Below are 61,256 nucleotides of genomic sequence, written 5' to 3' on the forward strand. Positions count from 1 at the left end.
AATTGTAATACTTCTCGTGCATAATTTAAACTTGTAAGAACATTTACTTAAATAAATACAATGTCTGTCTAGAATGTGACATTATGACAAACTAGACAATAGACCACCAGCAGCCTGTATTTACATGACAATAGTCTATCAGTATGGTTTTATAACGTCCTAACAACAGCAAAGACAAACAGCGGCCTCTTTACGTAGTGTGATATAGCAAAGGTCATGCATGAAAAGCCTGTTGAAACCTGTTCAAAAATTTATTTTGAATAGAGACCAGATTCTGAGCAAAATTATGCAGTTATATTATTCATGAAAATAATTGTTCAGCCCCTTTTATCTATTGATTTTAGCGCAACAGACCAACGTGGCGATCTATAGAGCCTTGAGATCTGTTGGTCGGTACATTTAGACGTCATTTTCCAGACTGAAATATCTCAATAACTACTTGATAAGTTGTGTACTAAATGTGGTGGTTCCTCAACCTGTGACATTCACATTTGTGGTTTTGAAATATCTCAACAATTATTGGATGGATTGCCATGAAGTTTGGTTCAGACATTCATTATCCCCTCAGACTTTTCCTGTAGCGGGATCATTAGGTCAAAATTTCAGTTTTTATTTCATTTTTATTTTTAACCTGACCCGCCAGATGGTTTGTTACACAGAACCATCTGAGATGCCGTCATTGGAAACTGTTTGAAAAAGGTCCGTTATTTTCAAAATAATACTTGGAAGTTGATCAGATGAATCAAACTCTTGCCGAAGCGAGTCGGGAGAATAGCAAAAACATCTTTTCCATCATTTAGTGCCATTTTTGGTTCCTCATTCAATGAAGAAATACTCTCCAGATCTGATATAACTGATGCTATTACAGCATCCATGCTAACCACGTCAGGAGCCGCCATTGTTGTTTAGAACAAACAGTCACCTCTCCCTGTTGTCACACACACACCTAAGCTACGTCCGTACCAGCTCCTGACATGACCCTGACTGGTCCGTGCAATTACTTGAAGCCTGACAAGATGTTTTTTTGTGTGATATGTGATCCTGTGATTCTCGCGTGATCTTGTGGCATTGTGAGAATCCAGCTGCCGTGCAAGGCAACAATAATTTGTTAATGACATTCCCCTCATCCTGAGCTTTACTTAGCCAACTAGCAAATGTTAGCATGCTAACAGTCTAAACTAAGATGGTGAACATAGTAAACATTGTACCTGCTAAACATCAGCAGGTTAGCATTGTCATTATGAGTATGTTAGCCTGCTGACATTAGGATTTAGCTCATAGTCCTGCTGTCCCTATAAATACACACTTTAACAGAGACGCTCGCGTGACTACAGAATTGTTTTCTACTTAAGTTAGCTGTAAATGCTGCAGCATATTGATTTTACAAACCAAATTTATTAAGTAGACACTACTCTTTGGTGAAACTTTTTTAAACCCAAAAAAGAGATAAGATGGATTTATAGGAAGACTGGTGCACCAGATAGATATATCGATTGATGAAGATTGACAAACTGATCAGACAGAGGATTGATGAACACAACAAGCTGGTTCAAAACAAACTTGTATCTGATGTCTAATACACTGTCTCTCCAAGTCAATCAATCGAGTGTGGAACTCTCTCTTTTTAAAAGCAGCTATCAATTAATCCTCCTCTCGATCCGGAGGACAAACAGCATTAAAATAATCATAAATAATTATTGGAGAAGCTATGAAGAGACACAACATTCAGGGAGCATGACAGACCCACATACACACAGATGCAAATAAACTGCTGCACACTCCAAAACTGAAGACCGTTTCAAAGACACACACAAGCCCACTCGGGGCCTGCTGGCTGGCGGATTGAGAGGGATTTGTTGGACGGCACGCGACTGTGTCATGGCAGCGCCTCCACCTCCTGTCAGCTGTGTTTGTGCAGTGACCGAGTGTGTGTGTGTGTGTGTGGGGGGGGGGGAGCCAGAAAAAACAGCATGTAAATCTTCTCGACAAGGAAGAGGGCTGGAGAGAGAGAAAAGAGAGAGAAAAGAGGGGGCACGGGTGAAAGTTGAAACAATCACTTTTTTCTTTTGTGCAGGTGTTTTTGTGTGTGCACGAGTGTAAAGGAGAGGGAGAGAAAAGACGGCCCGGGTGTATGACACAGACAGACTTAATGGCATTAACCAAATAAGCCCTGTTCAGATCTGCTTTCTCCTTTGGTTTAACTTTCTGATGATTTGCATTTGCCCTTTAGCGACTGCAAACACTGAATGTGTGTGTGTGTGTGTGTGTGTGTGTGTGTGTGTGTGTGTGTGTGTGTGTGTGTGTGTGTGTGTGTGTGTGTGTGTGTGACTGTGTGTGTAAAGCGGAGAGATGAAAAAAGTTGTTTGGGTTTAATCTTTTGAGTGCAAGAATTACAAAAAGCCTTTATTCTTATAATGTCATATTATATCATTGAACAAACGACAGCTATGCTTGCCTGTTTGCATTTAATACATAGCATCACCCATGTTTTGTCCTGTAACAACTGTTTGATCAAATAAGGCAGTAATTAATGCCATGTTCATAAAACAGGCAAAACCCATCATCACCTCCAAAAAGTAAATAAAGACCAATAAACTAACAGAGGATCATCAGTACATCAGAATAATAAAAAGTGATTTATTGTTGAGCTATAAAACCTAATTTATGTTTTGACTATAAACCTAAGCCACCATCAGAGCCATGAGTGTGGTCTGAGAATCTTCAAAGTACATTTAAGAGTAGTTAACAACAGTTCTGTTTTGGTGTGTGGGCCTCTTATGTGATGTTGGAACCATTCAAGCTTTGATTTACAAATGTATATGTGTATATGTGAACGCTCTCTCTGGTTTTACTGTTGTAATCAAACACTTTTACAACGTACTGTAAAATCCTACAGGTAAAGAAGACAGCTGTGCATATTTAGTAGCCCTACAGCTGATTTGCCTGTAACAGATGTAGTCGTGACATCTGTTACATCTGTATCAACACATTGAAAATAACGCTTCATAATACAGAACTCTATTCTTTCAACTTGACTCTTTGTTTCTCAGCGCAGAAAAATGGACACAAAAAACTACTAAAACATCTCAATGCAAAATGGGATGCCTTCAAAACTTCTCAATACTTACTTTACTTTATCTAAATACCATGCTTCTTTATACTTCTAGTCCACTACAATCCAGAAGAAAATATTGTACCCTTTATTCCAACAGCTACAATTACTAGTTACTTAGCCAATTAAGATTTCGATCTACAAATACAGTTAATTAATCTAGTTAATACAAAATAGCGGCTACAGTAAAAGGTAGGACAACTACTTATTTAAAAATAAAAGAAACTTGTAATGTCATGTACAACCCTTCTGCAGCTCCTCTGCACAACTCCCAAAAACTGTCAGAAGAAAGCAGAAGGGATTTTGGAAACAAAGTTGTCACAAATACAGTAAATAGTACGTCGGAATCAGTCATTTGATTATCGATATTCAACAGAAAGCAGAGATGGGAAGTGGGCTGTAAAGATGAGGGGATAAAAGAAAGAGAGGCCACTCTGGTTCTCATTTCCAGTCTGTGGACATTACCGCTTCATTAGCAAGCAGCATGTGCTAAATATTATTCCGACTCTGATGGCTATCACACTCCTATGTAATGAGATACAGGCCGACTGAACACACACATCTTAGACGTTTTCTCTTCCCCTCCAACACCTCCTGACCCTCCTTTTACCTCTGAGCAAGTGTGTATGTTAATATGTCTGGAGTAGATGAATATTCAGTGCACATGTGGCGGCTGTAGTGCAAACACCAGAGAAACAAAAGGGTAAAGAAGTAGAAGAAAGAGGAGAAGAGAATGATACAGATCCCTAAACTCTAATCCAGGCTACTACGTCGTCCTCCCTGCGATACCCAGATCTCATTTCAGCTCCAGGACTTTAGGACCTCGCTCTTTACTCTCATATCTCCCTCTGGCCGATTTAGGAGAATTATTCAAATGAAGGAGAAACTTTGTCCGATAAAGAACGTCAGATGTTCTTTTAAGGACCTTTGAAGGTTGCAGATGGAAAAGGGATTCCTCTAGAGTCGTTCCCTCATTAAGAATGATAATTGAGATCTGGATGTGTTTGATACACACCATTAAACTAAAGGTCTGAGCCGGTTACTGAGGGAGAGAATAGTTCAGGGCAAAGGGAAATGTTCAACTGTGGAAAACCTCATGAGCATTATAAATGATTAGTCATACACCTGATTTTAACTCTGTCTTATTAAATGAAAGGTTCTCTAAAAAAAAGGTGCTTAAATGCAAATTACAAAACAAAAGTGATTGGTCTGGTGTGCAATCACATATTACTGAATTCATTATTATGTACAGCTGAGTAAGGTTTTGTAGCTCTATTCAATTTACATATGCTGTATTTCCATCCATCCATCCATTTTCCTCCGTTTATCCGGGGTCGGGTCGCGGTGCCAACAGGCCAAGCAGGCTGACCCAGACCTCCCTCTCACCGGCAACATGTTCCAGCTCATTCTGGGGGATCCCGAGGCGTTCCCAGGCCAGCTGGGAGATGTAATCCCTCCAGCGTGTTCTGGGTCTTCCCCGGGGTCTCTTCCCAGTTGGACGTGCCTGGAAAACCTCCAGTGGGAGGCGTCCAGGAGGCATCCTAATTAGATGCCCGAACCACCTCAGCTGACTCCTTTCGACGCGAAGGAGTAGCGGCTCTACTCCAAGCTCCCTCCTGATGACCGAGCTCCTTACCCTATCTCTAAGGCTGAGCCCGGCCACCCTACGGAGGAAGCTCATTTCGGCCGCTTGTAGCCGCGACCTTGTCCTTTCGGTCACGACCCAGAGTTCGTGACCATAGGTGAGGGTAGGAACGTAGACCGAGTGGTAAATTGAGAGCTTTGCCTTCCGGCTCAGCTCCCTCTTCACCAAGACGGTCCGGTGCAGCGCCTGCTTTACTGCTGCAGCCGCACCGATCCGCCTGTCGATCTCCCGCTCCATCTTACCCTCACTCGTGAACAAAACCCCGAGATACTTGAACTCCTTCGCTTGTTGTAGGCACTCCGTCCCCACCTGGAGGGAGCAATCCACCGGTTTCCGGCAGAGAACCATGGCCTCAGATTTGGAGGTGCTAACTCTCATCCCCGCCGCTTCACACTCGGCTGCAAACCGCCCCAGTGAATGCTGGAGGTCACGATCCGAGGAGGCTAACAGGACCACATCATCTGCAAACAGCAGAGAGGCGATCCCGAGACCCCCGAGACTGACGTTCTCCGCCCCCAGGCTGCGCCTGGATATCCTGTCCATGAAAATCACGAACAGGACCGGAGACAAAGGGCAGCCCTGGCGGAGGCCAACACCCACCGGGAACGTGTCTGACTTATTGCCAAGAATGCGGACACAGCTCCTACTGCAGTCGTACAGAGACCGGATCGCCCGTTGTAACGGGTCCGGCACCCCATACTCCCGCAGCACCCCCCACAAGACCCCCCGAGGGACCCGGTCGAAAGCCTTCTCCAAGTCCACAAAGCACATGTAGACTGGTTGGGTAAACTCCCAGAACCCCTCCAGTAGTCTTGCGGGGGTAAAGAGCTGGTCCACTGTTCCACGGCCGGGACGGAATCCGCACTGCTCCTCTTGAATCTGAGGTTCGACAAACGGTCGGAGCCTCCTTATATGCTGTATTTCTTCTCATTAAATCCTTTGAAACAGTCCACAAACACAAAGACATTTCTGAAACAGTCCACTAAACACAAAGACATTTCCGGATCTGGCCTTCCTCATTGAAGAAGAAAATGTGTGAGTGCTCACCTTTATGTGAATACAGTTTATTTGAAGTAAAGTCAATATTGCTTCTATGCTCCTGCTGCCATGAAGTGTTATTATGTATGAAAAGTAGCCTTATATTGGAATTTCAGGATTTATAGCACCTGAAAACTACTGTCTGCACACATCAAACATGTTATGCACTCTTCTCTGCATCAGACAGATTTGTATTATTCCCAGTTTGGGGAAAAAGAGAAAGAAGATAATAAGGAAGAGAACATTGTTAAACAGGGGACTTGTCCACAGTAAACCTCATCACACAACACTCAGGATTTAAAGATTTATAGTTACTTGAATTACCAGTAAACAGGACACACAATTGTTACAAACAGAATCACTCATAATTAATCTGCCTGAGCTCCCTGATAGTAAAACCAAGAACTTTATAGAAGCATTTGGAGAATAAGAGTGTGTTTTATGTGAATGCATGGGATTCTCTGAAAAGATTATACTGTCTTTCTTTTCCTACTTTTGGTCTTCTCTTACTATTTTTTCTATTTTCAGAGAAACGTGGACAGACACACACACACACGCACACACTAATCATCCACTGTGTAACCATTCTTGATTACTACTACCCCCTAGAGGTACATATTTCAGTACAGGAATATCTTGAAGACAAAAAGGTAGAACTACTGAAGCTTTTTGTGGTGACAAAGAACAATATAATACAGAGTAAGTGAACAAAATGTGGATTCTGAAAAACATCTGACGCAAAAATGGATTCAGATAAGAAAAATTAAGTCTGGTGGGTTGGGATTTACAGTCCTAAATCTGTGTTCAGTTTGGTTATTATACAATCAGGCAAATACATCAATTTCAATATCAATTCTGGCAAGACAGTAACTGGCAATTTGAGCTCTTATAATGAAAGAACAGATTTAATTTTATATAACTATATCATGAAAGTATATCAGCTGGAAATCTACATTGTGTCTTACTTGGCTCAACCAAAAACCCACTGACTGATTTAGAAAATTGGAAAAGTAAAATGTAAGTGTCAGCATGCACTAGCCTTTAGTGGAGGAGGAAGTAAAAGTCCTGCATTGAAAATGTCACTAGTCATACATATTTTGTCAAAGTAAAACTCATAATTCAGAGCAAGTGTTTTACTATTATTTTATATAATATTGGATTATTATTACTGATGCATTATTGAGTGAGAAGCATTTAACTGTTGTAGTTGGTCATGGTGGAGCCTATTTTTAAAGTTTAATATTGTTGAATAGTTAAATATATAAATATGCATCATATGTTTTTATGATGCTGTCAAATAAATATATAGTGCCCGAAAAATAATTTGAAATTAATTGGCATAGAAGTATAAAGTACCACAAAATGGAAATACAAGTATACCTACAATATGTACAGAAGTGTACTCACACTTACATGTACCCATGTCCACAAAAAACATATTTCTCTTTATTAAAAGTCCCATTCAGTTTGTACTCTTAACTCATTAAAGTAACTGTTACATGAATTAAAAACTAGGATGGACTGCGTATGGATGGAGAGTGGAAACAGCATGAGGGTCAGGATATAATGTTGAGTATTATCAGGCTATTTATGCTCCACTGCAATGCGGTGCTATGACCTCCCAATCAGATCAGAGCTCAGAGGGCGATAAAAGCCAATCAGAGAGGTACAAAGGGATAAGGAAGCAGACCTGGCCCTGCAGGAGATGAGCTCCGGCCTCAGAGCCACGCAATCCACATGCAAATACACACACACACACACACACACACACACACACACACACACACACACACACACACACACACACACACACACACACACACACTTTTGTGCACATTTTTGCTATGCATATATAGCTGAAGTTTGTATTTAATATCTTAACAATCTATTCGGGCCCCAGGCTGTTTTTAATCCTTTTTAAATCAAAGTTGGTTAAAAAATATATATAAAAGTTGGTCCTATGAAAACTGGTCATATTTAATTAAAATACGGTAAAATATTATGTCTTTTTTCAAAATTACACAGGCCAAGACACATTTTTTAGTAAAATATGCTGTTTGAATTATTTCTAATACAAAAAGCAAACCCCTCCCGCCACACAACTACTCACATTGTTACAATAATGTATTTACTGTGTCATCCCAAATTTTCATATTTTGCTTAAGTTTGATTTGAGGTTACTTAATACAAAAACAGATATTTGGTGGGAGAGAATGTTGAATATAAAATGTTGACAAATTAAAAAAAATACTGATTATCTCTTTGAATTGAGATTTAACAAACGTTTGTTAAGACAGAGTGACTTTGCTACATATCTCATACATTTTGCATGACACTGACTTAGCCAGTACAAACTCCCCCCCAATCCCCTCCATTCAAAACATTGACAGAGCAGCAGTCAAATAATGTCAAGTACAGAGATGTTAAGCTGAATACATCAGAATCTAAATGTTATCAACACGTATTCACTGTGTGGCTGGTTATTTCGTATTAGTGATGTTTACAATAAATCACACATTTCAACACAGACTTGGCGACGTATTTAGAGTTCCTTCGTCATAGAACCTGATTTTCTTTTCAAGTGAAAGGGTTGAAGGGTGACAACAGGGTGGAGGAGAACATTTGAAAGACCTTCAAAAAAGTGAAAGCTGGCCCAAAAAGAGATCACAGGCTGCAATTACAAACAGCGTGCCGCAGTGATGGAGATGATAACGAATGCTCTGGCGAATAGAAAGCCGGCACTATGAACCTCAACTCACCCTCTTCCTCCACCTCGAGCCCAAAGCGGCCGAGCAGAAGTCCTTGACTTCGTTCAAAGGGGTCTACCACGGGTCAGGCAAAGGTTGCGTACAGGAAGGAGCTGGGAAGTGCACGACACAATCACAACTTCTCATCTAATGGTAAGCCTGCTTCATTTTTTTTTTCAGTTTGGTTGATTTTTCTGTATTTTTTTGTGGCTGAGACTTTTTGGCCGAAGTTTATGGATAAAAGAGAATTTTCATGAATTTTCAGTGTTACCCATTTTACTCTTTGTGTGCATTATGCAAAACAGGGATGCACTCATAAGGATTTTGGCCTGTAGTACTACCAGTGGTCAAAAACTCTACAGAATTCCTTTAAGTATTGCTTCTGACCCAGTATATCACATACTGTATATACTGTATGCCTGCATGTGCACGCGCACACGCACACACACACACACACACACACACACACACACGTGCACACACAAACACTCACATCCAAGTGCGTGCATTCACAATTCACCTCCCTCTCACCCCTCTTCCCTGGGTGGGAGTCCATTTCCGTCTCCTGATACATAAATAAATAAAGGGGTATATAGTGCCCCAGGACTGGGATAGAAGAGACAGAGTGTTAACGCAAGAGAGAGAAAGAAAAGAATAGTGGCGGACAGACGGAGGAGAAATGAAGAGGAGGAGGTGAGGAGGGGGGTTTGTAATTGTTTCCCAGCTCAGTGAAGTTCAGTCCCAATGCGACCGGGCCGTCTCTCCCCGCGGAGCCCACCTCCCCTCTCTTCCAGACACGAGAGGGAGGCCTCAATCAAACATATGAGCCACAAAACATGACCTGGCAAGTTCAGCAGGAAAAGAGGGGAGGAGGAGAGAGTTAGTGTGAATTGATTGAATTACACTTGGCCAAAAACACCATGTGTGGGGCTGAAAGTGGAAGGAGTGACAGGCTGCGGTAATAATGACTCTATGCACTCATTAAGTCTGTTGTTACGAGTGCTTTTTTACATTAATGCTAGACTATTACAATTATGGTACCAGTATTAGGGCCAGAAACACACACAGTGTGTGTGTGTGTGTGTGTGTGTGTGTGTGTGTGTGTGTGTGTGTGTGTGTGCTGGAGTCTTCTAGAAACTGAGACTTAAGGGGGAGAAAATAGGTTAATTGAGTTTGTTTTGTTTGGAGCCAATCTAATGATGGGTGAAATAAATGAAGTTATGCCTCTCGGGGACTTAAGGAGAGACAGAAGAAATGGGGAAAAAAATTCAGATTTTGAGCAAATACATTTGTCTTCTAGGGATCATATATCCGTTCCCTTTCTCTCATCTCATCCCCACTTTCCCATAGAGGAGAATAATAGCTCAAAGCACCAAAAATAATTAAGCTTCTGAATTTATTCATCTAATTTAAAATGGCCGTCCGCACGGAAGCAGTGAGCATGGAAGAAAAGGGGTTTCCTCGCGCTAATTCTCGCTGTAAGTGTTGTTTGTTGTCCTATCTCTCACAGTCGTATCAGTGTGGGCAACAGAAGCAAACTTCACCTGCCAATCATAAACAACCTGCCAGCTATATTAATTACACAGGACACAGGCTACATCAGTGAACACACAGTAACTGCATCCATGCCAACACAAAGACTGCATCAAAGTATAGCTACAGTACTCATACAGTACGTACTGTCTGCAGAGTCAAATTACCCGAAAACTTTAGATCTGAACCAACTCTCAGTTGTTTTAAATCATGACTTAAACTTTTATTTTTAACTATTGGGTTAAATTATAAATTCAGAGCACATCTATGATTGAGGGATTAGCTCCACATGACGCCGTGGGTCAGGACGGCGGTATCAGCTGTAACAGCCGTATGAGCGCAGTGCAGAGTGGCGGCTATTAGCTAGCTAGCGGGGCAAGCTAGCAGGGACTCGCATGCACTAAGATGCACACGCGGCCAGACCAGTATACGTAAACAAAGCACAGACAAACTTGGATTACAACACACACAGAGGGAGAGTGATTTCATTCTCTGCTAAGGAGGCCATTACTCTTATACACACATAGCAAACTATGTAAATTAAATTTGTTGCACTACATTAATAAAGGCACTTTATATTCTACTGTTTAATCTATCGTATTCTATTTTAGCTTATGTCTTTCTTCTATTAGGTTTACTCTTTTTTTAAATTTGATCAATGTGTGTCTTTTTATACACATTTTTATATTTTCAACTACCTTTGTAGTTGAAAGTTGCTATACAAACAAACATGCCTTGCCTTAGAAGATAACACACTGACTTGGACACATAGTGTATTTGCTTACATTTGCATGGGCCTTATTTTCGGACTGGGACATTCCGATCACATGAAGCTTCCATTGTTCATATTTGCTGCATTAAACGCCTCGGGATCTGCTGGAAACACATTTTGCTGAAAAACAGAAACTGCCCTCGGGTGTAAAAGCAAAAACCAAGATCATGGAGTCTCATTGACCAATGAGAAGACTAATTTGCATGTTAAATCTCCAGTACAGAGCAACATTAGTGGCATAGTAGTCGTGTCAAAAACTGGGCCATAAACATGTTTTGTCCTGTAAGATTCGAGAAAATCCAGCTCAGCAATCATCTCCAAATCTCCAGCATCAGTGGGATATTGGGGTTTGAATGCAATTATTCTATGACCACTTAGTTCAGGCTGTCACTGCTAAGGTCACATGAATAAGCCTCCATATTTGTCTCTAATCGAGCCACTAATCTAAGAGCCTGAATCAATCCTCCATTCTGCCTTTATTGATCTCATCTCCTCTGTCTACCAGTCTCACTCCCGCTTTTTCGTCTCTGTCTCCTCCCCAGCATGCTCTTTGCAGTAATAGATACTGAAGATGTCAGGCAGATTTAACATTTATTGCTTATTTAAAACGGCCTCTGACCCACACACAATACCCTCCACCGCGCCTGCAGACATGCCTAAAAAAGAGAAAGCAGCACGTCTCAGTGGGTGCAGTTAACGTTAAGGGGCTGTCACTCTTATTGTTGCAGTGGCCATGAAATGATGAAGCTTGGTTAATGGCTGCCTTATCTCTGCACCAGGCTTAATAATGGCTGTTCAAAGCCTGCTTCTCCAGGTGGGAGTTATGTAATTAAGCCTCTATATTACACTCAGACTAACCACAATAACCATATGGTTTGAACTCAGAGCAGGATACTGAAAGGTTTTCAAAGCCTGGGGGCCAGGACCAATGGATGAAAGCAGGGTAACCTGATTGTAAATGTCTACATGTGTCCATTTCTCCTGTGGTAGCAATTATGTGCTTGCCTATTTGTGTGTGTACAGTCAGTTATGCTCACATCGTACCTTGCCTGCAGTGTTTTCACAGGCAGCTGAAGGGAGGAAAAGTATTATTCAACATGTTCTAATTAATTAAATTGCACACGGCCGAACTGCAGTGCTTCATTCATATTTATACGAAGGGAACAGAAATGTTAAAACCCAGGGGAAAAATCATCCATGCTACAGAGTAAGAAAATACGGCAGGACAGTGAACCGAAGCTCGAGCCACAAGATCGCTAACACAGTCCAAGACTTACGACAGAGTGAGGGATGCAAGAATTCATAGATAATGAGGGAGAGCTCTCTCTCCTCTTTCATCACTCCATCTAAACTAGAGTAGGAGGGCAGGAGAGTGTGTGTGTCAAATTTTCATTCGTCTCCATATTAATAAAACGCTTGGAGACAAAGAAAGCGTTTATTTGTGTGTGTGTGATTTGTTTGTGTGTGTGTGTGTGTGTGTGTGTGTGTGTGTGTGTTTACTTACATTACATAATCTAAAGTCTCAGCAGTAAAACACTATCAGGACAATGACATTAGAATACATGAACAAGGCAGACTAACTCTCAGTAGTGCTAAATATTAAGCATGCAAGCACATATTGTGTGCACACACACACACACACAGTCACTGACAGAATTGTCAAAAAAGTACAAACATTGCAGTGTAACAGAACAGCTGATGCAATTGAGGAGAAAAAGATGCTTAAAATTGCTCCTATGTTTGATAATGCAACACATATGCAGTAGTATGAATTTATAGTTTTAATAAGTTCAGTTCCCCCACCAAACAGACTGCTCAGTGTAAAGTAGTGCAAGAGCGTGAAGTCCAAGGATTGCTGGTGTAAATAATGTATATAACCCCACTGTATGCACAGAGATGGTTAATGTGTTTATTGTAATTCTCATCATAATCGAGTGACTGTAATATGTTTTTAAACAGCACGTTACCACATTAGTGTGAAGAGAAATATATAGATATAGTGCCTTTAGAATGAATGGACTGAAGTTAGGGTTAGAAAGCTACATTTTACTTTAGGGTTGTCAGGATAAATACAGATGCAACAAAAAAAACAAGTGTTAGTTTGTTGAAGGTTCTGGAACATCAAAATAAAGTGTTACCAAAAAACACGAGGACAAAGACAAAGATGTTTGTGTTTGGAAACAGTTTTGCTTCATTAAGCTGAAGAAGAAAGAAAAAGATCATCAAAAGGCAGAAAATGAACGAACAAACCAAGATGCGTCTTCCATAAGTCAAAACAACATCCAGATGAGTGAGGCATCCTGCTAACTCGTCCCATATGAAATGATCCTGAAGTCTTTTCTGCCCTCAGAGATCACTGAGGTTTCAAATCAACCGCACATTTTATTAGACAGACACTGGGATCATGGAGATTGATACACAGAGGGATCAGTATAGATGCAGAGCGGTCAGACCATGACAATGGCCGTCATGGCTGTGGTGAGTGTGGTATTTACATGAACTCTGGACAATACAAATCATTGCTGCAAAAACACACTGCAAAACAAAAACATACTATGCTAAATATAAATGTGTCAACTACTTGTCTCTGAAATGGTGGATGAAAGACAAACGTCAGTGTTTCATTGCTGGTGTTTACAGAAAACACAGCGAGTAACAGAACCTGTGTACAGCGGGTGTTTTACAGTTTATAGTCAAGTTGGCAACCGGAGATGAAGGTTTGTCAGACCCTCAAAGTGACAGTTCAGGCAGTTTGAAAACATTCTTGTTTGGTTTTGCACTCTCTCTTGTTCCTACACTGTCACTTTCTAGTGCATGCCGTCTGTAATAAAAGCTGTAAAATGATTTACCCAATAACCAATCAGTGTATAAAATATCAACTAACAGTGAAACATCCCAATGACAAATCCGAGGTGACCTCTTGTTTTGCCTTGTTTGTCTCTTCTAGTTGTGTGCATCCAACTGTCTACAGCCCAAATGAATAAAATAAGACAGCTGGTAAAACAAAATATTTTAACGAAATAGAAAAATCTGTAGAACCAGACCAGAAAATGTTGTCTTTTTGATGTTCTGTAGCTGTGATTTGCCGTAGATTTGCTTGTTTTGCTGTTTCTGTGCCGCTCATCTGTGTCTAAACCTATTGCCCCTCATCGCTGATGTGTGATAGCTCAACTCCTCGCAGTCTGGATCACAAGTCACATCAAAGGTCTGCTCAGCGCACCAATCCTGGCCTCGTGCTGGCTGATAAAGCAACACCTCATCCGTGACTTCAACCACATCCCTCAATTCTGTACAATCTTCCTATCTGCTTGAAGCCGGTCTATACTTGTACGTCTGCAGGGCTTATTTTCAAGAACGCAAAGCAAAACTGCATGAATGTGCCAAAAGGTGGAGAACCACAGCAGAAAAGAGAAGGCCAGTAAGAGAGTCAATGGTGTGCGCACGTAACTTCACTGTAATGTCTGTGTGTGACGAGAAGAGATCGAGTTACATGCTTAAACTACTGTCTGGGCAAATCGGAAGCATTCAAGATACCCAACCCCCCTCCCAGATATTGCTGATTAAATAATAAAAGCATGATAATTGAAGCTGCATTTCCATTTATGAAAGCTAACTCGCAGGCTGTTCTACTGCGGGGGCTGTCGTCCCGTCCCCCCCAAATCATTCCCAAACAGTCTGCCTGACTTCTGCACCCCATGCCAAATGCAGAGAAGGAAAAGGGAAGGAGAAAAATAAATAAATCCTCAATTTTAATGGCTCATTTCCGTGGGACACTACCCTCGAGCCTTGGGCCTGACATCAGTAAAGAGACAGCCGCTCAACCCCAATCCTCCATTAAATGTTCCCATCCGCACAAACTCTGAGTAACGCATAAGAGTAGGGAGTATGTCTAATCTGATTTCTCAGTTTGGTCCTCCTCCCCAGAGAGCAGACAGACAGTCGGACCCGCTGGTGGCAGGGCAGGTGAAGCTCCCGGCACAGACAGGCTGAATTCACGATTAGTTATTTATATGCTCGCTCTTGTTTGTTTGTGTCTGGGAAAACTAACTGAGACAAAAGAAACTGAATTTCTTGAAACATACATAAGAGATTAAAAAAAGTAACAGTGACGGTTCATTAGTAGTAGAAGTTGTATTTTCTGAACTTTAAATCTCAGTGCAACTCCAAACCCAATCTGTAAGTTTTGGGCATATTAATAAAACCGCTGGTATTTTTGGATGTATAATGAATCGTTTGATTTAGCTTTGGATTGCAAAACTAATCATGATTGAAATTATAGATACAAAATAATAAACCAGCAAAGAAAGAAAGGAGGAGAAAAAACAACAGACTTCAAATGAAAAAGATCCGTGTCCTGTTTACAGATCTTTGAAAAGATAAGTGATGGAGAAAAAAAATACATGATACTTTTATTCCCCGAAACTTAATGACAACTAAACTAATTTTTGCTGTATCATAAAATAACCAATCTTGATCATTTGTGTGATTCATTCTTGGATTAGGATATCACAAGATATCTTCATGCAGGTTTTTTGGGGGGATTTGCTGCTGCGTGGCTTGAAGTCCACTGAGACTTTGTGTGATACTGGACGGTGCAAACAAACCTGATTTAAAACTTTACTGTAACCCCACGATTTAGCATTTGTAAGCAGTGTGCAGTGTATTTGTTCATGTATTTGTTGACAACAATCTGTGAAGCATCCTGGTTTATAATGTTAATGAATAACTGACAGAATAATATAACAAGTTGTGAAAATAAAACACTGTAATGTAAAATCTGTATTTACTAATTTTTGTATTATATCTATTACTTTTCTTATCAATGAAATGCTTGTTGTTAATACTTATTTCAAAGTAGTTTTTCTTGAGCAAACTGAGCAAACACCATCCACTGATGAAGTCCACAGGATGTAGCTGAAAGCTCTTGAAGAAATCTCATAAGTGGACCTCGAGTTAAGACTTTGTTTTTAGAAACTAAACCTGCCTGGGAGTGATACAGGAAGAAGACAAAGAAAATGTTTTACAACACGCTGTTAGAATCTGTTCATGTGTGTAACCGCACATCATATGATTACAGCTATGTTACACTGTGTTGTCAATCAGTCATTAAATGTGTTTATACACCAGTTCAAAATGTCAGGAAAACCCTGCAGTTTATTCTGGCATCGTGTTGGTGACATTCTGATGTAAACAAACACGCATGTATACATAACGGGCAATATAGAGGTCAGCAAAAATGGTCGAGGCCACGTCCACATGTCATGCGATAATTCCATAACGTAAAAATGTACGAGGTCACGTCCATATATTGTAGGATAATCGATGATGTACTTAACGTTGCAGGTCTAATTAGTGTGTTGTGAATATATATTACATGTTAATATAGTGCATATAAATGCTTGCAAGTGTTACCCAACAATCCATCATCAGAAACGAAGGCAAAATGATCACGCAATTGAAGATATGTTTCATACATATCTCGGAATACACGATATAATTTTGCTCGGTGTGTCATATAACTTCTGTCTGATGCTTCAGGGAGCAGATGTGGAATCATATGAACAAAGAAGAGAAGGAGATATTTTGTTCTGCACTATCAGTCGCTATCTGCCACTCAGTCTCACCATCGAATGGCCTCTGCTCCTCTGTTGTCTCCTCGCAATGATGTTATGTACACACACCTGATTATTAACATGCAGCCACGAAGCAGTGAAAAGAGGAGCGAGGGGTAGAGGCAAAACAGAGGGAAGAAAGGCCTGATGGGAATCTTTTCGGGACAGTAAACACTGCATGAATTAACCTACCAGAGAGCTGACAAAGTGAGGCGTGACCAGGAAACAAATGAGGAGAGGGTGAGAGGAGTAAGAATATATAATAGTATATACTGATAATATAATGTATATAATATCCTGGTGTTTTTACTGTGTTTTTATGTTTTTTGCTGTATTTGATATACCGCACTTAGCTCAACTGTTGTTTTTAAATGTGCTTCATAAATACATTTTTGATTTGGTTTGGATTTAAAATAGAACAACAGAGCTTTTGAGAATATATATTTATATATATGTATATTGTTGAATTCTCTTAAAATATACTTATACTTCCATTACACAAGTCAGAGATATATTGTATTGTTTTACAGAACGCTTATGTATGCATGTGTGTATAAGTGTAAGTGTGTATAAGTGTGTGTATAAGTGTGTATATAAGTGTGTATATAAGTGTGTATAAGTGTGTATAAGTGTGTATAGTGCGTACACAATGTCAATCAACCCGGATTCTAATTAAGAGTTGCTGTGCAAGGTTAGCGATTGTTGCTAGGGAAGGAAATCACTATCAGCATCCCATTTTCATATGAATGAGCTCTTTTAATTAAACTGAACAGCTAATGAGGAGCCTATATCAAAATAATAAAATGTTTTACCAGCTATGGCAGAAATGAACAAAAAAAAAGCGTGATGATGACATATAGGACGAAAAGGAGCTGAAGAGAGAGAGAGAGACAAACGGAAGTGAAAGGCAGGCAGATTAACTGGTTCAGAGCAGAAAACAGATATCTGTTGTCTTTGAACCTGTAATGTTATTTCTGCGCTGACAGAAGTTCAAAGAATGCGGAGGCACAGATTGAGTTAGACTTTGGTGCACAAAAGGAATGAGGAGGAGAAAGAGAGAGAGAATAAATGTCGACTCGCATGTTGTAAGTCTGGTGCGTACCAGTCTGAGGGAGAGAGAAGCAGAAAGGGAGATCTCAGATGAAAAGCAGAAAAAAACCCTCTTCTTCCATTGTTGGAGTCTGTGTGGTTGTGTGTGTGGTTTGTCAGGCGTGAACGCATACTTGTGTGCCAGCTATAATTTCTCCATTTGAAGGTTAATTAACGCTTGAAGTAAAAGCTACAAGACTGCAAATCAAAGACAGTAAACAGTCTTCCAGCCTCAGGGGATTATTAGAAAAATAAATGAAAGCTGCATAAAACAATTAAAATATTTGAAATGTAAACTTTTAGAGGCAGTTTTCCCTCCGCTTTCCTTTGATAACACTAAAGTGATCAAGGACAAGTGAAATAAACTTAGAGGAAAACTATGTGGAAGAGGCTGTCATTGCAATATTAAGAGAAAAACAGTAATGCTATAATATTTACAGTAATACAGTCAAATTCATTTCAAGTATAGAAAATGGCGATATGATAATCATAAAATGTGAGGTTCTCCACTCTGCATCTGCCACTTCAAACAGAAAACAACAGATTATTGCAGCAGCCAGTGGGCAAGCAGCAAAAAACTAAACAAGGGGAGGAACAAAAATGCAATTTAGGCTCCTTGAAAGTAGAAGAAGTAAGAAAATGTGTGATGTTAGCGGTTGGAAGGGCAGCATATATATTTGATTTGGGGCTCTGCCTTGTGCATGTCAACACCCTAAATCTGGCAAACCAGAGGGGTATGAGCTAATTAAGGAGACAGACAACCGAAGGGGCAAAACAGAGGGAAAAAATCAAATTAAAGGCAGGAGGGGATTAGTGAGAGAGGAAAAGTACTTTCTACTTTCTCTAGAGTTCAGCTCAAACATTTGGAAAGAGTGAGGACAAGACAAAGTGGGCCGGTAAACGGGGAATAAAGAGTTAGAGAGACGGATGAAGAGAGATTTTGCTAAAACTGGTTTGGAAGTTATTTCAGACCACATTTGCATCAAATGAACCCCCCTGCCCTGTTTTTATGTTTTGTTTGTCTTACTGTCCCTTTTTCTCTCTGTCTTTGTCTGTCTGTCTCCTGTTAGTTTTCTCAGGGGAGCTGTCCCTGTCCCAGCCCCAGAGCTCGTATCTGATGGGCAGCGGGCCACTGTTTTCATAAACACAGTTTTTGGAGAGCTAGCATACATACATAAACAGCAGCACCACAGGCTGCAGTGTCAGATCTCCTCTAAACCTCCGTCACTCACTCTGCTCTTCTAAAAGCCCCCATCAGGCAGTGTTTGGGCCAGCCTGACAGTGCCGGGCTTTCAGACAGGTCCCAGACAGAACCAGAGCCATGCTTGGGTCCCCCTGCAGACACGGAGCCCCCCGGGCCTCGTCAGAACCCCACTGTCCCACTGTCAGTCCAGGATTAACTCCGTATACACACTGGCCCATTACAGTACACACAGTGTAGCCCTCAGGGCACAATAAATATCCTTTCATCTGATAACCTTGTGTTTGCTTGAAAAAGAAAGTATAGAGGTTTGTGTGGGTTTAAAATGATATGTTACCATATTACTCTATGAAGAGCTTCTAAATCTGTAAACTGTTTTTTTCAGATAGTTAAAGAACCATTTGTGGTTTCCTACAGCTGAGATTCTGAGGTTCTTAAGTGTGCTTTTGGTTTTCTGTGTCACCAACACCCTCTGCATGGCAGTGCAGCAGCTGTCCCATCTATAAAAACATCTATTAAAGATCTATCCACCTTCAAATAAATAGCCCAGCAACTCAGTCCCTGAAAATATAACTGTTCCCAGACTACACTTGCATCAGTGAGGGGTTTTCTCCAAATACTCAAGTGTTTAAAAATCATTTAAAGCGGCTATTAATCAATATTTCTATATTCACAATGGATCAAATGACTGCATGTATCTAAAGAGGTTGTTCACAATAATGAACCCACAGACAATTATCACTCGACTATGTAGTTCCTCTCGGGTCTATGGAGCATTTTAGCGTCTATCAGCTCATGGTTTTGGTTTCTGTCTCTTTACTGTTTTGGTTCACTCTAACTGCTCTCATCAGCGTTGTTTTCGCAGCAGCTGTTTTTACCAAAGCACTCTTAAAACCCCACCGTACACTACCTGTTTAGCACCAAACAGCAGACGGCAAAGTTAGCGACTAGCTGTTGAACATAATGGAGCATTTAGCAGCTAAAGAGACAGATATTTAAACCAGAACAGAGCTAAAAGAAGACTGCTAATTGGATCTAAAGAAGAGTGAAGAATTGTCTTAAATTTAAGCGGCAGGACATGAGCTTGTTTACCAAAGATTTCTAGCCACTAAGATTAACTTGCAACTACTGCAGTGGTAGAAAGCAACTAAATACAGTTACTCAAGTACTGTACTTAAGAGCAAATTTGTGGTACTTGTACATAACTTGAGTAAACCCCATGATAGCATAGTTCTACTCCACTAGATTTCACTATAATAGTGTACTTCATACTGCACTACAGTTTCAAGCTACTTTACAAATTGAGATTAAACATAACAAAGCCTAAGCATACAAAACATAATGCCTTTGTATAAATCCAATTACCCAACAGTATGTAAAGGGAATTCATTAGCTACACCTCCACCAGCTTCATCAGTAAAATATAATACATATAATTATATATCAATGCATTAGTAATAATAATATGATTTAAAAAAATCTTTGGTATCCTCCATTGAAGAATTCTAGTTTTGAGTTGAACATTTTTTTTGATGATATTGCTGCTTTTTAATAACGTAAGTGATCCACTACTGAACAACCACATGTCATTGGGCCATTCTAGTCACGGGATCTAACTTGATTCTAAAGCCATAATAATACATAATAAATGCAATAATTATCTTAACATATTTTAGGCTCTGGATTCAGACACAGACTGCGTGACACATACGGAGTGAGTTAGGACTGGTTTCTTTGTTTAGGACGATCATGTTTGTTGACTAATCTAAACATAACATCTACCTCTGGGTTGCAGCAGACCAAATGGACATTTCATTAGATTGTGAAGCAAGCATGAAAATCCAAAAATAACTGACATCTCTTTGACATCTTTTAGAGTGGAAGTGACTTTTCACATGACCCCACACATCACACGACCCCACCGGCAGCAATTTTGGTTGAACTGGACCTTCAGTTTTAAACGCTCCTCTCAGCCTGAAGTCCCCTCAGCAGTAACACAACGCTCGAAAGGGAACAGCTTCAGGCCTTTCCTTCAAATTCATTACTATGTTGGTTCAACATAATTATTGAGAACAGAGCCGCAAACCAAAATCCAAAAGTTTATTTATATATATATAGCAAATTAAGAATATATATATATATTTTCTTTGGGAAACAATATTTTTATTCCACTTCTATTGAGTCAGCAGGTGATAAATAGCAGTGTGCCTTGTAATGTGTTGCCAGGTGTGTGATCTTTAGCTTAAGTATTTTTAAGTACTTACAAACATGTCAGCCTCACTAAATCAACACACTGAATAGAGCCTGACTGACTACATTGTATATAAAATATACGGAAACTGATATTTAAGATTTTAAGAATCTTACAATTTTAAAACAGCTAACAATGACATATCTACAGATGTTTGTTTGTTTTTTTACATAAAAATATAACATAAACAAAGGGACCTTTAAATTAGTTTTTTCAAAGAATATTGACCAAGATAGCTACTGAGCGGTATATTTTATATTTGACAAATTCATTTGTCAGTGCTTGTCAATGTTTCTAAGATACCACAACCATGTCTTTGGCATTTTGCACCGCAGTTTCTTGTAACTTAGCTAATATACTTAAACTAATATATCTGTAGTAAGCTGATATCAGCCAGTACATTGGCCTGGCTGAATTATGAATTTATCTTGAACACGAAACAATAAGAAAAATACACCCTCCCCCCTCTCCTCTGTGTGAGAAGGTGAGCGACGTCGGCAGGTACACAGAGTACTGGCTGGCATTTTTCAAGGTGAGGCTGCAGGTGACCTCTCACCTGGACGACTGGACTTTGCTGCACTCAGCTGTAATGATCGACCGTTATTCTTCACACATCAGCCTCGTCCTTTCACAAACTGTCCCTGAGATGACGAGAAGGGAGATGAGAGGATGAAGGTTGCAGTAGAAAACAGACGTGTGTGTGTGTGTGTGTGTGTGTGTGTGTGTGTGTGTGTGTGTGTCAGGGTATGGAAGAAGCATATCAATACATTGCTTTAATGAGGTGCCAGCACAAATCTGCATTTTCTTTCTTTCTGCATGCGTAAATAAGACGGGAATAGATATGGCAACAATTCAGTGGTGATGGGAGAACAACGGTGGTCTTAAAGGCGTTTCTTTCATTAGAGTGAACGGCTTAGCCCTGGCAACAATTTTGTGGACATAGCAGCAAATGAGCCTCTTTGATATGCATAGGAAATTTAGTTTCTGTAGCTGATTGCAGAATGTCCGGTCTTTTCTAAAATGAAAGACTCCAAGAGTCTGCACTGAAATTCTAAATGTGTTCATTGTGAAATGTTCACTCCGGCCATGCAGAGGAGAAATTCATTTAGAATTTAAATCGTCAATTTAAAGCTAATTTTGATAACACACTTAACACAGCAGCTCACCTCTAAGTGAGACAAGGTGCCGACGATCCTGAATGGACCAGAATTATAAAGAATCTCTCTTGTTATCATCATCTTAGAATACTCATCCCATGTACAAAATAATCCCCCACTGTCAGACTGAAGGAGCGTGTGGGTTAAACGCGAGTGCATAATCAGTTACTATGGACAATGAGCAACAATTGATATAAAGCAAAAAGGCTGACACAATAACACTCTTTGTTGTCGGCATAAAAGATTAGGGTGTTCACAGGTAATTATGTTCCTCCTCTTTAGTCTTATTTATGCAGTAACAGCATATGATAGTTTAACTATTTGTTTAGGGTTATATGCGTGCTGACATTTTACCTACACGTAATATATAATATAAATATATAATATAAACTCCTTAACTATGTAATCTTTTCTTACATTGACCTGCTCCACTAAATATATGCTTTGACTGAGTTATTTCACAGCCACTACCACACAAAGCAACAAGTAATACAAGCCATACAATTTAGAGGCTCTAATACTTTGCTTATACTACTCAAACACACCAAACTATCTCCCTGCACTACAGAGAGAAGTTTTAAGCTTTTTATTCCACACTGGGATAACAAACCGGCTGAATTCATTGAAAGAATTAATTTTATCCAACAGGATATAAAGGAGTTAGAGTCGTACAAAGTGCAAGCTATTGCATTAAAACACTGCTTACACAATGAAGCATCAATAAATAAGAGTAAGTACATTTTGTATAATACCTCAGGATTACTTTGAATGCAGGACAATTACTGTGTGGTGATCTGAAAACTAAATAATACAAGACTTCACACTATTTTAGGAGCAGAGAAAACAAGTCTGACGTTACACCTTAATATAGGTATAATTGGCAAGCCCGTATTTGCAATCATGATTTATAAAGGCATTAGTAAAAACTTCCACAGCTGATGGGGGGGAGATAAGCAGTGCCGGAAATGGAGGAGTCGACTGAAAGCGGCTGCGGCAGTATTAATTAAACAATGCCCATTTTAATCATAGCTAATTATATTTGCAGGCGAGGGTTGAGAGGAGTGAGGGGGTTGAGGGTGATTCTATCTGTGTCTGTGCTCATTAGTACGGTGAAGCTCTCTGATACAGCTTCTGTCATCAAATAATCAGCAATAAAAATGATCTCTGTCGGAGTTCGGTGATACTGTTAATACTGGGACAGTGAACACCAACACCAACATGGAAACAAAGCTGGTGAGGGATCAACCACGGTCAAATGTGAAAAAAAGTGCATAGAGCTGCTTTCAAGATTAAAACAGATGCCGTGAAACAATAAAGAAGGGAATATAATAGTCTGAAGTAAGATGGGAATTTATTTGAGGAAAAGAGCAGCCTAACCAACTCCCCACTGGTTAAATTGTTAATTAATGTTGCACCCATTTATCAGTCAAACGGCTGCTAATTAGTCTTTTCAATCTCCTCTGCCTTGAACCACAATTTAAACTCTTTTTTTGCCCCCCCCCCCTCCTTCGCCTTGTCAATAAACCAGCCACCGTTCCCTTCCCTCTGTTTCTTTCTCTTACTCGGCTGCCTGTTATCTCTGCTCATCAGTGACCGTTTCCCAGCTATAAACATTCAGGAGCTCAGATGTTGACCCTCGACTCCTGGCTGACCTGGAGGTCACCAGCAAAAAAGTACAGGGGTATTGAAGGGAATACATCATGCGTTTTATCTCTATGAGGGGCAATTTAAAAGGACAAAACTACAGAGAGTCATGCAGTTAAGAATATGAGCACTGGGCCCCAAATACAGGTCAAAATGAACATTAAAGAACAGTGGGTATCTACCTCGTCCTAGCTTGGTGACAGTGAGTGTGTGTGTGTGTGTGTGTGTGTGTGTGTGTGTGTGTGTGTGTGTGAGAGTGTGTGTGTGTGTGTGTGTGTGTGTGTGTGTGTGTGTGTGTGTGAAGCTGAGGTGAGAACACACTCCTAGCTGCAGTCCCACAGCCTCCCTGTATGTTACCTCCTGCCACAATCAGCTACGGCTATAAAAAGCGGATTATGCAATCCGCCCAAACCTCCTCACCTAAGCTCGGAAAGGACTGGGGTGTCTCTCTCTCTCACCACACACACTCACTCACACACACACACTAACACACAAACACACACACACAACAGGATTAGCATGCATGTTAAAAAAAGAAGGGGAAACATGGTATACACAGCATCTTCTAACAAGACGCATTGGCAAATTGATTCAGTGTTTACAATCATATTAAGGCAAAATGCATTTTATTTGTTCAATTAGGTTGAAATGCAAGTAAAGAACAGCTTTCAGCTATAATGTATTTATTAGTGGGTATGGTTTAAAGAAGGATAATATGCAGATAAAGATACAGATTAGATATTAGATATGGATCTGATTAATATGAACACTAGTTTTTAGATCTAAAAAATACAATCCGCTTTCAAAACAATATTGCAACATCAACACACATATGTGCATCATCATGGTCTGTCTGCATGTGAAATTATGACATTAAGGAAAATATTTAGGAGCCTAAAAGATTATTTCCATTTCTGTCTCATGATGAAACAAATGGGACCAGTAATGGACAGAGAAAAAGGTTTTCAATAAAAACGGGAATGGATGGAGAATGAAAGAGGGGGGTGGAGCGAGAAAGAGAAATTGGAGAGACACAGGAGTAAAAAGCGAGAGAGATTTTTTTTTTTTTGTCCCCCGTCTGGTTTCCTATAAGAGGAACGAGAGGAGATAAGACTAAAAGGACTGTCACTCAGAGGAACAATCCTTCCAGTGTCCCCTCTTGCTCGTGCTGCGTCTCCCTCCTCCCTCCAATTTCCACAGATTCCTGCTGAGATAGAGTCGCTGTTCACAGGGACAGTTTGCTGACATCATCCGCTACATACTTAGTGTCCTGCACTCTCACTGCCCCCCCGCACTTCTGTGACAGGCTGGACACACATATTTACAAAACCCTCACAGACACATGGTCATTTCCACCCTGTACAGTTCTCAATGACGAGCTAATTAATAGCACTATCAATCACATACGCTAGGGAAAGTCATTGTCATTTACTACTTCCTTCTTGCTTTTGTATTGTTTACTCTTTGAAACATGGTAAAACTTACACTGAAAGAGAAAGAAGTTCAAACATATGCATCATAAAAGACACGTGGTTACACATAGATACTGTCCATCTCTAAATAGTCCAATATATGATTTAACTTGTTTATTTTTCAGTTCAAATAACTTTAAAATCTGTATCAAAATAACTATAATGTACACAAACACACAAAACAACCATATCTCCCTTTTATGAGTGATGTATTGATCGTTTGCAGGCCACTGTAATACGATTCAGTGGTCCGTTTCAAACTGCATGCTACAGTTAGTTACACTTCTTTTGGATATTAGTTACAGCAGAGATTGTATATGTATAGAATTGATTGTGAACAGTGTGACATCTGGAAAACTCCTTTAAAATGTGCCCATTATGCTGCACCATATGGATGACAGCATAACAAACTAACCAGAGAGAAATGCTGGTTAGACACACGTTCAAGTTTATAGTTCAGTATGTATTTAGCCCGTAGGAATTGCAAATAAAATATGTGGACACAGTAGACCGTTGTACACATGCACATACAAAGTGCAGCTAGCATGGAGAGTGCTTTATATTGTTCATAATTACTGATGAATTCAGCTTGTTCTGTAAATAGAGTTTGGGACACAGCCATTATATCTGTTGCTATTATATCCCTATTGTATACATCAAGGGCAGTACCAATGATCACAGAGAAAATAACAGTCAGAAATAAAGTTTCAGCATTGGTTTGCTTTATTCATCATTCTGAAAAGATCAGGATTCAATTCAATTCAAGCAACCTCTGGAATAACTGCTGTTCTGTGTAAACTGCAGCTCTACAAAACACCACGAAAGTAAAATGAAATGAAAAAGAACAAATATAGAAATATGGACAAATCATTTTGAAATCATACAGATAAGCCTGAAACATAACATGACCGTTATCCCAGCGAGAGAGCCAGGCGCAGACAGTGAACGCAGAGATCTGTTGAAATCTGTGAGTTCAGAGTTCCTGTAACACTAGCCGATGTGTTTGTGCCAATCAGGGCTCAGCTGAATTAGAAACATGCAGAAAAAAGTTGCAAGTCAAAAGAATTGATTCTGACTCACAACAAAGAATAAAGATACTGATTTGTTTTAAGACAACTCAAATGTATCAGGATGGAAGAGCTTGTGATGGAGCAAACTGGATTATCTCCATAAAGGAAGATTTTAAAAGAAAAAGGGTTGTTTCACACGCGTTCGGCATTCCACAATCATTGCATTGTAGCAGACTGTCTCCGTCAGAGGCTGATAGTAGAACAAGATCATACCTCTGATACAGAGGCCAGTATTCCCCTCACCTCCACATGATCTCTGAAACGGCCCTCTGCCTGTCTGAAGCACTGTGACTCCTCGATGTCAGGCTGAAGTGAGTGCAGCAAAGGTCAAGACTGTACCATCTTTTTATGGGGATCAAAGACGAACTGCTTGAAATGCAAGTGGATGCAAACAGGCTGAGAATCTGTTTTGGGCTCCTCTTCATTGGTTGGTCCACCTTTGCTTCCACCCTTCCCTTTCTTCTTAGAGGTGGAGGACAACAACTGCTTGGTTTCAGGGCAAAGACCCTCTGAAGAAAAGATAAACAAGCAGGTCAAGTAAAAAGGTTGATTATCTTAAAAAAAAACAACACAATTATATAAATACATCCCTTCCATGTAATAAATCTAGATTATAACTGTCTTACACCATCTACAGCACTGAGGTCAAATTAGTCATGTAAGTGTAGGTTTATGTAATGCTTGATAGAGATCTTTTCCTCCTGGTTATGTGTGCAGTAGGTCCTGTATCAGTGCTGGAGCCTGTTCACTGTGCTGACCTCGAGATCAACTGATCCTCCTGATGTAACTGATGAAAATGTGCAGCGTAGTTAACCAGTTGCTCCTCCAGATTCTGCGTCTGTGGGACTCATCCCGACGCTCTCCACTGAGCCGTTTTCTGTGAATGCTGAGGTCAAGCGTGCCCTAAAAACATTCCTATCGAACCCCTCGTCTCTCTGTGTGTGGCTGCTTGTTTGCCGTGTTGCACAAGGAAGGTACGAAGTGTTCTGGGTTGACTGCTTTACATAGTGGCTGTCTGACCTCACGTACAACGGCGCCAGCAGTCTTCTTGTTATCGTTATGCCAATGTGAGGGTTGTTGTGGTTACAGCGCAGACAGAAATCTCCTCTTGTTATCTATGATCAGCTGAAAATTTCCATTTACCACTACAGAACACACTCAGTCGCCCCAAAGTTCAACGATTTGTGTTCACATACAAGTGACACATTGGAATTGCACTTTTACAAATTTGTTCTCAAATAAATTTCTAGGTATTTGTGTGAGGAAAATATATTTTAAAAAACATATCCAACATGTACTATAGAACAGAAACACTGTAAACACTCATCAGACAGTAAATATAAGATATGGTCCAAAATAAACACCTAATAAGCACCAAATATGGGTATAAATTAGCTTTGGTGGAAAAATAAAATATGGTGAGTAGCCATGTTATCAGCAAGTTTATTTTGGAGGAGCAGTGTAGCATCATGTTTAAACCACTGTGTTTCCTCTGCTTATACCAGATAAGAGTATGAAGGAGTGATTATCTCACTCTACCCCTTAGTTAATCAACACAAAATTACAAAACACACTCTAATTCTAGCTTCTCAATGTACAGATTTACTGCTTTGAATATTACAGTAAAATTAATATTTTGTTGTCAAACCAAACAAGAAATGTGATGGTATCGCCGTAGGCTTTAGGAAACCACACAATTTTAATTGAACAATAGAGAAAATAGTCAGCAGATTAACACGTTATGAAAATAATCGTTAGTTGCAGCCCAAAGAATAATGAAAGTATGAGTCGTAGGTATGAACGACAGAAAAGCAAGTGAAGTCTGCCTGAAAGCAGACATTCTTACACATTTTCATTCCTTCTCTTCATCTTATGTACGTCTCCTTGAGAAACTAAATTAAAGACAAAGTCTGTGGAGCAACAGGCAGTGAGCGGAAACTCACGAAACTGATATTCAACCGCATTCAGACATATGACCGTATCAATAATTTGACCTACCTCTTATCAGCAGAATAGTGCCATTTTTGCTCTAATGTCAGGGGAGGCTGTTAGATGAAAACAACTGGATGTTTATATTATGTCCATGCGTGAAGACGTGAGCGTTAGTATGTCTGAGACTTTTGAGTATGTTAGGCAATAAAGAGGATGTAGGTGAGGTTCTCTTTCTAAATGATTTTGTTTTCTCTTCCCTTCCCGGTGTGGAGCAGCGGGTTCGGAGTAAGAAAAGGTAAAATAAACACAGAACAGACTTCCCCCGGAACACAGGCAATCCCCAGAGGAATCCTGGGAATGCGGCTCAGGATGTCGGGCCTACCACTCTTACCGCATCCTGAAAACGGTTCGCAGAGCCCCAATGTCCCGGGAAATAGAGAGAAAGTGCTCTGGGTGGGTGTATTGGTGAAGGGGGAGACGTGTCTGTGCGACCTTATAATAAAAAGCCACAGAGAGTTTGATACGCGTGACACGGCCTCCATTAAACAGCATCAGTAGTTTTAGTACTGGAGCGACAGAGGAGAAGAAACGACAACGTCTCACCTCGGGTGAACCTTACCTTGTAATCGGATCTTGAACTTGCCGCTCTGTCCAAACCCACCCTCCACAATGCCAGTCTCGCCTGTCGACAGTGTGACCTTCAACCCCAGAAAGAGCTGCAGGCTGGTCTCCTTCTTGAACATGTTGCGGCCAATCACAGTGTAATCGTCAGTCACCTGAGCACAAGAGAGCGGGAAAGAAAAGAGCCTTATGAGCTGCAGCACTTGTGAAAGATGACATGAAAGCACAAAAAGTGACACGCATAATGAAGTACTTTTTAAACATGCGATCTATTTATGAATGTGAGAATGTCAGGATGTATTTTAGGAGCTGAGTCTCATTTTTACTTCCTCTGATGTCTCGATCTTGAGGGATGTCATGATTTCACTCATTACAGCAGAGTGAGGAAGAACAGCTGATCCTCTGCACTGTGCCCTCACTAACTGTACCACATGCCATAGGCCACATTCTCCGAGGCCTGCCGCCATGCTGTCTCCCTCCTTCTTTTTCATCCTGCACATTTTATGCTATATTTGTTTGTATTTCTTATCCTCCATCACTAAGTCGATCTAACCCGGCACTAATCTGATAACATGAGGGCACCGCTCTGTCTCAAACTCACCCCCCCCCCCCCCCCCTACTACCAGTTCTTCCTCTCTCTTCTGCCTCGCTCTCATTCATTCTTGAACATTTGACCCAGACATCCCTCAAGCGTGACTGATGCGATGATTAAAAAAAAAAAAACAGTCGCTTCACACGTCTGACAGACGCGTGAATTGTGACTGGATGAGACCGTCATATCTCGACAATGCCAGTAATGTGTTCTTTTACAAAAAGCAATTTTTAAGTCTTGAAACATAACTGCCTCTTTCTGTGAGACAAATGAAAGACAAAAGTAATGTCACATGACCACAGTCTAACCTCTCGCACACGCTGTTCTGCTCCTGAGTCACTGACTGGAGCTGTCGACACCCTGAGGTGCTAACAGCAGGCAACTAGTTCACACACTTGACCCCTGACTTGAGGCTGAACCTGACAACACAGAAAAACTTAACTGTACAGTGCAGAATGAGAGTCACAACATCTTCAGTGCGCCCACAGATGAAAATACTGAATGTAAAAAGTTGGAGGGTGTTGACTTTTTGAAAAATTCCCAAATCAGACGTTGAGATCAATAACAAAAAAAAAAAATAGCATCAGATAAGATGAGATAGGGATCAGTATGAACTGGAGCTCAGGATTTAGGACAGAACATAACAGCTGAACCAGAGACAAGTGGAGGTTAACTCACACAGTCATGTGGGTATTCCTGTGCAGCTCAGGTGTGTCCAAACAGTGGCAGCCTCTGACAGCTAGACAGAGCTAGTGGCGTCAGTCGGCCACCCACGCACACCTCTGTGTCACAGCACATGCTAAGGCATGCATACCCATCCGTGCCTCAAACACTGATCACCAGGGCTGAATGTGCATGCTTGTTTGTGTGTGTGTGTGTGTGTGTGCGCGTGTTTATGACTGCACAATAAGGGCTCTGTCTAAGAGGCACGGTCCACTGCCACCAGCAATGAGAAACATCCAAAGAAGAACCACAGCCAGAAGGAGCACAAGGTGACAGAGAGGGCAGAGGAGCAAGGGTAACACTCAAGGGTAAGCAGAGAAGACGACAGTCAGAAAGAGAGCATTTAAAATACACTGCTGAGTGTCCCACTCACCCTTTCCACCTGACCCTCCTTGTGTTTGGTCTTGTAGATGCGCAGGCGAGGCAGGCCAGTCTCAGCGTAGCCTTTATCTTCAAACCCCTGGAGCAGACGGCCCTGGAAAGCCAACCGGCATGCATTGGCGTGGATGTCTGTGTCCAGCTTGGAACCAATCACCAGGCAGAGTGAGGGGCATGTGACTGGCCGCTCAAACTCCAACAAGGCCCATTGTTCTGGCTCAGGTCCTAGACTCGCCTCTCCCTGACCGGTGACATATTCATCCTGGTAGACGTACTCTCTCTCGAAGGTGAAGGGTGAATCCAGTGAGCGGGGCTGAGGTGGAGGTGGTTGAGTGTCTGAGGGAGGCTCTGAGTGATCCACAGGTGGCAGGCCAAAGAACATAACCCTCGCCATGACGGTCTCATGGCCCACTGTGATGTGGAACTTGGCACGGGTGGCAAGAGAGCCCTTGAAGTAGCCTATCTTCCTCACAGAGATGACTGCTGCATAGAGGGTGCGCAGGGACCCTGGGGTGCACACCACACCCCGCTCTAGCAGTTTAGGGTCAAACTGTGTCACGCACACACCCACACGATCCCCCTGCATGGCCCCCGACACTGGCTTCCGAAACATCTGCACCGACTTTATCTTCTTGGTCACCTGATGTCAGAGAGCACAGAGATACAATAAAAAACGAATTTCTAACATCAATTCAATACTTAACTAAAACATCATTGTAACATATTTGGAACACGACAAGAAAGTACATAAATCCACAGTATGTTACATTATTGCTGATAAAAGTTCATAGCTCACAGTGCTACAGTCATGCATGTGTTTGTTTGTTTGTTGTTGTTGTTGTTTTACCATTCGTACCAATACTTCTTCTGGTTCCACTTTAGTTTTATATTTTAAACCTAGAAACTATACAAACAGTACAGCCTAAGATTAATAGAGACAAAACATCAGTTATTATTATCTTCACAGTACAGACATGTTTTACAATAACTTTAAGGCAAAGGTCTCATAGAGGACTTAAGTGGGTTTTTTGTCAATAAAATGTGTACATAAGTAAGTACACACAGCTCATTAAATATGCACTGTTGTTGCACAACTTGCAGCTGTGCATCATATTTGAAATATTCATTTTTCAAATATTTATATTGATTTATAATTTTATTTCAAAAATATCAGGTTTTGATAAAAATAGAATTGTGCCTTCTTTTGTTTGAACTATACATCTCCAAACACAAATACGAAAACGGAAACGAACATTTAAAAGATATCTGTCTGACTACCTGTCCATCTTACATCTTTGATTGTGGGATCTGGCGTACCACAATGTTTATGTGCTTGTTTGTGTTGTCTATTATACAATTACCAAATCAACAGTAGTGGCACAGATCAAGGATCCATAACAAATTACTGTTAATTTAGCCATTTGCTGCCACCAAGAGGTGGACATTAAAACTGCATAGAAAACTGCTGAGCCTGGCTGAAAGTGTGCATCTGGTCTAAATTACCCACCGCTGCACTGCCAGTCCACCCAGAGTCCCCTCACATCAAACTGACACACGGACATCCTTCCCTCTATCTGCCCACTTCCAGTCAACTTCTGAACTTTCGAATCTCTGTGGTTTCTACAAAAGAATTCCCAGCACTCTGGTATGTTACCTGCCTGTAAATATCAGAGATTCTGAATTCATGCATTTTTTTGGAGCATACCTTTAGTGCCGGGATTTCCACAGTGTCATTGATGGCCAGCGACCCCTGCAGGATGGTTCCAGTCATGACTGTTCCCTGACCACGGATGGAGAAGCAATGGTCCACAGCCATCAGGAGGTCGCCTCCAGGCTCTCTCTGAGGGAGGTATGTCTCCTTCTTCAAAAGCTGACACAGGCAACCAAAATGGCAAGAAGAAAGACACGTTTATTTATATACACAAAAGAGAACTGCAAGGTCCCACATACACAAAAATGAAACCAGATAAAGGAGAGAGAGGGAGACACGTATTAGATCCATATCTAGCTGTGATTCCAAAAACTGCATAACACACACTCTCTCTGGTGGTAGAAGTGCTGCTCTGATCCTGATGTGTGAGTCATACTGCTGTTTTTTGAATTAAGAATATAACCTTTTTAAAATGCAGTACAGATAATACAAAGATTGCGTTTACGGTTATTTAAGACACAGTTTATCCACTACATAGTTTTTCCATCAGAAAGTACTGACAAGTTTATTTCTCAATGAAAAATGTCCAGCTCAGTACAGTACATATCTTGATGAATTCAAACAAATTTGAGATATACTTAGCAAAAATATTGGTTGATGTTATGTGCTTGAAACAAAAAGTATTATCCGTTGTTGTCATCTTTCTTTAATATCTAATTAAGTACGCTTCAAAATCTAGTATTGCGTTTGACCCAGTAGGTACTACTTGGCTTCCTACTTGCCACAGCGGCGGGGTTTGAGTCCAGATGATCAAGATATATACTGCACTGCATGTCATCCCCTCTCTGCCCCGCCCTGTGTCTCTCTCACTATAAAATAAAGCATTAATGCCTAAAGAAATGTGGTACTGGTCAGGCAAAAGACAAGCGTTGTCAACAATAAACATGTTGGTATTTCTTAAACTAATGCTTCTCCTTGATCATTTGAATCATTACCAATAAGATAAGTAATATACAGCAATTAACAGTTTGCTAGTAACCACCGCCATTTTGTACACAGTGCTGTACTCTACCAACTATATACTCTGTTGACTGGACGAAGACAGTCTGCTGTTGTTCGTGTTAGTCGTGTGGTAAATAAACACAGCTCAGGACTTGCTTTACTCATTTACCACCACTTGAACAATGACAGCTGACTGACATCACTTGTTCATAAGTGAGAACGTATGTGCTCTTTTGAGCTACATTAGTAACAATGGAGGGGAACCAGAGTGTTTCCGGACTTTACCTCTATTAACTCTGGCACTCCATGTGGCTCCTCTGTGTCAGGAGCCTCCGGGCCCCCGGGCTTCGCTGCCACAGCAATCACTGGACATTCCTTAAATCTGGCCAACAGAAAAACATAATATTGAAATTACTTCATGCTTTGATGTTGAAGTAATGATTAAAGTTACTTTGAATGAAAAACAAGTGGGTCTGACGGACAGACCGCTGGAATGCAGAGAGGGAGACAGAATGTGTAATGAATGGGGGAATTTTGGCAAGAGATTCAATCCTGGGCCCCTGGGAGTACATGGGATGCCCAAACCCACTTAGCTGTCTGGGCCTTCATTTCCACAATATCCAAATTTATTCTGATACTTGTAATGAATTCAGACCTGGTGCTCTCCAGAGTTTTGTGCAGTCTCTTGGTCATTTTCTCAATGGCACTCTGTCTTTTGTTGGGTGGCAGTAGGTCAACTTTGTTCAGGATGACCACCATGCGAGGGCAGGTCAGCTCTCCTATCAGCAGACACTCTGCAGTCTGAGTCTGCACCCCTTTCACCACATCCACCACCAGCATCATCAGGTCAATAATTTGGGCACCTAGAGAGTGGGATAAAAAAGAAAACAATAATCAAGATGAATCAGAACTGTGAGTAGAGACTAACCCAACAGCACACAACCAGGAACGGACACAGATTCCCAAAAATAACAGTGAAACAAGAAGAGAACTTATGGGTGGGGTGCACAAAGGCAAAAGAGAGCGTAAACAGCTAGAGGGTTGAAACCAGAGCTGCAGCTCACTTGGTTGTCTTTCCTTTCCCTCTTTTCTTTTCCTGACTTTGGCAGTCTCTCCTTCCTGTGTTCCCCTCTTTTCTCTCCTTCTATTTGGCTCCTTCTCTTTCCTGTGCTTTCCCCACTTGGGACAGGAGGGGAGGTTTAATACATACCCCAAACCCCACACTTTCCTTCCTCCCTAATCTACAGCATGTGACACCCCACTGGCTCATAGGTTTCATTCAGTACTTTGGTAACACAACACAGCAGCATTCAGTGTTTGAGTGCCTCGACTCTGCTATCATACCAAGGCCAATACTTCTACCAGAATCTGTGGATTTCATTTAAGTTTAAAACAGTCTGATCAATCGAGTCAATTAGGGCTGCAACTAATGATTATATTCATTGTCCATTAATCCATTATTTTTCAATTAAATGATGAAATGACATCAACATTGAGCAGTGTCCTCAAATGCCTTGTTTTGTCCACAACTCAAAAATATTCAGTTTACTGTCATAGAGAAGTAAATAATCTAGGAAATATTCACATTTAACAACCTGGAAGCACATCAGTTAAAACCAATTAACTGATTATCAAAATAATTAATGTAATAGTTGACAACTGATTAATCTTTGCAGCTCTTAGTTAATATGACACGATCAACCTTTCTGCTTGTAGAGGAAAAGCGCCCTCTGCTGGATCCTTTTGAGTGTTTTCTAAGTAAACTATTCTGTTAACTTAGTTTGCACAGAATGGAAACACTTAAGGTATATAAGGGTAGTTTTTCTTAAAACCTTCAGATTAAAAGTCATATGCTAAAGTGACTGTTCTGCTGCTTTGGCAGTTTGTATGTGTTTCACATTTAGATAATGTGTGTCTGTAAATAAGTTAAAAAAACTACATGCACTTTGGTTTCAGTGTACTGGTATTGTGCATGCTGTTAAAGTTATACACCTGTGTTTTCTTTTGTGTGACAAGTCAGAATGTCTACTGTGAAAAAGGCCAATTTAAGAGGCATGCTTATTATATTAAGTTGTAGATATTCAGTACATTCAGCTAGCAGTTTATTAATGGCACCTCGCTTTAACTAATGCAGTCAAACGTAACAGCCCTGCAATAAACCCTAGCTTCATGGAGGTTACAAATACATTGTTTCATTCGCAGCCTGCCATCAGTGACATTAAGCACCAACACTTGCAGAGAGTTAGGAGAGCTCACCCCCAATGATAGTGCGAATAAGAGAGGCGTGACCCGGACAGTCCACCAGGGTGAACTGCAGGCTGCCGTACTGCTGCTGGCCTCCGCTGTCCCGCAGGTGATCAGGAAGGTCCACCGTGAAGGAGGAGAAGCCGAGGTCCAGCGTGATGCCTCTCTCGCGGGACTGCGGGTTCTTGTCGAAAGCAGCCGTGGAGGCGGTGCTGCTCAGCGCCCTGGAGAGCGACGTCTTCCCGCTGTCGACATGTCCGAGCACCCCGATGTTGAAATTTAACGTATTGGTGCAACTGTCAGCAGACTCTGACATTTTGACACCAGTTTGCTGTATTGGTAAACAACAACGTGCGTGTTTTCTATACTCAAGAGTTGGACGTTGAACTCGGCTCCAACGGAAACGTTAAAACGGCAGTATTCGCTGTCCTTGTGACTAATACCGAAACACCTTAAAAAACAAGTTGTTTTTAATTCGTTTGCGGCTTTCAAAACACAGATGGCTAAAAGTAGGACTTCAAAGTTACTTCAGCAGTTGAGAGAAACGTCTTCCTCGCTGTCAGTGCACTCCTCGGGACAACATGCTAAAGCGGAACGTTTGTACAGTGACAAACAAAAGTAAAAAGAGGAGAACTGACATGACATAATGGCTGTTTGATTAAAACTTAACGTTAACTATAAAATTTCGATGGGGAGATGAGAACCTGTATCGGTTTAGTTCTACATTTATTTATAGTCTCTTATTTACACTTTGACCAGTTTGTTTGCTGTTTCCACTACGACAAAAAACACGGAAACACAAACGGAAATGAAAACTGTCCTGGGCGGGGCTTTTGTGGGGGGAAATGATTGACATAGACTTCACCCAATGAATGTGCTGCATCAGGCGACAGGATCCAATAGGAGTAGTTATAGGAACGGTCCTTCGAGGTATCACTTCCGCTGATTTTCCCTAGTAACCCACATGGAAACCGATTTCCCTGTGTTTTGAGTTTCGGCGCCGATTCTGGCGGGTGAAAAATTAACGGAGGCACAGGAGGTATTTTCTCCATCGTAAACCTGACTTACAATATTTTACATCACATATTTATAAAGTAACAGTAACTATGAAGATCGAAGAGGTGAAAAGCACCACGAAGACTCAGCGGATCGCCACTCACAGTCACGTTAAAGGACTCGGGCTAGACGAGGCCGGGAATGCTAAACAGTCAGCATGTGGTCTGGTCGGCCAGGAGGCTGCTAGAGAGGTACTGTCCCTGTTTCACTGCACCCGACGTTGTTCGTGTATTGTTTGGAGGAGTGAAAGAGAGCTGACGATTTATTTTGCAGGGAGGATTTCGCTCACTGCAGGCGGTCAGGTGCACACACAAGCTAGTTCCGTTAGCACTGTAGTGTCGCTGTTGTGTGTCTGTCTCTCTCTCTCTCTCTCTCTCTCTCTCTCTCTCTCTCTCTCTCTCTCAGGTTAGAGGTGAGCTAAAGGGGAGGTCCACCATAAGTAGAACTCACGTTTATTCATATTACATGTATTAAAATGTATTATGCTAAACGTTTGCTTTGTAAAGTTTTATAAAGAAAAGGTGTATTAATGAATGTAGAAACAAAGGATCTGCTTTATAGACAAACACTAATAGTGTGTTCACAATTTAACATTCCAACTGTGGATTTTTAGTTAAGTAGATGACCTGTTTTCATATCGATTAAATCAAGATATAAAGATGGAATTTCAAACTAAAATGACGTGTATACACTCCGTCACCAATTAAGTGACAAAAGACCAGCTTCAATATTTGTCAACAGGTATAGACATCTATCGCCACGATGCTCTGACTGCTTGTAGGTATACATTACTGTCTACAATGTAGTAACACCGATTAACAGTCAGGGGTTAACTTACACAATGGGGACAGTGCAGATACTAAGGGATATATTAACTAAAATCCATCACACCTGCTTTGATGTAAATTCTGACAACATCCCACAGCCCGCTGCTTGTATTGTTACTATTGTTTGTCAATATACACACTACTGTTGCTTTATATTATCTTCTCTTTCCAGGCTTGTGGCATCATTGTCGACCTGATCCGTTCAAAGAAGATGGCAGGAAGGGCAGTGTTACTGGCAGGACCACCTGGAACAGGAAAGGTAAGTGTGCAGTGTTCATTCACTAGCAACACAGCAGTAAAGCTTCATTGAATGTGGCCTCTGTTGTTGTTGTTGCTGCAGATTGTGACTCTTTTCTACTTTTTCCTCCAGACTGCTCTTGCCTTGGCTGTTGCACAGGAGTTGGGAAACAAGGTGCCTTTCTGCCCCATGGTTGGCAGTGAGGTCTACTCATCTGAGATTAAAAAAACAGAAGTGCTGATGGAGAATTTCAGGAGGGCCATTGGTGAGTGTCACGTAAATATGATTTGGCTCTTTGGCCATAGTTCTTACCTGCAAAACCAGTCACTGTAACCGACGTTGTTGTTTTTGATAGGATCTGATCTTTGGTCTGAGTTGGGAGTTGTAAAACTATCATGATTGGTTTCAAACAGGTGTCATTTTTAAATACAGGCAAACGGTTTAACAGAAGAAAGCAAATAATTAATAGAGGAAAATGCAGATTAAAAAAAACAGACAAAGTCATATAATCATCAGACTTTCTACTGAGACTGAGAATTATCCTAACTAAACATATTGTTTCTGGAAAAACATGAAACCAACCCAATTCACTTCCATTGCATGAGGTCAGGGCAGTATACGTGCTGTTTCAAAGCTTCAGCTCATAAAACTGAAATTGTCTGGATGACCTGATACCTCGCTGGCTAAAAGAAAAAAACTATATATATTTGTATATTTGTTCCTCTACTTTCTTTCATCTCTTGGTGTTAAAGGACATTATATGATCAACTCACTCCCTCAGTGAGGAGTCCTTGGGCAGGAAGAGCAAGGTGTCCCGCAAACACCGTTCTCATGAGCTGAAAGGCGACACTTGACAGCGGATTTATGAGAATGGTGTTGAGAAGGAAAGAAAGCTTGAGAGGGGGAAGGGGTTTGTCAGACTGCTGAAGGCACCTGTCAGGACAGGAAATAGAGCTGAGGGAGAGGTGGTCATCAGCACCTTTGCTCCTCCCCTAGAACAGGATCTTCAGGGGGAAGGGGGTTTCATTTTGAAATTGTCATCACTCTGGCGATAAGAGTGGCCTGACAGACGGTCCCTGCCGTAAGCATTGCTGTCTGACCCTCAGCACGGCGGATCAGCCACCTGTGCGCTGCTCATACTCTGTGCCACCGGCTGCATGAAAGAGGAACAAGAGTGTGATCACGTTACACAAGATTATGCCCAGACCTTTCATGGGCATGCACACGCGTGTTCCCTCTCTGTAATAAAATGCGTTGTTCAGTAGACTGAAGGATGCGGCGGCTTAGTTGATACAGGAATATAAAGGCCCAATTGAGTTCTCACTCTGCACTGTGCGTATGACTGTAATGTTGCCCACATTCAGGACTGCGTATCAAAGAAACAAAGGAGGTGTATGAAGGGGAGGTGACAGAGCTGACCCCCTGTGAGACTGAGAATCCCATGGGTGGCTACGGAAAAACCATCAGCCACGTCATCATCGGCCTGAAGACGGGCAAAGGCACAAAGCAGCTCAAGGTCAGACTCGGAGCTGTAATCTTTGTTTTTTTGTTTCTTATATTAAAACTGAATTCATGTGAACTTTGTCGAGTTAAAAAAATACATATTTGCAAAAATATTGATATGGTTCTCTTTAAACCTAGCAAGGATGTGTATCTTGATTGTGTCTGGATTAGATTTTCCTTGCATCTCTTTCCCTTCCAAAACTCTTACCTGAACATGGATAATAAAACGCCTTCCTTCTTCCTCAATATCAGTATTTTGACAAACTATTTTTGTCACAAACAATCCACCTTACTTTCACCGACCAATTGGTAAGAACCAATGTCTTACTTGAAAATCTCTTGTCTTGTTTCCTCAGCTGGACCCCAGTATTTATGAGAGTCTTCAGAAAGAGCGTGTGGAAGTGGGAGATGTCATCTACATTGAAGCCAACAGTGGAGCCGTCAAGGTATTTGTGTTACTCCCTCACAACTGCCACGCATTTTGATCAGCCAATCTGAGTAGAAAAAGATGGACATACTAGGCTTTAATTCACCAAATTGTTTAGTTCACAAATGACACATTTCAAATAAGTAAAAACCGAAAGGAGTATTTGGTGAAACCAAAGTTCAGTGTTTTCTGTCTTGCATGTCCTTGTCAGTCCTTCATGGTGGCGTTCTTTCAGCTCTGCATCAAATCTTTGCTGCATTTCTGCTGTACTCTGGAATTAGCCTCTCTCATTCCTGCAGCTTCGTGCTCTCTCTATCGCTCCATCTCCCACAATGCCTCTTTTCTAGCAGCAGGGCTTGTGGCTTGTGTTGACAGACCCCAATGACGGTTCCTTTAATCGGTGCAGGTGGGCTGGGGGCGCGGGCCGGCTCAAGTCAGAGGCCAACGGAGGGGGGCTGGACAACACATTTGTTACTGTTGACAGCTGTGTCATGACCTGCCTTCTGAAACTCTTTCATCCCTCAGCTGCATGCCCTCCTCTCTAGGATGGCCTGGCACTGGGTTCAATTATACACCTGCTCTCCCTCCGCTGTTTTTTGTTTCACTGTTGTCCAGAGCAATGTGTGAAATTCCTTTTTGTTTAACAGTGGGTCAGTTTTTTTAATTCTTGTTAACACTTTTTGGTATACGGTGTCTTTGCAGAGACAAGGTCGCTGTGACACTTTTGCTACAGAGTTCGACCTGGAGGCAGAGGAGTATGTGCCACTGCCTAAAGGTGATGTCCACAAAAAGAAGGAGATAGTCCAAGATGTCACACTGCATGACCTGGATATTGCAAATGCCAGACCCCAGGTATCTAACTGCGAAAGTAATATAATATCAGTGCAGCTGGTTTCTTCTTAGAAACTAGATAACCAGTTTGCAGAGTTGTCCCCGGTATGTTTAAAATAATTACTCACTGTTTGATCTCAGGGGGGCCAGGACATTCTCTCCATGATGGGACAACTGATGAAGCCCAAAAAGACTGAAATCACAGGTGAAAAGAAATCGGACAAAGTCTCAGCTCACATTACCAGCTGGCTTCAACACTTTTTAACCGTTTTCATATTTATCCATCCCTGTTTTCTTTCGTGTTTTAGATAAACTGCGTAATGAGATTAACAAGGTGGTGAACCGCTACATTGACCAAGGTGTAGCGGAGCTCGTACCTGGAGTGCTGTTTGTGGACGAGGTGCACATGCTGGACATCGAATGCTTCACATACCTCCATCGAGCACTCGAGAGCACCATCGCCCCCATCGTTGTGTTCGCCTCTAACAGGGGAAACTGTTTGATTAGGTAGGAGGTATACAAGAAATGGGGGAAATTCAACAAAAAAAATATCGTTTTTAGATTTGTAGTATTAACAATTATTTGTTGCTCACCAGGGGGACAGAAGACATCAGCTCTCCACACGGGATTCCTCTGGACTTGCTGGACAGAGTCATGATAATCCGCACCATGTTGTACACGGCCCAGGAGACGAAGCAGGTGAGTCTCAGCATCAAAGTATCTGCATGTGTGCTGTGTGCCATCTGAGCGTGTGTCACTTATGATGTTGTGGTTTGTAGATCATCAAGATCCGTGCTCAGACTGAAGGGATCAATATTAGCGAGGAAGCTCTTTCACACCTGGCAGAGATCGGCACCAAGACCACCCTCAGGTCAGAATATACATCGTGCATCACTGAACGGAGTGAAGAACTGAGCAGCCTTACATTGAGTCCACAATGGTCCAGTTTTTGGAGCAACTATTATCAGTAAAAAATAAGTGCTTCTTTGACAAAAAATAATTATTTATCTAAAGTGTATATAAACACATTTAGGACCTGCTGCAACTCCTCCTCACCTTCCTCTTTATAGTAAACTGGCTTATACTGTATATGTATATGCGTGAGTATACTGAGTGGCTCTTTGTTCCCGTTTCCTCTCAGGTACGCTAATCAGCTACTGACACCAGCCAGCCTGCTGGGTCGTGTTCAGGGAAAAGAGAACGTGGAGAGGGAGCAGATAGAGGAAATCAATGAGCTTTTCTACGACGCAAAGTCCTCCGCCAAAATCCTCCAAGATCAACAGCACAAGTTTATGAAATAAAACTGGATTTACACCTTTTCTTTCACAACTCGCAGGGGCTGTTACATGGTTCACTTTGATTCTCCATCCTTTCTATGTGACTTTTTCCTTTGTTTTTCCATATTTACCCTCTACACCATGGCTCATTCTAGTGTCCCAGCCTCATCTACTGTAGTAGTTTTGTTCTATAAAGTTTTATCTGTTCCCTTTGTTGATGAAAGTCATTTTTTGAATAAAAAGCAAAACACAAATGACTCAGTTTTCTTAAACATTTACTTTTTTATTGGCACTTCTTACAATGAAACAGGATGGACGAGACAAAAGATTTCAACTTAATTTTCTTACAATTGTTTTGATTGCAGTATTGCTCTTTCCTTAAAATTACCCTTAACCTGAAACTGGATAAATGCTGCTGTTACAGAGGTGTTCCAATGGTTAAACATTTCTCTAAATTTTCTTTTTAAAATGAAAAACTGGCTTGCCAGTGTATACAAGTGCTGTTTAATGAAGAACACCTAATTGAAATAAAAAAGCTAAATTTTCATGGACTGAAGTGCAGCTGGAAAATAACTGATCCCGAACCCATAAGGTGAAGCAAGTGTTGTCCAATCATGGTCAGGAAGTCCACTGCTACTTCCTGATAGGTCGAGCTGACTTCAAAACAGTCTCCGCTCCCGACCTCACTCCGCTGAACACGGAGGGAGCTGCTTTACCAATTTTCTCTGTGAAGAAAGAGAAACAATCCGAATATTTCACTATTAATGAGGCAGTAAGAATGGTTATGTCAAATTGTGGATATGCTCTGTGTAAATAAATACACTTTATCCCACTGGGTGAGAGGGAAGACTGTTGATGGTTATCTCCCATCAGTACGACCCTCCTTTCCTCACTGTATATGGAGTGGAAACTTGAGAATCATGAGGAAACGCCCCCTCACACAAAACTCACTGCCATAACATGATCTTATGCAGAAAAGCAAAGACTGCTTCCTGTCAGTGTCATCTGTAAGATAAATGTCAAATTCTATTTCCATGTCGTTTTATGTGTGTGTGTCCTCACCACACTCCTCCAGTACTTCAAATGTCTTGCTCTTCGCTGGCCCACTTGTACCCAGTTTGGTCTTTGCTTCGGTCAGGTCCTCATCTTTCACCTCGGGGCGCTGCGTTTGTTCATCTTCTTCCTGACCTGGCTGAGGGGCGGTGAACAGAAGCAAGTACGACAGCACACATGTGATTTCTGGCTCTCCAAGTCTGCAGAAAGTCTTTTTTTAAACAATGTGAAAAGATGTCATCTCATTTTAAAACAATGGTCTTACTTGAGACATGTTTGAGCAGTTGAAGCTGGCCATAAGAAAATCTCCTCTCTGTCAGATGTGCCTCTTGTTCTCTTGTGAGTCCAGCCTAACACACATTGTTCTCCAGTCGATAATAAATCTGTTCTTGAGAGTAATAAATGACGCAGCGAGCGTATACGCTCCTCCTCTTTTCTGTCTCTCTGCCTCTGTTTTATTTTCATGGTCTGCTGTCAGACTTGCTGCTTCATTAGGATGTCACTGCTACAACTTGTGGCTTTACATTTTACCAAATAAATCCCAGAGATCCAAGAATGTAACAAATGTATGTCTGTGTATCCTCCACCGGGTAATAAGCAAGCCACGCAAATTGGACTCAAAGTTCAAAAGGTATGAGTCAAAAGATAAGTAGCTGGCTGTCTTAAGACATCAACACACTTCATACCATGCCTGGCTTGTGTACAAATACAAAATACATGTAACAAAAAAAGCAGCAGAGAGGAGATGGGATTATTGCCATCCTTTAAAAGAATGCTGTTCCCTTCCTGCTCATTTTCCATGACATCATTATTCCACCCCAGGGATCCTAAATTCTTTAGCGATAAGTACAGAGGAAGGACAAACAAATAAGAAGAGTTTCCAAACATGTTAAATGGCTGCTCAACTCAAGCCTACTTAGCTCCGCTAAAGTTAAATATGATACAAAGCTGGTGCAAACATGTTTGTAAACGCACGCTCTAGATTATACTATATATTTATAGCAATGAAAATGTCACGAAACATGTTTAAACATAAAAAAATATATTTAATGAACTTCGAGTTGAGATGCTTTGTTCGTGGTGTATGAAACAGAATTCCTCCCTGCTTCTTAACCGCTTAACAAAGACTATGTGAACAGAATAATGGACTTCACATTTTACGAGATGACTGAATAGTTAGTTAAAATAAACTTAGAACAGCTGGAATCTTCCTAGTAAAGCAAACCTGAAAATGGGAGTTTTGGTGATTTTTGGACAAACACGACAGATCCTTTGGGCTGCTTCAAGTTTATAAATTTATATTTTTATCTCTTCCGGTAACAAATTCAACTGCTTTCTTAAAATACATTCAATTTTTTAAGCGGCCACAATCAGATTCCAAAACAGTCAGGACACGTTTGTTTATACTTGTATGAGCCAACACAGGAATGATCAGAGGAAAACATATCAGCATCATACACCCACACATTCACACATACACACACACACACACGTGTGAGGTCAATTTAAAAAAAGTTGTTCCCTCGTTGCTTTCACACTGTCAGTAACTGTCACTGAGCAGCTCTTGTTAGAACTGTTTGTAGTGAAACAAAAGCTTTCTTCCAGGCCAGTAAACCCATTTCCAGTCCAGTTTAAGTGCGTTTCTTTCTGTATTGAGGCAACAGCTGAGTCCTCACAAACTGAACAAGCCGAGTCTCTGTGACAAGAACAGCCACAAACACACCGAGCAGACACAATGCTCCTACGCCGATATGGACCAGCCTTAGAAACCAGCCGCTGTCACAGCAGAATACACCCTGCAACCAGAGAAAAAAGAGGCTCAAGTTAGGGCCACTGATTTGCACAAGATTGAATAAAAATCCTATGTAATGGTTGATATTTAGACATAAAACCTGAGTGGAGAATGAATAATACTTTATTTTCTTGTACCTCGGACAGCGCTGTGATGACGGCACTGACAGCAAGTGCCAGTATTAGGAGCGGGGAGGGCAACAGGCCTCGCAGAGGTTTCCATTGAGTGGTACGGAAGTAGTGGTGTATGTAAAGCAGGCTGTGCACGATGCGGAGGCCCATGTTAAGGCAGTTTGCCAATATGAAGCCCACACTGCCAGCCCACCATGTCAGCATGTAGGACAGGAACAGGAAAGACACAGACAGAGCCAGCATCACAAAGTTATACCTGAGGACGAAGCACAAACAGTGTTGACTGACAGGTTGCATGATGCGTTACTGGCTGTGTATGCGTGTATTTCTACATTACTTACTTGTCAACTTCTTTTTGGCTCATGGCAGCAAACACAAAGCACTCTGTTACACCGTTTACAGCGAGCAGGAGAACATAGCAGCTGTAGCATCGCAGCAAAGTGGGCCCTTCAACCAAAAAACACAAACACAGAGCAATGACTAAGAACAGCAAGCAAAGCTAGATTTGTCACATATATCCAATAAAACCAGTGTGTTGGGGCTCTGTTACCTGCACCACTGCTAAGCAGAGAGCCGCCGTAAATATCCAGAGCCAAGAGAGCGTAGGCGTAACCAAACACAGAGATAATCAGACCGACCACCAGCACCAGCTTCAGCAGACACTCCAGGACCTCCGCTGCAATGGCAACGTCCTCCTGGAAACAAAACCCGCAACATGACGTGAACCCAACAATTCAATTCATTTCACAAAGTTTATATCCGAGACTCACACCTGTTTCTGACTTTTGACATCACGTCCTCGCTGCAGCACTTTGGCAAAGAAGATGTAGAAGCTTTCCTCGATCGGCAGGAAGATGAAGCGAGCCACCATGGAGCCCAGATTGTTGACAATATCGTAAACTCCCTGGTCTCCAAAGCTGAGGACGTTCAAGAAGGTCATGACGTACCGCTCGCCCTCTGTCAGGATCTGCTTCAGGAAGGACTGCTTGAAGAAGCTCCATGTGAGCTGGGCCAGACTCCAATCAACCAGCGGCTACAAGCAGAGCAATATATAACGATCATTAATCCCATATGGTAACGGCTTATCTTGTAACTTGTCAGATTGATTTTGTGAAGATAGATCATGAATAATAAATGTAATATATTGTCCTGCCCTATTACCTCTCCATCAGCTCTACAGGGCAAGAGCTCTCCAACACGGTGCAGAGGAAAACCCTTCTCGGCTGCCTCTTTAGAGCCCAAGAAACGAACGAAGTAAACAGCGTAGCAGAGCACCAGGAACCCTGTGTACACCAACTGAGAGAAGCCCACAGCTTAGAATCACTACACACACACTGCAAGTAATCACAGAATCAACGCAAAGAGGACATCAGCTGATTTCTTACATGAGCAGCAGAGAAGATGTAAAGGCCCCATTCACGAGCAAACACCATCAACAAAACGGTGATACTGCACTTAGCGATCATTGCTAAGCTCTCAGTGACCACCTTCAGTCGGACAAACATGTGAGCTTGAGCCAGGACCCAGAGGGGCTCAGCCAAGAGCTCCTGCACTCCTGACACAGCAAACATCACCACAGCGGGGCCGTAGTAAGGGACGGTCTGGGGGTCTGGGGCCTCCAGGAGCCACAGCCACACACAGATCAGCAGGGCTGCCCATAACACACCCAGAGGCAACCTGAGAGGTAAGACAAGACACACAGGTGAAAGTCCAAGCTGAATACACAGGATAAAACACACTCTATAAATCTAGTAAAATCACTCAACTCACGTCAACCATAGCAGATTGATAACTTGTCTCCAGCTGTGGTTTGTCCCCGATACCCCACTCAGACAGGCTCTCCGGAAAGCTTCTCTGGATAAAAATACTAATGTGGAGTACAGTAGTGTAAGCCTGCATAACACACACACACACACACACACACACACACACACACACACACACGTTAAATCAGCTGGTGCAGAAACGTGGTGGCATTGTCTCCTCTCTATCATCCTTACCTGACATTGACAACACCAATCAGCTCTTTGGAGACAAACCGCAGCGTGAATGCATTCAGCAGGAAGGTGAGGATACGGAACATCACCTGAGATCAATAAAAACAGAAAATCATATCATTGACCGAATTATTATTTATTATTTATTTTAAAATACTGGGCTGCTACGGTGGTGCATATCTCAAATGAATGTGTCCATGTACCTGTAGCAACATATTATACGACGCTAGAGTGGACGCACTCTTCAGAACATCCTGAGAACTCATTTTGAACTTCCTCTGACTCGCTGGAAATCTTTGTCAAGCGTGGATTTGACAACCCTCCCGCTGCTTTCTGCGAAGGAACATCATTGTAGAGTCATGCCGTGGAACCAGTTAGTGTGGCAATAACAATAGCGTCTAATTTATAATGAACTGGTGCAAGATCAACGTTATATTTGTTGCACAACGGCAGTAGTAGTTACACTTCCGTACACATTGTAGGGAAACACGTTACGCAGTGACGTCAGGGGGCGTTACGTCGCACGAGGCGTCGCTAGAGGGCGTAAACATCCTTCTGATGATCTGCCGTGAATCTCCATCTGTGTCTGTTACTTGCATGCTGATACTATTAAAGACATTTTACATTCACGACATTTATTCTGCCGAGAAAAGCCCATTTATGTATTTTATTTTCTCACATAGATGTCAAAATTAAATTAAAATGATTAACAATAACGTTGTTCAGGTACAAGCTGAAGTAATATACAAAGGCTTTTCAGTTGTTTTCTTTTTTTCATTATGTATTTTATTTTTACATACACAATGCCTTTATTTTTTTTATCACCTGAACATGTCATACCAATTCTAAGCACGTTTGCATCACTTTAGGAACAATTTGCTAATAAAATTGACTGAGCTTTATGTTTTATGTCATTGAGCAGTTGACAAAGTGGATCCAACCCAACCAGCAAGTGCCAAGCTGCCTTCTATAAGTTGTATTGATCTTAATGGAACAAACTTGTCTTTTGTTTATCAATGGAAAGTGAGTAAATTTAAATCTTTACAACAGAAAAATACATTGATACAAATGATACCAAAATGAACATTCATATGGAAGTACTAAAATACAACCTAAACAAACTTTCATTAGTTAACTGTCACCAGAGATAAACCCTGATCTGACTAAACCCTCTACAGTTTCCTCTTGTTTTTGAGAACTTAATCTTTCATAGTACGAAGACAATGTAAACTGCAGATGCTTTTAAAAATAGCACAACACACTTGGGAGTTGATGTTTTTTTAATCAGATGTAAAAGATGGAGACAGTAAAAAAAGTACATCCTTTGCTAACCAATATACATGTTACAACAATATACATACACATTGTCTATATACAGCATTTCAGTGACTCCCCGCTGTTTGAAGTCATGTACCATACGTGACCTTTTGCATCCACTACATGCCTTGTACACAGACAGGGCCTTTCAGTTTCTCTGTTAAAAAATGTTCTTTACATGGCACTGGAGAGTCAATCGCCACAAGGTCTTCTTTGTCAGCAAAACATGAGTCATCCAAATTAAATAATTATGATGTTTCAAAGACAGATAACATTCATTATTTATCTATATTTAAAGATAGTTAGGTTTATGTTGGTCTGAGATTTCTATACGTGCATTCAACTCATTCACACAAACTCCAAGTATACAGTAGAATTTATTCCTATAGGTTTCTTTTCCTCTTCATAATTTTTCATCCCCAGTTGGGTTGAATTGAATGTTACAAAAAGAGACACGATGGCTGTGATGGTAGCGGTGACGTCAAGTGGAATGTAAGGATTTTCAGCCTCCCGCCCTATTATTATTATTATTACTCAAAAATGCCTAAACAACCTAGACAAATAATAAGCATGCACACAAACACAATGACGACAATATGTACAGTACATGGGCTCTTTCTACTCTGATCATTTCTACACGTACCCAAAGAGAATAGTTTCTGCTTGAAATAAAGACACACAAATACTGATAGGGGAACAGCTCACTCGTTTGTAAGTTTAAGAATGTGAAAGAATCAGGAAACTGTCCGTAAGCAGTAGACATGTAACCCAGGTCTGGATGTCATCACAACAGTCACTTTTCTAAAAGGTGCTCCATCTCAGGGTTGATGAATGAAAAGCCAGCGAATGCCGTCTGATCCATGGAGTCTATGAAGTTCTTATCGCTGTAGGAGAGACGAGGCTTCTCACTGAGGAACTCCCGATCAAAGTTGCTACAATCATTCGGTGCTTTCTGTAATTGACAACAAACAAATCTCAGCAAAAAAAACAGAGTCGCTCATCACAGATCATAGATACAAGCAAACACAGCCCATGAGCTGTATTTTTTCCTAATTTAATCCTCAATGACTTGTATCAGCGGCTTACCACTTTGGGTTTGAAGGGGGGTTCAACCTCTCTCCTCTCCAAGGCCTGCCAGTTGATGTTGTTGAAGAACGTGTGTGAACGAATATTACCCACGATTCCTAGCCTGTGAGTTGGGTCTCTCTCAAACATCTGCGGTGAGACAAACTCAGTAAGGGTAAGTAAGGAATGTACACAATTACATCTCAAAAAGAGCTGATTTTCAGCTACACAAATGTACATTTCTTGATTGAATTTGAAGACATCCTTAAATGTAACCATAACATTATCAAATGTGGAAATACCTATTTCCCTGAAGCAGAAATGGAGCCCTATGACAAATGTATTTTGTATAAAAGGGTTGGTGCTCACCCGCTCAAGCAGGTCCTTGGCCTCCTTGTTGATCCAGCGGGGATAGTGGGGAGTGTCCATGCGGATGGACTCAAATAGCTCATCCTCATCATCTCCGTGGAAAGGCGACTGACCAACCAGCATTTCGTACACCAACACCCCAAATGACCACCAGTCAACGGAGAATGAGTATTTCTGACCCAGCAGGATCTGAGTTGAAACACAATATCGTAAATAAGAATTATTCTGGACAGCCACAGTAACTTGTTGCATGCAGAATGATAAAAACAAATCAGTATATTTGAATATTTCAGAACAAAAACAAGTATATACTGTAAGTATGAAACACTCTACCTCTGGAGCGATATAGTCAGGAGTACCGCAGAAAGTTGTGGCTCGATTCTCTCCAAACACATTCTCCTTGCACATGCCAAAGTCGGCTATCTTTATGTGCCCGTCCTGATCCAGCATCACATTGTCTAACTTAAGATCTCTGGAAACAAAACAACCACAGCAGGATTGGAAATAAGCACGAGTGATTTAGAAGATAACAGATTGTGAGTTTGCAACAATAAGGTTTGATCTGAAAATGTTGCGTTCATCAGAATAAAGTTAAAATGCCACTAAATGCTTCAATGTTTAAAATTAACTTTTAGATTAAGTATGTGATAAAAATAAATGCTGAGACAGTTTTGCCAGTTGGACTGTGAAATCTTGAATGCCCGCTGCTTTAAAACACCACTCAAGCCAGAAAGAACATTTAAATCACAGCTTAAAAAATGCTTTGAAGAACCAAAACATTTTGCATTTACTTAATGCTTTCATATTGACAACCATTTTTTTTCAAAGCATACTTTAAAATCTGTTTAATTCCTATTTTCAGGCAGCCATTGTGTTGTTTGTTTAAATATGATGTGAAATATCAAAATCTTGTAGAGATCTGAAACTTGCCTGAGATAAGTAATCATCGATCCACTGTTAATGTGTTAATTTATTACAAACTTTGTAGATGCTATTATATTATAACATGGTTATGCAATTGCAAACAGCTACACTATTACTCATTTTAAAATCAACTTTTTACTGCAAGAAATGAATAAATTCAGTTTTCTAAACATCCCCTGTTCACAATTGCATCGCAAAACACAAAGACACTTTCAGAAACAATGTGTCAAAATACGTGGGATTATCTAACCAAGCAAGTTTCAAGTGTTGCCAAGTTCACTTTCACTCTGGCAATGTGTTTGTGTATTCATCTTGTGGAAGATAGGAACATAATGCAATATGGTCAGCTGTGATGTAAAGAATATAGTAAAACATGAAAAATGACCAGTATGGTCATTCAGTGTATTTACTGTACATCCAGGTATAACACATATTTTTGCTCTGACCTGTAGATGACCCCTTTGGTATGTAAGAACTGAAGACCACAAACGATCTCAGCAGAGTAGAACCTGGGAAGACAAACGAGGCAGACGGATATGAACTTCTCATCTCTGGTGCTAAACTACAGGTCTGCTCTGTAGCTATCTCACTAGTGAGTTGGCAGCTGAACACTGGCGTCACTGCAGGCTCATTTCAGTGTAGGGCTGAATTATTGAGGAGTACATTTGTGTGGAGTAGCAGACAGGTGAATAACGCCCTCAAAATGGGAAACCTGAGAGCCGCGGTGAGCCGAAATATTAGCTTATCTTTGCCCTGCTTCTCTTGTCGTCTGTGTCGGGTGAAACAATTGAGTCCTGAGAAGAGATAGAGTGGCCTTCGCTCTAAACCAATAACTGGTCTTTCAATGTAAGTCAACGAGGTCTGAGTAGGCTGTCAGGTTTTATTTATTGATCATCTCTCACTTAAAATACAGAACCAGTTAGCAACCAACCTAAACCTACTCTACAGACGACACTACAAACATAATGTAAACTGAAGTCTAGATACAGCATAAGTAAATAAGTTGGGCTCTGCTACTGTATGTGAGGAACATTGAGACGTTGGACGGGACTCTCTACGCCACTGGGTCAAGAGGTTAGCTGTAGACACTGGGAGAACACATGTTATGCTAAAAATGAATGCATTCATAATGAAACAACCCGCTCTCTTTTTGTCTCACTCACTGAGGGTAAATTATCCATCCAGGCTGAATACAGTCACTGAGTGAGGAGGACTTAAGTGGATGCCAACACAAGATCGGGTGTCTGTGTTTGCTAAGCAGGGAATTACTCCTGTCATCTCATAGGCTCAGGACACAGCCTCCAGTTTAACTACAGGAGAGGTAACGGCAGACCACATTTTAATGTCCGTGTTCAGCCTGCTTTTTAAGCACACACCAGTTTGTTCTAAAGGTTTTAATTGTAATCTAAGTGGGACCATAATTTACCAAATGAACATCATGCTGTATTGAAGAATACTTTAAACTAGTGATTGAGACCATAAACTCATGTTTACAATGTTTACTGAGGTAATAAATCCAGTGAGAAGTAGAGTCATTTTCTCACAGTCAAACTTCGTATTGCCCCCTGATGGTGATCAGAAAGAATGCTAGTTTAAGGCACTTCTGCATTGGCTTCACTTTTCACACCCGGAGGTTGCCACCTGATAAAAACAAGGTGAAATCAATAGAGGTGACACTAGTTACTGGAAAAACCTTTTAAAAAGACCTTTTAAAACTTTAGTTGGCGGTGGCGCAGGTGCCAGCAAGCTTTAGAATTCACAACATTCTCTTTTACTAGTGTGCCATTGTTGTTGTTTTTTGGAGGGATTCCCACAGAGTGAAGAGAAGAGAGGTGGGTGGTAGTAACCAATACCTCCCCATACAAACAGTACACAGGCACTAAGAGCGGCTTAGTCCTTACAAGGCAAGTCTGCTAGAGAGCTGCAGCTGATGGACACCAGCCCCAGTCCATCAGGGTTCAGTATATCATGTAAACCAAAAGAACGCATAATGGGAGAGAGACAAAGAGAGTGACATGGGTAGAATAAACATGTGCTCATTTTTTCCATTAACTCATTGTTTGTGTATGCGTGAGTTCCTGCCCGGCTATAGGAACTAGAGAGCATTGAGTAATGATGGCAGTTTGTGCTTTTTACATTTTCTTTACACCAGCTCTGCATGTTGTAATGTCTGTGTTACAGGTGTGACTCACGTGGTTCTGTAAAGTTCAAAGCGTCCTTTCTCCTGAATATGAAACATCAGGTCTCCTCCGTTCAGATACTCCATCACAAAGAACAGATGCTCCTGTTGACAAGTTTCACTTTGAGTTTTGAGGGCACAATTCCAACTAGTGGTGTAGAGTAGGGGAAAAAAACACTGAAACACCAATGAGATGAAGTGGACTACCTTGGTATGGAAGGTGGAGTAAAGGTGTGTGAGGAAGGGGTTTCCCCAGGCTAAAGCCAAGACCCTCTTCTCCACCATAGTGCACTCCACATCGTCATCCATCAGCACCACATCTTTCTTCAAAGCCTTCACTGCAAAGTACTCACCACGACCCTTTAGCTCTGCCAGGAGAACCTGAGAGGCAACGAAGAAGAGAGACTTTAATTGTTTTCTGTTCTATTAAGAGCGTGAAGCTTGAAATGTCCGGTTAAGTTAAACAAATGTAAACATCTTGTCTACAGTTCATAGTTTGATTCAACACCCACATTTTATGTTATTGTTTCTATATGAGGCCTATGTGTGCCAGTGTGTATGACAGTTGACAAGCGTTGACTGGAGTGTTGTTGATTGGTTATCCTCTCACTCTTGGGTTTTTTTTTTTTTTTAAAACAGCCGTCTCACAGTAGACTTCACACTGACATGGGTGCTCTGTACCTTGCCAAAGCTGCCTTTTCCCAAGACCTTGTGGAAGACGAAGTTGTCCACGTTGATGCGGGTCAAATGGGTGATACGAGACTGAGGCCGCGAGTTGGCCCCCTCCCACAGTCTGCCATAGGGAGATCCATCTAACGAACAAACAATTACCACACGTAAAAAATTACACTTTTGCATATTATTCCGCCAGTATCATTATTAATACAGAGCCTATACCGCTCACATGAAAGCATGTAGGTACATGCACATACAGAAAAACACTCACTAACCATTGATCTCCAGTCCAGCGAGCTTGCTAACTTCATCGTAGATTCCAATATCAGGCAGATCAGACAGGTTGGGATCCAGGTTTGGATCTGAGCGGCGGGTGGACGATTTCTTTTGGAATAGAGAAAGAAAAAAATAAATGAAAGGCAAGGAACAGTCAGGCTAATCTCACATTCTGCTGCAGCATACAGCATAATATTTTGGGTTCATGCACAAGGACTTCTGGTTGCTCTGGTGACTCACACTTTCTCAAAACAACTTTTATTTTCTGTTTAATACTGCCATAGACCGCCTGCTGACTCCTCACTCACTACTCTTAACCATCCCACTGTGGCTATGGGCCTCTAGTGATAACACAACTGAGTGAATAGCCGCTGCTTCACAGCCAGAGACACAGTTATTCCGTTCCTTTTTATTATGCATTAACCTCATGGTTACACACGTATTGTAGACTAGAAGCCCAAATAAACTCTTCAAGTCACAGTTACACTACCGTGAGACGGAGCTGAGACGTGCGCCTGTACAGAGCCAGTAGAGACATCTTTATTGATTAAAATGAGTTTGTATCTGTTGAGTGGAAAACATGTCTGATACACTTGCAGTCTAGATGGGGGGGGGATGGCTAATTGTGGGTTGTGTTCATTCAATCAAACATTACAGCAGTGGTTGGTGCATATACACCTGGCGGAGACAATAACTCTACTGAGGGCACCTTTCTAGTTTGTTCAATTTTTTGCCTTAAGATTCAGTAACATCCTTGGACAATATCCAAATTAAGTGTTATACCACTTCAGACTCGCCTCCAGATACCAGAATAGAAAACGATACCATCTTTGTAAATATGAATGTTTATGAAAAAAAATGTTCAAATGTAAATATCTTATTATCTGAGGAGGGCATTCAAATGTATCATGTGCTTGTATTTTGTTGTGTTTATCATCTCATTATCAAGTTCCATTATTTTCTTTAAACACATCTCTGTATACTAACGGCTGAGTGAGAGATAATGTAATGAGATATCCACAATGTCTGAAAGTTGATAGGACCGAGCATTGAATGACTTGTGGCAGTCTCCATGAACTCACCTGGCTGACTTGTGTGAGTGCTTCAGCTAGTAGTTTCTGATTGATACCACAAAGGTTGGCTACTTTAGCCTGACACTTGTGATGGACATTCATGGCACAGTCTACAAACGGAACAAAGAAATGCTGTTTAAGATAAAAGCACATTTACACTCCAACAATTAGTCAATTATATTGGCACAGTACCTTCGCACTTCAGGCCTTGTTTGACAAGACCCCACAGCAGACTTCCACAGTGGTCGCAGAAGGTTGGACTCATGTAGTTGTGGTTCTTGAAACGGTGCGGCATGTCAATCTTAAAGCGCTCCTTCTGGAACTGCAGTGACAAACGAGATTCGTCATCTCCATGAATGACCCGAGGCAAAAGAATTCTAATCAGTAAGTTGTTTTTCCTTTTTTGTCGTCCATTTCTCTGTCTGGAGCTCATACTGTCAGAAGTGACCACAACGCTGGATAAAAAGTTCCTTGTTTGTTCCCAGGTCTACTACTTCACTGATTTAGAGTTCCCCTCTGAGACCACACCCCATGTTTGTGCTTGATTATATCCATGCCACCATTATCTAGGTCAGTTGGTCTTTGATCATCTTTATCTGTAAACATTGATGATCACTGAATAGCTGGTCCTATTGGATGTGGACCCTGACTGGTGTCTTTGTAATAAACTCTGACTCTCATTGTTCAAACTGATGGGGAGAGATATTTATAACAGCAAAAAGAACAGAGTGAGAAAAGCCCACACTAAACTGAAATTGTGAGACACTTACAGTACATGGTGTACTGCACAAAAAAGTGATACGTACCACAGTATCGCGACTGTTGGCAGCAGTGCCAGTACACCTGCCGATGATTTTGTCGATGCATTTCTTGTGGATGGCTGCATTGCATTCTGATAACAAACAAGATAAACAAGATTTGTACACTTCGATCCAGTATTTGAGCATATCATGTAAACTGGCCACAGAAATAAAAGAGTAAAGGATGTATTTTTAATATATACCATCTATGCACTGGGTTGCTATTTCAAGTATTGCATAAAGCCCAGGAGTTTTTAAATTATTGTACACTTACGTCTGCATTTATAGCCTTGCTTGTTGAGTCCCCTGTGGGAGGCAAAGTGACACAAATGGGTCAGACTGTATCCTTCTTTGATCATGTGAGTGTTAATGGTTTGCTGATTAATCACTTAGTTAGTGATAACGGACAGCTGCAGTACACCCAAGCTGATTTGTGTATCAGGGTTTCCTTTTTCGACTAGCTTCCTCTCCAGAGACCAAAATGAGCTTCAAAGCACTGTAATAAGCATCTGTAGCCAAAAAATGACAAATGTTGTCTTTGACACAGACAGACGTTACAACTTGAAGGGTAAGTTGACTTTATTCATTTCATCAATAACTTGACAAGCAACCAGTTTGTTTAACTCACTTTGAGGGATATTAGCCAACTCAGAGAGTATTAAATATATCGGCAAATAACAGGAGGTTCCGAAATACTGGTTTTAATCTAACTATGTCTTTTTGACTTTATTTGATCTGTGGTTTATGAGTTGCCCTTAAGTAGTCTGATGTAGGGCTGATGAGTAGGCAGGTCTTACCAGACAAATTCTCTGCACACGGAGCAGAAAGTGGGCTGCCTGAAAAACGTGGCAATGAACTCGTGGTTCTTTATGAAGTGGATCTTGGCCTGCTTGATGGCCCCTCGTCTACGGTTCAGGTTAGGAGTCTCCTCCTCCTCCTTGGCAGCCTGCTTATTCTCTTCAAGATACACAGAGAAACACTGATCAGTCATCCCAAAACAAAGAGGTTAGGATTTGGAACCAAGTTTACAGGGGATTTGGTGACAACATACAAAATGTTCAACTAGAGAAAAACAAATCAACCAGACAGCTACAGAAAATGATATAAATTACAGAGTACAGAGGAAAGTAGAGAATGTTTCCATTGTATTTCCTTTACCTGTATCCACTCCCTCCAGAAAGTACTGCACAGCCATCATCACTTTGCCAGACGGATGGAGATCCACCTGAACACACAAACACATACAAGCAGTTACACTTAAACGGCCTGTGAGATTGCTCTATCTATGGGGACAAAGGATAACGTGTAAAGTCCTACCCAGAACTCAGTGCGCCCGTTGGCTTTCTTGCAGCGCTCAGCAAGGACAGACACTCCGACAGTGACCTCAGCCAGAGGCTTCTCCGCTGTCTTCATCAACAGTATCTCGAGCACACGGCCCTCATAGATGTGCGCATCAAAACTGGCCTTCCAGGCCGGGTACATGGTTGGTTTGCGCTGAACCAGGGTCTTACCTCGTTCTAGGAAGAGGAAAATGGACAGAAAGAAAAGAAAGAAATATATTTTAATGTTTTAAAGTGCAGGAAATAAGAAGAAAGTGACTTCTTCTTTTTTTTACAGAAACAACTTCTGTAAAAGGATGGGAGGTGTAAGCTATCAGTTTCTCACCAGTTGTCAAGGCTTCCTTCATCTTGATTGCACAGAAAGGTGCGTCAACCAGAGGGTGCATGATGCCCAAGTCGTACGAGTTGAAGGCGATCCTCAAGAAAGGAGCCATGGTGCCAAGTACCAAGGTCACCTGCTTTCAGAGATGGACAAACACAGCGTTACCCTGGTGAGATGTATCTATAATGACATGTTAGTTACGCACACAGGTAGTTGGTTATTATAGCCACTTATTGCTTAAACACACACACTGGTGCATATTCTGCAGCAACACTCTGTGTTCACAGTTAAGCATCAAGATAAGTGTTCCAGTATTTACATTGTGAGACAAAACAATATCAGAGAATATTCCTGACATCCTGTCAGAGACCCGCACACAAAACAGTAGATCACTGTGTCAGCGAGGCAAAGCAAAAATGTAAACAGAGAAAAGAACTGGAAGAAAACTCAGGAAGCGCAACAGAAGGAATCCCTCTTCCAGGACAGGTAGACTACTTGTACAATAGATGTTGTGTATACAGAATAGACCACGGTCACATTTGTTCTTTGTTATCTAATTTTGAGACATTTCTACTCAGTCACAACCCCACGGAGGAGGGACACAAAGCACTTTTACACCTCCGTCAACAGCACCTGTTTTTGTGTGGAGGACTGACTAGTGAATGTGTTTTGTATCTGATTCCAAAGCTGATTGTTCGGGATAAAAAGAAAAAATGTTTTGGGATTAGGCATGTGCTGGCAAATTGAATACTTTAAGATTTTCCCACTGCTAGTTAAAAGAATTTAACAGTTTGAGACATAAATATTGAAAACTCGTTACATTAAAGATGATGGACACTAGTTGCATTCTTGTGCATTTAAGGTGAAATATATGCTGATATATTGGCGAGAGATCAATATCCCCCTACATGCTGGGCACTAGCTGTTACATGTGTGATTTACTGGTTGCATGAGCTTACTTGTGGTACAGATGGAACCACAACTTTTGCTGTAACAGCACCGCTAGTTTCCGTATGTGCAATGCAAAAAAATGGACGCCCATCAATCTCACATGTTGGCCAGGCACTTCAGTTGTTGTCTTGCATGTTTTGCCCACCCCTCAATAACAACCACAATGTAAAATGTGCCTACATCATTTGAGCCTCTGTCGCTGTGTTTTCTTGTGTGTAGTATCTGACAAGGTTGCAGCTGCAACAGTGGTGGTGTTTTCCTGTATCACAAAGGCAGAGCAGGCCTCAACATGCCGCTAACCCAAATACAAGCATGCAGCACACCGCAGTAGGCCTAGCTGGTATTCACAATCCTGAACCCTGAACCGCCCACTCTGAGACCAGAAAAGAAAGACACAAAAAAAAACACAAGGAAGAAAAAAGTACATACTAAGAAGGAATGGTGATGAACGACCATATTCACTCACCCACTGCTGCTGTTAGCTGTGATGTCAGGGTTTTGGTTGGAGTTAATCAATAGCAAGCACACTGTGTTATTGAGGTCGGTCGTGATTGATTACTTAGCAAATTGGCCATGTGCAGTTTCGATTTGGTCCATCTGTTAAAGTCAGTAGTTATGTCCCATGCACCGTTATAATGTAACTTGCAAACTTCCACCTAACTTCCTACTATTCATTTGTATTCTACCTACTTCCTGATACCAGCATTATGACCGACACAAAGGTGTGTTTGTAAGCCTAACAAGTACTACTACAAAGTTTAAATTATACTATGACACCTAGAATTTGGGCTATGTAATAACACTTAAGACAATTCTTTATTTGGGCATGTTTGCATGCATTTGAAATTCATATCTTAAAAAAAAAAAAAAAGATAGGCAGCTATAATACAGGCTTTGGATGTATATTATACAGTTGTAGCTGTTTTATTTAAATTAAGGAGAAACAGGGAGGGGTATACCCCTCTGTGACCGGGAGAAAAGAGAGAAGTAAAACACAGAAAAAGAGAGGGAGCTTGTACAGTGATCTGCTACAAACACCCTGTACAAAACACCACAGTAGTCATAAAGTACAGTGAAGCTGTTATAGTGATTTGCACACTAACGTTACATCTATGACCACGAGCCATTTGAAGAGAATCAAACATCAACCGAGAATCAGTAAGTGCACCTGATTTTCTTACTCTAACGGAGGTGGTTGATAAACGAAGATGTCACCTCACTTCGGTATCAGACAACAGTTTGCAACCGGATTTGCTTCATTACATATAAATGTAAAAGTTTTATATTTAAAAAAATAAACTTTCTTTCTTCTTTGCAGTCCAGACCTGCCCGCATTCCTCCTCACAACCGGCGTTATAACGTATTCTGTGACCCGTGATATTCTGTGACCTGAACTGGAATTCCACATTGCCACCATGGCCCCACACTCTGCATACTATAGCTAGTTAAACGTGACCGCATTGAGATGGGTACACATTACAAGTGGTAGCCAGTATCGAGCAGTTACCATAGTCCTAACACTTCACCTGTACAACCAATGCAGGCTTGTTTCCTCAGTGGACCCCGCGGCGCCCATGAAACAGGTCACAGATTCCATCGCATGTCAGATTAATTACACGAAGCGACGCTATCCGAACAAAGTTGGTTTGCGATTATAATTTCAATCAGAACGACCAGTCAACGCTAGGTAGTGACAATGTTGCAATGGAACTATAAACGGCGTCGACATTGTGTTTACGTTACTACTGTAAGTTAACGGTTACGGTTGAACGAGTTGCCGTTACAGTTCGTTTCATTGAGACAATGAGCAACTTTTTACAAACTCCACACGTTAGAAGACCTTAACTCTTGTGAAAACCTTGACTAAAAACAGTCTCACCTCGTCCTGCAAGTTTGTCTTCTGTCTGTTTGTCACCCCAGCACGATGAAGGCTCTCTTTATCTTCCTCTAGTCTTTAGCTCTGTGGTTCCGCCAATTGAGGAAGTGTGGCGCTCGCTCGCAGTTTACTCGGCAAACTGTGACGTTTACCTGCTACACGCTCACACACTCACACAAGCACTCACACACACACACACACACACATACATACACTCAAACACTGTGGTCTATGCCTCGGAAGTTCCAATGCATCCAGTTGCCCCATTTAAGATAAATACGGACCTGTCGCTTATTATTTTTAACTGTGCACTTGTCCTTCTCACGCAAATTTGTTTCAGCCACACGTGTCATTATTTTCCATTTCCTACCCGCAGATTAACATGATGATGTGTGTTCATCATCATCACTGCAGACCTGTTGATCGCCTGAGCTGAAAGAAAACCTGTCAACTATAACTGTAGATAAAGATCTGCATTGCTGAGTGCGCCCTAGATTACTGTAGCGCCTTGTATGTGGGGGTAGAGATGGTTTTCTTTCCACTTTAGGTGTTTGTGTGGCAGGAGGTGGGGTCACGTGGCTGGTACTGTAGGCTGCGGGGGTAGTTTTGAGGTTCGAGCTAGGTTTTGGCTGGTGAGGAGGTGGCTGATTTGGCTCCTGAAGCAATAGGATCTTTTCTTGTTCTGGACAAACAAAACCCTTCAAATTATCCATGTCCTTTATTTATTTCATGCCTGCACTCACCCCCTCACAAACACACACCCTGCACACATCCAAATATATCGTGTTTGCGTAAAGGAACAAGGGCGGCTGTTCTTATCTCATCAAGTGACGCAAATGAAATCTTGGCTGATGTGAACAAACACATAAATGAGGCATAAGGCAGATAAATTCCTCCGGAGAGAGTCATAAATAAATGTGTAAGTGCGGTTTAAAAATGGGATGAGAGCGTATATGTGTTGCTATAGGGAAAAGTCAATGTAAAGTGAAACCTGCCATTAACAGGCTGACCGTGCACAGGTGTGCCAGTGTCCTCTGAGGACTTGCATAACAGGCAAATTGTGAGTCATGGCAGACACAGGATGTCTAGGGTGGAGACTTGGTGTGTGCACTCATAACTTAATTCTTCGGCTCCTCTTCTCTGACAGATGCACATGCAAAGCTCGAGGAACCCTCTCCTTCTGTTCTTCCTCTAGCAAAAACACACACACACACGCACACACACACACACACACACGCACACACACACACACACACACACACACACACACACACACACACACACACACACACACACACACACACACACACACACATTACCGTCATGATCCACCCTTGGCCTAGGCTGTTGAACAGGCTGATGTTAAATTTAGCATACAGAGCCAGATGAAGATCCACATAGAAGCTTCCTGTGTATGGAGTTGATCCATATGGATGTATCGTCTGCTGGGAGTACAGACAGGATATATATA

At 41.3% G+C, this 61,256-nt stretch overlaps 5 protein-coding genes across 8 annotated transcripts; 1 reads left to right on the forward strand and 4 right to left on the reverse strand.

Annotated features, from left to right (window-relative positions):
* Positions 1 to 25,721: 25,721 nt before the first annotated feature.
* Positions 25,722 to 36,852, reverse strand: eefsec (eukaryotic elongation factor, selenocysteine-tRNA-specific). 2 transcript variants are annotated; one of them, XM_031848498.1, is made up of 7 exons: positions 35,499 to 36,850; positions 33,898 to 34,105; positions 33,528 to 33,624; positions 32,295 to 32,459; positions 30,585 to 31,229; positions 28,895 to 29,051; positions 25,722 to 26,852 (listed from the first exon to the last, which is right to left on the reverse strand). In XM_031848498.1, the coding sequence occupies exons 1-7, from the start codon at positions 35,800 to 35,802 to the stop codon at positions 26,671 to 26,673; spliced, it is 1,758 nt and encodes a 585-aa protein (XP_031704358.1). In that variant the 5' UTR covers positions 35,803 to 36,850; the 3' UTR covers positions 25,722 to 26,670. The 2 variants fall into 2 exon arrangements, with proteins under 2 accessions (XP_031704358.1, XP_031704367.1); XM_031848507.1 differs by lacking the exons at positions 25,722 to 26,852; positions 28,895 to 29,051 and adding an exon at positions 29,783 to 29,907 and having other exon boundaries at positions 35,499 to 36,852.
* ruvbl1 (RuvB-like AAA ATPase 1) lies at positions 36,420 to 41,899 on the forward strand. Its single transcript, XM_031848532.1, has 11 exons — positions 36,420 to 36,733; positions 37,542 to 37,628; positions 37,740 to 37,872; positions 38,972 to 39,123; positions 39,467 to 39,556; positions 40,240 to 40,389; positions 40,510 to 40,573; positions 40,677 to 40,875; positions 40,965 to 41,067; positions 41,148 to 41,239; positions 41,510 to 41,899. Exons 1-11 carry the CDS (start codon positions 36,593 to 36,595, stop codon positions 41,667 to 41,669), a joined length of 1,371 nt encoding a protein of 456 aa, XP_031704392.1. The 5' UTR covers positions 36,420 to 36,592; the 3' UTR covers positions 41,670 to 41,899.
* Positions 41,893 to 43,138, reverse strand: mustn1a (musculoskeletal, embryonic nuclear protein 1a). Its single transcript, XM_031848544.1, has 3 exons — positions 42,964 to 43,138; positions 42,708 to 42,837; positions 41,893 to 42,370 (listed from the first exon to the last, which is right to left on the reverse strand). Exons 1-3 carry the CDS (start codon positions 42,994 to 42,996, stop codon positions 42,279 to 42,281), a joined length of 255 nt encoding a protein of 84 aa, XP_031704404.1. The 5' UTR covers positions 42,997 to 43,138; the 3' UTR covers positions 41,893 to 42,278.
* Positions 43,139 to 43,149: 11 nt separating this feature from the next.
* On the reverse strand, positions 43,150 to 47,101 carry rft1 (RFT1 homolog). The gene is made up of 10 exons (XM_031848518.1): positions 46,822 to 47,101; positions 46,622 to 46,707; positions 46,392 to 46,514; positions 46,007 to 46,298; positions 45,783 to 45,917; positions 45,394 to 45,654; positions 45,172 to 45,316; positions 44,963 to 45,068; positions 44,628 to 44,877; positions 43,150 to 44,494 (listed from the first exon to the last, which is right to left on the reverse strand). Exons 1-10 carry the CDS (start codon positions 46,882 to 46,884, stop codon positions 44,330 to 44,332), a joined length of 1,626 nt encoding a protein of 541 aa, XP_031704378.1. The 5' UTR covers positions 46,885 to 47,101; the 3' UTR covers positions 43,150 to 44,329.
* A 785-nt stretch (positions 47,102 to 47,886) lies between these two features.
* On the reverse strand, positions 47,887 to 60,260 carry prkcda (protein kinase C, delta a). 3 transcript variants are annotated; one of them, XM_031850839.1, is made up of 18 exons: positions 59,789 to 60,260; positions 56,962 to 57,091; positions 56,614 to 56,813; positions 56,455 to 56,521; positions 56,094 to 56,253; positions 55,571 to 55,602; positions 55,303 to 55,388; positions 54,689 to 54,818; positions 54,506 to 54,606; positions 53,423 to 53,531; positions 53,154 to 53,284; positions 52,680 to 52,853; positions 52,486 to 52,577; positions 50,740 to 50,802; positions 49,703 to 49,841; positions 49,370 to 49,558; positions 49,022 to 49,150; positions 47,887 to 48,887 (listed from the first exon to the last, which is right to left on the reverse strand). In XM_031850839.1, exons 2-18 carry the CDS (start codon positions 57,068 to 57,070, stop codon positions 48,729 to 48,731), a joined length of 2,070 nt encoding a protein of 689 aa, XP_031706699.1. In that variant the 5' UTR covers positions 57,071 to 57,091; positions 59,789 to 60,260; the 3' UTR covers positions 47,887 to 48,728. The 3 variants fall into 3 exon arrangements, with proteins under 3 accessions (XP_031706699.1, XP_031706716.1, XP_031706708.1); XM_031850856.1 differs by having other exon boundaries at positions 56,962 to 57,094; XM_031850848.1 differs by lacking the exon at positions 59,789 to 60,260 and having other exon boundaries at positions 56,962 to 59,782.
* Positions 60,261 to 61,256: the final 996 nt, after the last annotated feature.

This window comes from Anarrhichthys ocellatus, unplaced genomic scaffold (assembly GCF_004355925.1).
Source record: "Anarrhichthys ocellatus isolate YVR2014 unplaced genomic scaffold, GSC_Weel_1.0 scaffold1, whole genome shotgun sequence".
Lineage (NCBI taxonomy): Eukaryota > Metazoa > Chordata > Actinopteri > Perciformes > Anarhichadidae > Anarrhichthys > Anarrhichthys ocellatus.

Excerpts from the sequence above, each read along its gene's own strand:
- rft1 (XM_031848518.1), bottom strand. The coding sequence starts at position 46,884 with ATGAGTTCTCAGGATGTTCTGAAGAGTGCGTCCACTCTAGCGTCGTAT. Across the intron at positions 45,317-45,393 it reads ATGTCAAAAGTCAGAAACAG|GAGGACGTTGCCATTGCAGC; the intron begins GTGTGAGTCTCG and ends TTTTGTTTCCAG. Across the intron at positions 45,069-45,171 it reads TCTGCTTAGCAGTGGTGCAG|GGCCCACTTTGCTGCGATGC; the intron begins GTAACAGAGCCC and ends TTTTGGTTGAAG.
- ruvbl1 (XM_031848532.1), top strand. The coding sequence starts at position 36,593 with ATGAAGATCGAAGAGGTGAAAAGCACCACGAAGACTCAGCGGATCGCC. Across the intron at positions 40,390-40,509 it reads TTGCAAATGCCAGACCCCAG|GGGGGCCAGGACATTCTCTC; the intron begins GTATCTAACTGC and ends GTTTGATCTCAG. Across the intron at positions 40,876-40,964 it reads AGGGGAAACTGTTTGATTAG|GGGGACAGAAGACATCAGCT; the intron begins GTAGGAGGTATA and ends GTTGCTCACCAG.
- eefsec (XM_031848498.1), bottom strand. The coding sequence starts at position 35,802 with ATGTCAGAGTCTGCTGACAGTTGCACCAATACGTTAAATTTCAACATC. Across the intron at positions 33,625-33,897 it reads AAAACTCTGGAGAGCACCAG|ATTTAAGGAATGTCCAGTGA; the intron begins GTCTGAATTCAT and ends TCTGTTGGCCAG. Across the intron at positions 29,052-30,584 it reads AGGAGGGTCAGGTGGAAAGG|GTGACTGACGATTACACTGT; the intron begins GTGAGTGGGACA and ends TCTTGTGCTCAG.
- prkcda (XM_031850839.1), bottom strand. The coding sequence starts at position 57,070 with ATGGCTCCTTTCTTGAGGATCGCCTTCAACTCGTACGACTTGGGCATC. Across the intron at positions 53,532-54,505 it reads CACTCACACAAGTCAGCCAG|AAATCGTCCACCCGCCGCTC; the intron begins GTGAGTTCATGG and ends CTATTCCAAAAG. Across the intron at positions 49,151-49,369 it reads CCAAGGACCTGCTTGAGCGG|ATGTTTGAGAGAGACCCAAC; the intron begins GTGAGCACCAAC and ends GTCTCACCGCAG.
- mustn1a (XM_031848544.1), bottom strand. The coding sequence starts at position 42,996 with ATGGCCAGCTTCAACTGCTCAAACATGTCTCAA. Across the intron at positions 42,838-42,963 it reads ACTGCTCAAACATGTCTCAA|CCAGGTCAGGAAGAAGATGA; the intron begins GTAAGACCATTG and ends ACCGCCCCTCAG. Across the intron at positions 42,371-42,707 it reads TGAAGTACTGGAGGAGTGTG|AGAAAATTGGTAAAGCAGCT; the intron begins GTGAGGACACAC and ends CTTTCTTCACAG.